The 72,089-nt window shown below is 35.3% G+C and overlaps 3 protein-coding genes and 2 long non-coding RNA genes across 5 annotated transcripts; 3 read left to right on the top strand and 2 right to left on the bottom strand.

The window, feature by feature from the left end:
• The first annotated feature begins 17,938 nt into the window (after positions 1–17,938).
• LOC102668996 (uncharacterized) lies at positions 17,939–20,756 on the top strand. The gene is made up of 4 exons (XR_418794.3): positions 17,939–19,154; positions 19,829–19,967; positions 20,039–20,318; positions 20,496–20,756. It is a non-coding gene; the product is annotated as an uncharacterized lncRNA (long non-coding RNA).
• An 11,475-nt stretch (positions 20,757–32,231) lies between these two features.
• LOC121173668 (uncharacterized) lies at positions 32,232–33,847 on the bottom strand. Its single transcript, XR_005888978.1, has 3 exons — positions 33,693–33,847; positions 33,496–33,591; positions 32,232–32,742 (listed from the first exon to the last, which is right to left on the bottom strand). It is a non-coding gene; the product is annotated as an uncharacterized lncRNA (long non-coding RNA).
• Positions 33,848–33,941: 94 nt separating this feature from the next.
• LOC100785015 (histone-lysine N-methyltransferase family member SUVH9) lies at positions 33,942–40,783 on the bottom strand. The gene is made up of 2 exons (XM_041010310.1): positions 38,362–40,783; positions 33,942–34,443 (listed from the first exon to the last, which is right to left on the bottom strand). Exon 1 carries the CDS (start codon positions 40,462–40,464, stop codon positions 38,404–38,406), a length of 2,061 nt encoding a protein of 686 aa, XP_040866244.1. The 5' UTR covers positions 40,465–40,783; the 3' UTR covers positions 33,942–34,443; positions 38,362–38,403.
• Positions 40,784–52,454: 11,671 nt separating this feature from the next.
• On the top strand, positions 52,455–52,931 carry LOC102669346 (uncharacterized). Its single transcript, XM_006599838.1, has 2 exons — positions 52,455–52,711; positions 52,775–52,931. Exons 1-2 carry the CDS (start codon positions 52,455–52,457, stop codon positions 52,929–52,931), a joined length of 414 nt encoding a protein of 137 aa, XP_006599901.1.
• Positions 52,932–53,003: 72 nt separating this feature from the next.
• On the top strand, positions 53,004–53,801 carry LOC112999783 (uncharacterized). The gene is made up of 2 exons (XM_026126095.1): positions 53,004–53,286; positions 53,371–53,801. Exons 1-2 carry the CDS (start codon positions 53,004–53,006, stop codon positions 53,799–53,801), a joined length of 714 nt encoding a protein of 237 aa, XP_025981880.1.
• The last annotated feature ends 18,288 nt before the right edge of the window (positions 53,802–72,089 follow it).

Genomic DNA, 72,089 nt, shown 5'->3' with positions numbered 1-72,089 from the left:
TAAAAAATAATGATGAAAATGTGTTTGATTAAATTTTTGAAAACATTTTCAGTAAAAATGAAAACAGGAAACAACCAGAAAATTAAAATAATAAAATTTCGTTTTTAGTGTTTTGGGTAAAATGAAAATTCAATAGTAAAAAATTTAATTTTAAGTAAATCTAAAAATACAAAAAGACAAGAAGTCAATATATTATAAATTTTCAGTGTTAAAACTAAATATGTTTTCAGAATTTTAATCTTTTGAAAATTAAAACAGTATTCAGAAAATGAAAATACAAACCAAAAACACAATGAATCACTAATTTATTATGGATGTAGTGCGTTTTTGTATTTTCAAAGTATTTTTACACAACTGTACCTTTCATATCTTTATGGTTTAATTAAATTTTTTTATATTTATAATATAAACTATTTTTAGATTATTATTTAATATTTATTTTTTTAGTTAAATATCTGAAAAAAATTTCAGTTTTATTTTACTATCTATCATTAATTGTCTTCCATTAGAGATAATGTGATAGACGAAATGTCACATCATCACGCTTTATCATAGATACCTCTTTGTTATGTTATCATCTTCAATGACGTGACAATGATGTGTCGGTGACAATGTAAGATGATGTAACACTTTATCTATCACGTCATCACTTAATAGAAGACTAACAACAAATAATAAATTGAAACATAATTTTTTTTTCATATAGTTATTTGGTAAAAAATAAATTTTTGGGTAATAATATAAAAATGACCTATTTTTCAGCTTTGAAAAATATATTTAAGCCAATTTAAAAAAAAATAGTTAGCAAATGATAAGAAGTAGTTTTATTAAAATAAATAATTTAATTTCAGATAAAATGATAAATAATAAATTTCATTATTTTATTGAAAATAAAAATAAAAATGATAATTGTATATTTAAGTCATGTTTAAAAGCAAATCTATAAGTCAATAAGAAAAAATCGTTTCTCAAACACTTTTATTTGATCAAATATTTGTAAATTTATCAACAAACTAAAAATTAATTAAAATAACTTGATGAATATATGTGTAATTTACTTTTATATAGACTTAAGAAATTTTATCTTATTTATTTTTTAAGATAATTTCTTATTCAAAATAAGAAATACATTAAATTAATAAGATATTTTTTATTGATAGGAATAAAAAAAATCCTACTTGAAATTTACAATAACCCGCTTATCAATTTATCATGTTTAATCAACTGAACTAGATTAATAAAATAGTATTAAAGGTGAAATTAAAAAGTTAAGATATACATATTTAATATTCTGACAAAACTAAAAAAGAGAATCTAACAAGATCTAATGGTGGGATATATATTTTGTGTCAGAGAATAGTGAAGGAAGAGTGAGAGAAGACATAACATGTTACATGTGTACATTGATCATAAATCGTAAAACACTAATTATATATGGTTTAAATAAGTTTTTCATGTCATATATTAAATAAGTTTTTCATATCTGAAAAATAGGTCGTTTTCATATTACTACTTAACATTCACTTTTTTTCAACTAAGTACCTAAAAAAAATTGTTTCAATTTACTACCTGATGTTAGTCCCCTTTCGTTAAATAATGACGTGACAAAGTGTAACGTCTCACGCCTTATCACTAACACCTCATTATCACATCACCACCTTCAATGATGTGGCATTGATATACCAGTGATTAGGCATGATGACATGACATTTCGTTTGTCATGCCATTACTTAATGGGAAGTGACTAACGATTCATAGTAAATTGAAACATAATTTTTCTAGGTAGTTATTTGAAAAAAAACAAATTTTTAGGTAGTAATCTAAGAGCGATCTATTTTTCAGATATGAAAAACATATTTAAGCTAATCTAAAAAAAATAGTTAATTAATGATAAGGAGGAGTCTTATTAAAATAAATAATTTAATTTCAGATAAAATGATAAATGATAAATTTTATTATTTTATGGAAGATAAAAAAAATGGCAAGAATTATTATTATATCAAATAGATTTGCCTTCAACCATCTTTTCCAGTCATTACACTATCAAATTCGCTCCTGTGCTCCCTAAGGACCAATGAAAATCATATTTGTTTAACTTTTCTGTAATCTTGAAAAAGATGGAAAAGGTTTTCCACCTCTTGAGAGCAAGCATGGCAAGAATCATTCCCACTGGTGCCAATTCTTAGTGTAAATCATGTAGGTTTTGATGATGTCAAAAAGAATTTGCTTGATAATGAGTGTCATCATAAAAAAGGGGGAGAATATGAATGTATGTATACATGATTTTGATGATGCCAAAGAAGAATCAAACAAGATTGCTTCAAAGGATATGCAATGCTTCAAGATTAATACAAGATTGCTTCAACAAACAAAGCTTTGTTTCAAGATTCACTAAAGATCAAGCCTTGCCTCAAAACAAAGTGTTTCCAAGACATCCAAGGCTCTGGGTAATGTTAAAAAGGGTTTTGAATTTGAATTTTGAACCTGTAATAGATTATCAGATATTTGTAATCGATTACTAGTAATGGAACGCTTGAAATTCAAATTCAAAAGTCATGACCCTTCAAAATATAAATGTGTAACCGATTACCAGAAACCTGTAATTGATTACCAATGAAGAAATTCAGAAAAAGCTTTTAGAAAAGACACGTCTCTTCAAACCATTTTGAAAAGGCACGAAGGGCCTATATATATGTGTGTGTCTGACGTCAAAAAGCAAGGGAGAGATATTCCAAGAGAACTTTATTGTCAAATGCTCTCTCAACAACTCTTGGACAAACACTTGCAAATCTATTAAGAGTTCATCCAGGAACTTCAACTATAATATGCTTCTCTTAAAGAGAGAATTCTTCTTCTTATTATTATTCAAAGAGATTGATTAAGGGAGCGAGTGTCTCTTAAGTTGTAAGGATTCTTGAATACAAGGGAAGGGTTGTCCCTGTGTGGTTCAGACTTTGTAAAAGAATTTTTACAAAGAAAGTGGAAAATCTCAAGTGGGTTACTTGAGGATTGGACGTAGGCACGGGAAGTGGCCGAATCAATATAAATCGAGTTTGCATTTCTCTCTTCCCTTATCTCATTTATTATTGCAATCAATTTTGTCTTGCATGTTTAAAGAACATTATTAAATTGATTGTTGCTTCTTCTTTTGCTTTCTGAGCCTATCATTTAGAAGGGGGTTAAAAGTTTGTTAGTGAAAATTAATTCATTCCTTCTTAAGATAATTGAGGCCATTTGTCTAACACTCAGCCTCTTAGCATTGGTTAAAATGCTTTCATTGGCAAGTTTCCAGAGGGAACTTCTAATCCTCTTCGGTCCACACCACTTGTGAATCAACTTGAACAATTTTATCTCAAGAGCATATTGAGAGTTACAAGCTAATGCATAGGTTGACTTGACTGAGAAAAATCTTTTCTTTGCCCATGCTTCCAAAGGAAATAGCTTTTCCTTTAGTTAACTTTAGGTATAGGAACTTATACCTTTCTCTCATCATGTGCCATGAGCAGCCATTGTCCAAGTACCAGCTCTAACCTTGACCTTTTCCTACCAAGGATATCTTCAATGGGAATAATATAAGATTTTGCTACCCAAAACTTTTTGGGTCCAACAACATTAGTACCCTTGGTCTGTCTAGGCATTTGTTTTTTCTTATGGATGCATCTGAACTTAGAATGTCTAGTCTTGCCACATAAGTCACATTTATGGATCAAACTGTGACTAAGAAGAAGATAATGCATCTTTCTCTAAGCCTAAGCCAAATTTATCATGAGGATGTAGAAGGTATTTTAAAAGTATAGTTAATGTGTTAAACTTCCCATAATCCTTGGTAAGATGAGCTACTTCCTTTCTTAGTTTTTCAACTATAAAGGGTTTGCCTATTGTACCAGAGTTACTGACTTAACTTAGACTCTCTTCTAGAGTCTTGCTTCTAAAGTTGCTGATGTGTCATCATTTTCTCATATTTCTTAACCCTTTTTGTCACCATTTTAATTACTGATTAACCTTAATTGTCAAATTAATTATGCAGTTTTATCATTTGGGCCTACTGGATTAATTTTGTGTTTTTAATTTAATTTCAGGAGAATTATAAGCAATTGGGCTTGAATCTGAAATTGGGCTTGGACTTGAAGAGAGAAGACTATTTTATTCTACCAAGTCTTATCTTATCTAGATTTTATCTCATCTAGATATTATTTCATCTAGATTCTATCTTATCATATCTAGATTTTATCTCATCTAGATATTATTTCATCTAGATCTTATCTTATCTTGTCTAGATTTTATTTCATCTAGATTTTATCTTATCTTATCTTATTTAGATTTTATTTTATTTATGAGCTTGGACTTAAAACAGATTTGTAAGCTTTGGGGCTGAGAACTATATAACAACACCAAGGTTCTAGTTTTAGACTCTTTTCGTTTTAGCCTTTTTCGTTTGGGAGAATAATTCTAGTTTTCTTCGTTTTCTACTACAATTTCGTTTTCTACTGATTAATAGAAGGCTAAGTCTCCAGCGCTGTTTTCTCTTGAGGATCAAACACAACTCTCTTTGAGGTTTTATTATTACTATTAAATTTTGATCAGTTTCTCCTCTTTACCAATTATTCTGTATTTGTTGCTATTAATCCATGCATGCTTAGTGCTTGATTAATTGTCTCTGCGCTTAATTTACGCTCATGCTTAATGATCAGTTTCGTTCATGATTAATTGGTGTATGTGTTGCTTAATCACATAATGAATGTCTTATGTTAAATTTCGCTTAGTAATTTAATTTAGGGTTGGATTAAGTGGTTGAACTGATTAAGGATAAACTCTCTTAACCTAGGATAAGAGACTTGCTTGTGAATTAAGGGGAAACAATGTGTTTTAATTCTGATATTTTCTAATTAAAATTTGCTCGCTGTTTAATTTACAAAAAAACAACCCCCCCCCCCCAATTCGTTACTGTTTTCTTACTATACGTTATGAACGTTTGGTTGATCATTGCTCGTTGAGAGATGACCTAGGATCACTTCCTAGATACTGCATTTTTAATGTTTATTTGATTTGGGTACGACCTCGATAAGTTGCCTTTGATTTCTTTAACTCGGTGTTTTTGCACCATCACTTCTTCACCATCTAATGAAGAACTAGATGACACATCGGATTTAAACCAAGTTTTTAACTCAAATTTTTTGTTTGTGTCTGTCATCAGGCAGATGTTAGGTTGTTCTTCATTTGAACTATTACTCTTCTCATCATCTAAGTCATCGTAGGTGGCCATCAGACTCTTCTTTTTCTTGCCACCAAAGTATTTTTTCTTTTTGAGCTTAGGTCACTTAGTTTTCATGTGTCCAAGCTTTCTACATTCAAAACAAATGATCCTGTAGAAGCAAAGACTTTGACTTTGATGTTTTGATGATGCCATATGATCGTGATGTTTTGATACCTTATGAAAATGCGCTTCTCAAGTTTAATTCAAGACAAAAATCCAAGAATACAAGATACAACATCAAGAAGATCTCTAGTGATTTAGGAAGGGAATTCCAAATTGAAATAGCAAAAGGTTTGGCCAAGAAATTTAAGCTAAAATGTCTTTTTCAAGAGATTTACTCTCTGGTAATCAATTACCAGAGGATGTAATCGATTACCAATGGCCAAAATGATTTATAACAGCCATAACAAGTTTGAATTTAAATTTTACACTATGTAATCGATTACACATGAATGATAATCGATTACCAGCAGTTACTGAACGCTTTGATTCAAATTTTAAAGCCTGTAATCGATTACATAAGTCTTGAAATCGATTACACTGTGTAATCGATTACACATGAATGGTAATCGATTACCAGCAGTTACTGAAAGTTTTGATTCAAATTTTAAAGCCTGTAATCGATTATACAAGTCTTGAAATCGATTACCAGAGGTGATTTTCAAAAAATAATTTCCAAGAGTCACATCTATTCAAATGGTTTATGAATGGCCATAAAAGGTCTATTTATATGTGACTTGAAAACACGAATGAGAAGAGAGTTTTCATTGCCTAAAAAGTTTTATCCTTTCAAAAGATTAAGAGAGTTTTTTTGAACTGAAATGTCTTATCCTCTCAAAAAGATTCCTTGGTCAAACACTTGCATATTCAATAAGGAATTTTGATTGATCTTCATTGTACAATCTATCTCTTTCAAGAGAGATTTCTTCTTCTCTTCTTCTTACTTCTAAAAAGGGATTAAGAGACTGAGGGTCTCTTGTTGTAAAGGATTCCTGAACACAAGGGAAGGGTTGTCCCTGTGTGGTTCAGACTTTGTAAAAGGAGTTTTACAAAGAGAGTGAAAAATCTCAAGTGGGTTGCTTGAGGACTGGACGTAGGCACGGGAAGTGGTCGAACCAGTATAAATCAAGTTTGCATTTCTCTCTTCCCTTAAACTTCTTTTATTTATTGCTATTTATCTTTTGCTTTAAAGAAGTTTATTTTGAATTGTCTTTTGAGTAATTCATGTTAAGGGTGCATTGTTAATCCAAAAAGAGAAAGTGAAATTTTAATTGGGAAATAGTCTTTGTATCTTAATTCAACCCCCCCCCTTCTTAAGATAACTGAGGCCATTTGTCTAACAGATCCCATTACTGTCCTCCTTATGATTCTTCTTGAATCTTATGTCTTTTTTTAAGGAGTGGTGAAATTTTCCTTTCTTAGTCTGCATCTATTTGAACTTCCTTGACATGATGGCCACTTCATCATCTATTGATCCATCAATGCTATCGTCTAATGCTTCAGATTCAACCATCTAAACTTTGAGAGCTTTGGTGGAGCTATTCTTTTCTTTTCTTCTGGAGCTTGTTTCTCCAAAATTAAGGGCTATAGAATCTTTGTGAGGTAGATGATCTCTATTTTGGATATAAACCACATGAACTCACAACAGCTCATCCCAAGATAAGGTTTTGATGTTTCTATCTTATCAAATGGTTGTTGTTTTATGTTCCCTCACCTTGGGAAAGTTGTCTATTTAGATTGATTTAAACCTTTGTAAAAGTTTTTGAATCCATATCTCTAGTTTTAATTATGACAAACCATTAGTAATGAAAATTTCAAGGATGATGGGTTTTATGTGATGACTAACATTCTGCTCAAGTTTTTCAGTGTTAAACTTATTAAAAAGAAGATATGTTCATGCATTCTGAGTTGCACAAAATGATGCTTAGAAAGGTTATCTCAAAATATGTGTCAAGAGTAAATAAGTTAGAAGATTCCTTGTAGCTCATCTGTATGATGAAGAATGCTTCCTTTTGAGTACTTAGTTTTAGTAAAGTACAAGACAACAAGGCCTTACATAAAAGACACATCAAAGGCTACAATGAGAGCATCCAACATTAGAATGAAGTTGTATCAAAGTCTACATCAGAATGATGAAGAAATTGACTTTGAGGATTGAACTTCAGAATGAAGTTCAAAATGGTTAAGAATGCACCTGGAATACAACAACAATTCTTCCATGTGTGGCTACATATGCAAATGGAACATCAGAAGACTGAAGTTGACAACATCTCACTTTCCATATGATACCACACACATTGAGGGCACATTAGAAAGTAAATGCTAGTTGCATTAGAAGATGCAATCCAATTGAAAGATGAATCTGCCCATGAAAAGATCTGATGAAGAACAACAAAATTAAAGATAGAAGATTTTATGCAGTCTAACCTTGGACAGAACACATTGCAGTCTAACCTTGGATAGAATGCTAACACACCAACATCTATACCTTCACTTTATTTTTTTATGAATCAATCTACTTCAGAATGCTTTGTGCTTGAAGATGTGTTAAGATTGATGAAGTTGTGCTACTTCAGAAAGTCATATCAGTTGAACTTCATCAAAATGATATACTGCTAGTATGGATCATTTCTTAGCTAACATCAGAAATTCCATTCTAATGTAACTTTAGAATGCTCATTGGAAAGGTTCCACAAAATGAGAACCTTAGAATGACCTTGTAGTTGTCATGATATGACAACTGTCATCTATGTCTTCTTCCTCTATAAGTATGTTGATTGAGTTAGATACACTTCAATGATCTTCTTTAGAGCTTTAAGAGGTCAACAAGGAGCATCTTGAAGTTAAGTTGAAGCATTCCAAGTGATAGAAACTTGAGACAAGTTATCTGTGTGAGAAATATGGAATTATTGCTTCAACCCTCTCAATAGAGAGTGACCCACTTTTGTAAAAGCTTGTAAACTAAGATAAATCTAAGATAGAAGTGAGATATTGTAATTTCCTGAGTGGAAACTCTCTTGTGAGGAGAAATTTTTATTTGTGCATTCAAAACACAGAGACCATATACTGTTGAAAGTTTAGCAAGTGGCAGGAAAAGGTTGTAACCAATAAGATAGCTGGTCTAGCTATGGCTAAGCGTGAAGTCCAATGGGGTGGTTGGCAGGTTGTTGAAATCTAATTGTTTGCTGGTCCAGGAGTAGTTATTTCTGTTAGTGAAATATCATCTTGAAGAATAAGGACTAAATGTAGCCCAAGGTTGAGGGTGAACCAATATAAAAATCATTGTGCATCATCTTCTTCCTCACTCTTTTTGCACTGATTTTAATACGCACTCTATTTACTAGTTTTTAATAACTAAGGCCGAAAAATCTTTTGACAAAAACTCTTAAAATTTAACCCTTTTTTATTTTTATCAAAGTCCTTTCAACTAAACAATTTGTAAAAATAGAGCTTTGAATTATGAAAAACTCTTTCTTCAAGAGCTGCTTGCATTTTTGTTTTGAGCTCAAAACAATACTTCATTTTGAACTTATATCATAATACTATTTATTACTCAAAAAGGAATAAAAGTTTATGAAAACACAATAAATTTAAGACCATTTAGGAGAACTTGCAAACTCCTAAACATGTCATCAATAGATTCTCATTTCTTCATGGAGAAGTTTTTGTAGTGTCTCATTAGAGTGACAACTTTTCTTAGTCTGAAATCTTTTGTTCCTTCATAGTTAACGCGTAATTAGTCTCAAAGTTCTTTGTTTTTTTTTTCGCCTACAAATTTTGTTGTATTCATTTCTTGTCAAAGCACATGTTAAAGTGTATCTTGATTTTGTGTTGAGTTCCATGATGTTGAAGTCATCTTGAGTCCATTTTGCCTCGGGTCTCGCAATGGGTATATCTCTATGCATGATGATTTGCGTTAACTAGTATTGTGTGGACTTGATGTACATCTTCATACAATCCTTCTAGTATGAATAATCATCTCCTATAAAAGGCTGAAGGTCTTGTAAGGGAAGCTCCCTCTTGAAAATGCAAGAAACATACTAAAGACGGGGGGGGGGGGGAGCTTGAATAGTGTATATATCAAAGATATAAACTTTTCGCAATATGAAGAATGATAAAGATAATACTGTGTAAAACTCTGGTTGTCCACTGAGGATAAAACATATATGCAATGAAGAACAATAAGGTCGTTCAATGACAGATAAAAGGTTCTTAAAATAGTTTTTCAAATAAACACTTGGTGTAAAGTGATGTTAGAAAATATTATAAGAATACTCAATAAACCTTTATGGAGAGAAGTGGAAACACTTGGTTTATACTAGTTCACTCAACTTGAGCTACGTCTAGTTCTTCTTTACTCACTAGTAAAGGGTTCCACTAATCAAAATTGATTACAAAACAAGTATTCTAACTTGCCACTCTTGGCTTTACAAGTATTCTTAACACCACTTATGATATCTTCTTAGACTCCCCCTAAATCTAAGAACCCAAGTATTTTTTAACATCAAGCCACTCCTGGTTTTCACAAACAAATGTTTGAATGAATACAAGTATCCTTAACACTTAAAGAGTAAATATACAGTTATGCACAAACACAGAGCTACTTTGCTTTGCAAAGGATAAACAATGTATATCGTCTAGTGTTTTTAGCAAAGTTTCGCTTTAAGTATTTTTCTTGCGCTGTTGTTCTATCTTTTTCATGTTTTTCGTCAGTTACTTCATTAAGGAAGACATCCTTTTATAGACTTCAGTGAAATATCTGTTATGGGACTCTGTCGTTATCTTGAAAGGACTATTGTCTAACATAGAAGAATGAGGCGACATGTCAAGCTCTGAATGGCAAGGATTTTATCCAAAATACATACAACACCATATGCTTTTTGCTTGCTTTGAAAGCGACCTTCAAGGGAATATTCCATAGAAGCCTTCTGTTATCTTCTATACTATCTTTTTCCTAAATTCAAGCATTAGATATTCAAATGTAAGAGAGAAAAATAGAATTTGAATAAAATAGTACATGTGCACTTCCCTTTTCATGATACTCAATCTTTGAGACTAGACTCATGAGTTTACCTTATAATAGTGTGTTAGACTGATATGTACAAGAGTGGACATTAACTGAATATAACATGTTGGATGTTAGGTTAAAACAAAGCATACACATTATAGTTGTGGATGATATTTGATGTTGTAAAATCCTTTAGCATAATAATCCTGTCCACTTGTCAAAACTCATTAAAATATCAGTATTTTATACTTATTGTTATACATCAAAATCTAAGTTGGATGAGATGTGTGGTCATTTAGACTTAACAATCTCCCCCTTTTTGATGTTGACAAACAATATAAATTTTGATTAATTATAAATAGAGTTTTAAGAGAGAAATGAGAATGCAATGCGATTAAACTCCCCCTAAGTTCAAGCATGGCAAGAAAATGACATATACCAAATATGATGAATATAACAACGGAATATAATAGATAACACGTAAAGGAGAATATATATGGAAATACCTCAAGACTGCGTTTATTAACTAAAACGTTTTTCATGACAATCAAAATTTCTAGTTCTCCCCCTTTTGTCATAAGCAAAAAGGGTTCGAAGATAGAAAATTGAAGAACATCATCGCCAGTCTTGAGATGGCAGTGGTGGAGGAGGTTGAGAGGATGGTGTAGAGGATGTAGTTGGTGGTGGTATTGAAGCCAAGGGTTGTGGTAGAGGTTCAAGAGAGGCAAGTATGGAGGGTGGTTGAGGTACATGTGCAGGTGTAAGTGCCAAAAAATCAATAGCTCCAAGCATTGGCATTTGAGCATGTTGCATGTTCTATAAAAGGACAACATCAGGGTTGGAAAGTTGGGTGGTAATGATATTTTGTATAGAGAGGCAGAATTGCTCATTCTCCTGTCGTTGATGTTTTGCAATGGACTTCACTGCTTGGTTGATCATATCTTGAACTTGATCACGAGTAATGGTGGCAGATTATGCATAGTTGAGAGAAATGGGGCCAGAACTTGTTGAATATACAATAACAACATCATGTTTGCCCTTATCTTCAGAAGTGGCCTCATTTGATGTTATAGACTACTTGGATGCAAGATCTTGAATGTGGGGTCCAACTTCATCAGCCATAGTTGCATTAGAAACTTCACCAGTCTCATCCATGACACCAGTGTTTATGAGATCAATGATGACCCCATGCATAATGGTATCATCCCGTAACTTTAGTAGATGCTTCAGCTTGGACAACGACAACAACTTCCTTCTTAGCAATAGTAACAACTTCTTTCTCAACAATAGCAGCAGCATCAACATCTTCTTTAACTCTCTTTTTCTATTGAGCCTCATGGAGCTAAGTCACATGGGCTATCATCTAAGCTTCTGTCATCTTCTTCAAGTTGTAGGTTTCCTCATAATGAATGGTGGGAAGTTTGAGAAGACATTGGATGAAGGAGTAAGTGTCATCATCTCTGGTAAAGCAGATGCAAGCATCATCAAAGTGATACTTCCTAGCGGATTGTAACACTTGAACAATGTCTCAATGTACAACATTATCACTTCCATCTTAGCCAGTGGTGGAGGCTTTTTGAGAGTCCATCCACATGATCTAACTACAAAAGGTCCTTATGTCATGAGTGTCTAGAGTGCGTATCAGCTTCTTTCCGTAAAACATTGGGCTCCAAGTGTGGAGGTGGTTCACAATCTCTACCTTTATCTGCTTCAAAGGCATTTGTTCCTTGTAGTACAACCTAAAGCCTTTTTTCTTGGTAGCATCCCATACTGGTAGACATGGACAGACTCTATCAGTAACCATCTTGAAGCCAGTTGCCCTAGAGATGTGCAAACCAGGAGGGTACGTTATGTCTTGATCACACAAGTACATCATTCATGTATATTATATCTACAGGATGCACTGACAGCAATTTTGTAATGGACATCCACAAGTGTACCTTCTTTTGAAACTGTATCTTGGGAGGTTCCACTTCTTGCAAAGGGTCCTTCATTGCTTTCCAAACAGTTTCTAAGAGATACTGCCTTGGGAGTTCTTCTTGTCCTTCAACTTCTTTATACTATGCCAAGATTGAGAGGGGGTCACCTCAGTGGAAGGTCCAACTCGTTGCTGAGTTCCAAGTGCTAGCCAATAGGGAGGCATCTTAACAATAGTTAGTTGCACTGAAGGAGTCCATTGTGAAGGAAACAAATGAACAATTGCATATGATGATAGAGCTGTAAAGGCCTTAAAAAGAGTGTGCACATAGTCATAACACATCCAGGTGGGTGCTTTAGCTGATAGAAAATAACTTCATAGATGGGGATGATAGATGAGGGATTATTGTGAATGAAGGCTAGAGGGAATCTCTAAGCATCAATTAATGGCTTTGTAAAAATATTAGCAAGCTGATCATCAGTGGGTACAAACTGTAAATCCACTTTGAACATGATCTCTTGTAAAATGATGTTTAATTTCTATATGCTTTGCTCTAGAATGCAATGTTGGGTTTTTCAAAAGACTTATAATAGCTTTATGATCACAATAGATAGGAATTTTCCTCTCACAACACTATAGTCTTCAAGTTGGTTATTTATCCATAGGAGTTGAGCACAATAGTTTGCTGTTGACATGTATTCCGCTTCAACAATGGACAATGCAGTTGATCTCTGCCTCTTGCATATCCAAGTGGCTATGTTGCCACCTATAAAGTGATAGCTTCCACTTGTACTTTTTTTGTCGACTTTATCACCAACATAGTCCGTATTGCAATAGCTCGTGAGCCTAGAACTTTCTCTTCTTTTAAACATAAGACCAAGGTTAGGAGTTCCAAGTAAATATCTGAATATGCGTTTAACTACAGTTAAATGAAATTCCCTTGGTTCCTTTTGTAATTTTGCATGTAAGCAAACAATAAACATTATATCAAGCCTAAATGTAGTATGATAGAGCAGGGAGCCAATCATTGCTCTATATTGAGACCTGCCCATCTTCGTTGATTCCTCGTCCAATCCAAGATGTGCGGTGGGATGCATAAGAGTCTTTATCTCTTTTGCATCACTCATGTTGAATTTCTTTAACAATTCTTTCACATACTTGGTCTGATGAATATAAATGTCTTCGAAATTGGAGACATACAAAAACATGGAAAGAGTTAGAGGTTTTGAAGGATAAGGTTCCAAGTTTCAAAGGAATGAGTGATTCGAAGGCATACTTAAAGTGAGAGATGAAAATAGAGCAAGTATTTGCATGCTGCCAATATAGTGAAGTAGAAAAGGTTAAGGTAGCAACTCTAGAGTTTAAAGATCATGCTCTAATTTGGTAGGATCAGGAAAAGTAATATAGAAAGAGATTCAATGAAACCCCAGTGGCAACATGGTTGGTGATGAAGACCTTGATGAGAAAGAGGTATGTTCCAAGAGAATGTCAAAGGAGACATATAGAAGAATGGAGAAAAAGAAGAGCTAATGAAAGAGATGAAATGTTAGGTTAGAGGACCAAACAAAAGAGGGAGGGTATCTTTACTAGTGCTAAACTCACTACATCCATTCATCTAACTAGAAGTAGGGAACTTGAATGTCTTTTGTGTTCTTGATCGAGGCCGTACCCGAATCAAATAAACATTAAAATGTAGTAACTAGGAAGTGATCCTAGGTCGTTTCCCAACGAGCAGTGACAAGCCAAATGTTCATAATATACTTGCAGTAACAGTAACAGTAACGATGGGGGGGGGGGGGTTGTTTGCTTTTGTAAATTAAACAGCGAATATATGTGAATTAGAAAATATCAGAATTAAAACACGTTGCTTCCCCTTGATTCACAAGCAAGTCTCTTATCCTAGGTTACGAGAGTTTATCCTTTATCAGTTTAACCACTTAATCCAACCCTAAATTAAATTACTAAGCGAAATTCAACATAAGGCATTCATTATGTGATTAAGCATCACATACACCAATTACTCATAAACGATCATTAAGCATGAACGTAAATTAAGCGCAGAGACAATTAATCAAGCACTAAGCATGCATGAATTAAAAGCAACAAATTCAAAGTAATTAGTGAAGAGGAAAAACTAAACAGAATTTAACAGTAATAATAGAACCTCAAAGAGAACTGTGCTTGATCCTCAAGGGAAAACAACGCTGCGGACTTAGCCTTCCATTAATCAAATAGAGAATGAAATTTTATTGATAAAACTAAAAGTCTGAACTGGAATTGAAAAAAAACGAAAATAAAAGAGAAAGAGAAGAGAGACTAAAACTAAAAACGAAAAATAGAAGAGAGAGAGGAGAGAGAGAGGGAGTCTCCCGCGAGGGAGAGAGGGGGTCCCTAAACTAGAACCTTGGTGCTGTTATATAGTTTTTTTTCAGCCCCAAAGCTTACAAATATGTTTTAAATCCAAGCCCATAAGTAAAATCAAATCAAATCTAGATAAGATAAGATAAGATAAGATCTAGATGAAATAATATCTAGCTGAGATCAAATCTAAATAATATCTAGATAAGATAAGATCTAATTTTATAGAATAAATTAGTCTGCCCTCTTCAAGTCCAAGCCCAATTCTAGATTCAAGCCCAATGTTAGATTCAAGCCCAATGCTTCATTAATTCCTGAAATTAGATTAAAACATCAAATTAGCTGAATGGGCCCAAATAATAAAACTGCCTAATTAATTGACAATTAAGACCAATCAATAATTAAAATGGTGCAAAAAGGGTTTAGAAAATAGAAGAAAATGATGGCACATCAAAACCCCCCATACTTAGCCTTTTGCACTCCTGGGCAAAATGAAACAAAGAACAAAATCCAAGGATATCAGAGGGAGACAAACAAAAACATTCACATATTTCAGTTAAGGGAAAAAGAAAATGAAATGAGAGAAAAAGATGTTCAAGAGAAAGAAATGAAATAAAAAGAGACGAGAAAAAGAGAAATAATTGAAAAAAGAGTGAAAAAAGATAAAGAGAAATATGATTGCTCCTATTTTTATTCTAACCCATTGTCTGATTGTCATGATCATCTTGTGAAAGAATTTGAAGAATTGTTTCAAAAGGAGGAAATCAAAGCATTGAATGAATATCAACTTGAGTTTTCAAAGACACTTGATGTTGCAACCAAGGGACATTGTCCTTTCAAGTGGTAGAAAAGATCAATGATACTGCTTATAGCCTTCAGTTTCATGTTAAGTATCAAGTCAATGTCACTTTTATTGATGTTGACTTCACTTCTTATAACCTTCAGTTTCATGCTAAGTATCAAATCAATGTCACTTTTATTAATGTTGACTTTACTTTGTTTCATGTAGATGATGAACTCGATTCGAGGATGAATCTTTTTAAAGAGGGAGGGAATGATATGATCCAGCAAGGGTCCAATAACTTCAAATATCTTTTGCAATGGATGAAAGACCCAATAACCAAAGCAAGACCGAAAAGAACTAAGAAACCTTTCAAAAGCTTAGTCATGCAAGTGCCCAAACCAAGAATTATCTCATTTGTACAACTTGAAGATAAATTTAGCAAACTTAAAGACAATAATTTGAAGAGCACAATGAATCAACGAGTTTATACTCAAGATGCAACTATGTGCTGGAGTTTATTTGGATGGATTACATAGCTTTTGGTCTAAAGAACTAATTAAGGCCTATTTTCTAATTTTCCTTTAATTTTCATGTAATAAGTTCAGATGGTTGTTGACATCTTTTAGGTTAGTTTTTATGTTTTTAGGCTTCCCAAGTTTAATTATAGTGGTTAGTGGGATTTTATTACTAGTGGATATTTAATGTTAGTGAGAATTTTAATTCTAAGTGGGAATTAATTCCTAGTGGGATGTTTAGAAGGAAATCTAGCCTATAAATAGTATGAACACTACAAAAAATAGCGTTTTTCCGACGGTAAAAATCTATCGGTAACACTACAAATACGTCGCTAATTGGACATTTCCGACAGACAAAAATCCATCAGAAAAATGGTCGTAGGAAATAAAAATCGACGAATTTTTTTTCTGTTTGTCGGAAATTTCTGATGGGATTTTCATCGGAAAGATTCCGTGGGAAATTTCAGACATCTTCTTTTTCCCATGCTTATTTCAGACAGTTTCTTTCGTCGCAAATTTCTCATGGTTATTTCAGACAGATTCTTTCGTGGCATACATATAATATTTGATTTTCTAAACTCAAAGTATGGAATATAAATAACATAACCACAATCAAATATATACTTAACACATTTAGTATAACAAATCTCAAACGAGTACAATAAAAAACCTCAACTAACTTGAACAATAAAACATAAGTGTAAGTGATCACCCAAGACAGACTAACTATGAACCTGACAGTAAAAGAGAAAGAAAAAAGTTTAAAAATCATTATCTATATATTTCCAACATTTTATAATTGGTTAAGATTGATTGAGATGAAACATTGTACTAAATATTTGGCCTTTTTCAATTATAAATAAACACGGCAGCATATATGTGAGTTGACATATAGAAAAAGAAAAAGAAAATAAAAATGTAAATATGATAGATGATGAGGTAATAAAAAAGACAATAAAAAATGAAAAGTATTAATTATGTATTTACAATAATAGTATTAACTATCTAACTATCATTACTTTTTTTTTTAAGTTTTATCTACACACATTTTTAGTCTAACATTTTTTTACAGTTTTATTGACACTTTAAAATTTAATTTCAAGTAATTAAATATAAATAAAAAACTATAACGCCAAATGTCAAGAAAAAGAGTGATAATTTTATAACATTTATGCCATTTGACAGCGCATCATATATGTTGTTTGACAAAGATCAACAAAATTAATATATAAATGAAAAAAGTGATAATTTATAAAACTAACATCATTAAATAGATGTAATAGAATAATATTCATATTAAATTTTAAAATTAAAATAATATTCATGATTTATAAAACTGATACACAACTATATTGTGTTATCCTTAGTCAAGAGTCAAGTATTTTTTTGTATGTCATCTCGGTAAGGGATGAAATAATCTCCTAATTAAGTATATATCATTTTGGTGCGTATGTGCTGAGAAAGGGGATACATATAATCACCTAAAGTTTAAAATTTATTATAAAAAAGGAAAGAAAACAATTTCATATTCCTTCAACCTAATTTAATTTTCTTTTACAAATACTAACTAGTGTCTTAAAAATATTAGTTAAAAAACTTAAAATAAAATATTTATATTAAGAAATAAAAATTGTTTTATCCATTATTTTTTTACATTCTCATATAATTTATATAATAAATATTTTTTTATAATTTCTTGATCAATAAATATGTTTAGATACTGATTATATTATATGTTTAATATAATTTTTGCTCCATTCCTAGCACACAGTAATTAAGGGTAATTAATTGAGAAGGAGGAGATAAACGGCATTAGGGGAATTAATTCCTAGTGGGATATTTAGAAGGAAATCTAGCCAATAAATAATATGAACTTTGTAGCTTTAAGACAGATGTGAGTCTCAAAGAAAGTTTGAGTTTTTTCCTTTTTGTAAGACCTTCTCTTGGTTCTTAGGTAAAAAGCTGAATATGATCTTAGTAAGACAACGATTATGACTTATCACTCAACTTCTCACATATTTTTTGAGTGTGACATAAATATATTTCTCTAAAAGAAAACTAAGTCAATTTCTAAGTCAAAACTTCAAAACGATCCATCCTGTTTCCGTGTTCATATCACAAGGATGGAGCAATAGATAAGGTTCGGAAGCTACTGGAGATGCTTTTAGAAAATGGACTTAAACCTGATATCTTCACTTTTAGCTCAATAATTGATGGACTCTGTCGAATAAAGAGGACTGAGGAAGCTTTTGAATGCTTTACTGAGATGATTGAGTGGGGCATCAATCCAAATGCTGCCATTTACAATATCTTGATTCGATCTTTATCCACCATCAGGGATGTTGCAAGGTCAGTGAAACTTTTAAGAAGAATGCAAAAGGAAGGAATAAGCCCTGATACCTACTCCTATAATGCTTTGATTCAAATCTTCTGTAGGATGAATAAAGTTGAGAAAGCCAATAAGCTTTTTGATTCAATGCCAAGATCTGGCTTGAATCCAGACAATTAATTACACTTACAGTGCTTTTATAGAGGCACTGTCTGCATCTGGGAGATTAGAGGAAGCCAACAAGATGTTTTACTCGATGGAGGCAAATGGTTGCTCTCCCGACTCATATATATGTAACCTAATTATCAAAATATTGATTCTACAGGACTACGTTGAAGCGGCTTAAAACATCATAGGAAGGTGCAGACAGAAGGGAATATCTTTGAATTCTATTCCTAATTTGTAGACTAGTTGTCTGCTAATTTTTAGGATGATGCTACATTATTGAGGTTTTGAAAGTGAAGATATCGGTTCAGGGTACAGGTATGCTAGATTATAAAGTTCTGTTGATATTGAGATCTTGTTATATGGTGGGACACGGATTATTTATGCACATGTATGCATGTAATTTTCCCCATTTCAACACAAAAATAAAGAATACAATTAGAAATTTACTTTCTCCTTATTAGTTGATCACTCTCCTTTCATCATCATCATCCTTAGCGGTTTGGATGGTGGCAGCTTGGTTAACATGTTATACCATGCTTCAACTGTTGCTGTGGTTAACTTACAAATTGTGCTGTTTTTCTGGAATCAGCAGAAAATGCCTTTTTCCATCATTGTCTCCATTAATGGAGTAACATCGATCTCTTTACAAGCACTGCGGTCGAATTGTGGAGGCTGGGTCAGCTAATGACAACCAGAGCTCCATCTTGCATAGCTACCCATCCTGCGTGTGGAAGAACACGAATTTGGTGGCAGTCTCATGACAGGACAACCTGAGATATCTAAGTTTTGTGGCCATGGGCCCCTGGCAGTCTCTTATGATGTTAGTAGTTTTATTACAATTATTACGGGTGTATATCATAGACATTTCACTTAATCAATAAAATATACTATTTCTCTCTCGTCCTCCTTTTTCACTTTTCCCCCTTACTTTCAACTGGTCCCATACAACTTTCCCCATAATAGCAAACAATTGCAGCCCTATGATCCTGAAAATCCACTAGGAAACCGTGAATGAATATTAAAGGAAAATAAAGCATTATACTCAGATTATATTATTTTAGTTTCTTCTGCCATTTGACCCAAATGGTAAATTTTGACACTAATTTCAACCATAAATTCTTACAAAATTAATATATTTATGACCTAGACACATTCTCAGATGTTTTCCTATTATTCCGTTCATGTATTCCCTGTTCATATTGATCCTATCAAATATCATTGTCAAACACATTTTATTGAGTAGAACTAGTCACTGAGTCTAGATGCAGCTTGCTTTTGAAGTTCTAGCAAATGAATTACCCTTGAAGCATATGCATATAATGAATCTTCATCTTCTAAGACCACATTTACAAAACTAGTATTTGTTTTATATTTTTTACTCTTTGGTGAAGGCACTCTTGTTATTAGAAGTTATTCACTTATTTGTTGTGAGAGGGAAGCATGTGGGCGGTAGCTACTTCTAGAGTTAATGTTTGCATTCTATTATGTGTTTAGGGACATTAATCTTCTGCAATAAAGAAGCTTGGCATAAAAGGACTTCTAATTTCCCAGAGAGCGTTTCAGTGAAATCATGCAGCCAAGCTCTATGTTGAATCACGATATTATTTTAAACATGAAATCTGCTGAACTGGAGGTGACATTGTGACATTACTAAAATTTTCAGTGCGAGGGTTATCAATGTAACCTTTCTTTTGTTCATTGCAGATTGAGTATGGCAGGTTTCTTAATTGGCTGAATGATTCAACTCCTTTCTCAATTTTGTTGCAAATATAATAGCTATATGGACCCTGAAAGCTTTAATAGGCAATATTTGAGTTGAGGTGGTCATGACGTGACTTGCCATCCTAGTTCAATAAGACATTGATTAACACTTTTGGAAAGGTTACGGCAGCACTAGCAAAAAAAGCATTGTCACATCGACTGTCGTTACAAGGGATTTTGGATTTCAATCATAATGCAAGTTGGTTTTAATCCTTCTATACAGGTAATTTTATGTCTAACAGCAAGAGGCATGCCTGTCTGATATGTCTCTTACCATCCACCTTTTATAATGTTAAGTATAAATGTTCTTTGTAGTTGCTTAGTGACTATTTCTTGAGCAATAACTAGGAACAAGCCCTGACACCTACTCCTTTAATGCTTTGATTCAAATATTCTGTAGGATGATTGATGAATAAAGTTGAGAAAGCTAAAAAGCTTTTTGATTCAATGTCAAGATCTGGCTTGAATCCGGACAATTACACTTACAATGCTTTATGGAGGCACTGTCTGAATCTGGGAGATTAGAGGAAGCCGAGAAGATGTTTTACTCGATGGAGGTAAGTGGTTGCTCTCCCGATTCATTTGTAACTTAATTATTAAAATATTAGTTCAGCAGGACTATGTTTAAGAGGCACGAAACATCATAGAAAGATGTTTGATAGAAGGGAATGTCGTTAAATTCTATTCCTAATTTGCAGATCAAATTTCTTCTAGTTTTTAGGATGCTGCTACATTGTTGAGCGTTTGAAACTGAAGATATTGATTCTGATTATAAATCTCTGTTGATATGGAAATTTTATATGGTGGGACACAAGAATTATTTATGCAAATTTATGTATGAAGTTTTTGGCCATTTCAACACAAATAAAGAATACAATAAGAAATTTACTTTCTCCTCCTTTGTAGGTCACTCTCCCTTCATCTCCTTAGAAAGAGCTTGGTCTAGCGGTTTTGATGGTGGTAGCTTTGTTAACATGTTATACGTACTATGCTTCTCCTCTTGCTGTGGTTATCTTACAAATTGTGTTCTGGAGTCGACAGACATCACCCTTTCCACCGTTATGTCCATTAAAATTATTTTTCATTTATATCTCAAATTCATCATAAATCCCACAAATATATTTGGATATATTAAGAATTTGATTCTCCTAGGTAGAATTTTTTTGATGAAATAATCAAATAAGCTTAATTTTTTTAAAAAAAGAAATTTAATTAGTTAAAAATTGAGGGACTAAAATTATACATAAACATGTTATATGAAGTAAAAATATAATTAGGCCTAAATTTAGTTTAAGAAAAAATATAGTAAAAAGTAAGTACTTTGAATTTAATAAAAGCATAATTTTCATTTCCTCCCACAAAGAATGATATAATAATACTTACACAAGAAAAAAAATTAAAAAAAACTAGGGGCCCCAGTAGGGTGCATTAATTTGAGGTCACCAGCGGTCATGCAGGAATTAACCACATCTATTAGTTTAAACTACTAATTTAACATATTAATTTAACATATTGTTAAAGTATTTTAAAAATTTATCGGCTAGTATTAAAATATCTAAAATTGTAATTTATTTAGTCTTTCATTTTTTTTTCGACATACAAGGAAATGTGACCTTAGCTAGCTATAGGGGTAATTTCGTCGCAACGTAGTCGTGGTCAACAAAACCTAATGAAGTATTGGTGGCTACTCGAGGGTCATGGATGGAGGCTTGCAGAGGAAACTCATTTGTAGTGATTTAAGAGCCTTTAGAGTAGCGATAGGTGTTGTACATTGGAGATGACGTAAGAAAAATATATATTTTTAGTTTCAATTCTTTCATTTTGGTTTTAATCAAAAAATAGTCCAGAGGACACAAAATTTGTTGATCTTCTTGCAATTTATCAGTCTAACATGACAAGTAAAATATAATCTAGAATAAATAAAACCAAAAACAAAAACAAAAGGAGAAATAAAAATAAAATAGAGAAGCTCATCATGGTAATAGCCATGCTATTGTTTGGAGCGACTTGATGTTAGAGTCACAATTCAATGGAGATTCATTGTTAAGAAACATGATTCGAGGGAGACAATGGTTGTGAAGGAGTCAAGTGTAAGTCTAAATGAATTTGGCAAGATGGGCGACGTTTCTTGACGCATCACAACATGTTCAACAATCCTAAACCAAAAATCTCCTACCAATGACACCTGTTACGAAAATGCAATCCATTGACTAACCTCCCACTCTTTAGATGTTGATGCTTTGGTCCAAAGCCGTTAAGAAACAAATATTAGCACAAATTACAAGGGATTAAATGATAGTTATTCTAAACTTTTAAATTTGATCGAATTCTTTGTTTCGTTTAGTCTGGGTTGTGTGTAATATTGAGCCCTCAAAATTTTGAACTAATCAAGTTACTTTATTTTTAAATTATGCAGCTTGTCAATTTTTTTTCACTTGAAACTTTTAAATTATTATTTTTTACTCGACTTCACTGTCATTATTGTAAGTGATAAAACTTTCTTTCCAATATTTAATAGAAAATAAACTTGTGTCAATTGATCCACACATGTTTGGAAATAAAATATTTAAGAGTTTATAATAAATTTAGGATATCAAATAATCTCTAGCTGTAATTTGTTAATGCATGCATGTAGGTTAGTAAATCCACAAACATTTGCTAACATATACATCTTTTCATTTGAGTGTGTTAACAAGTTATATCATTGATATACTTTAAGATAATTTCAATATATAACTTACTAATGCACCAATACCAAAAAAATAAGTGTGTAGGTTAACAAATCCACAATATGTTAAAACTTGGATTTAAACTTGGTAAGTATTTTAGGATTACAACTAATCCCATTGCTTACAAATTTTCATATAACTAAAATTGCAAAAGCTATAAAATCAAATAAATTCTTATAACCTTTTATACAAATAATTTCACTAATAAGCTAGACCAATTCTCAATGATTTAAATGCAAAAAATTTTGAAAAGCTTATGATGAAGGACAGAGAAAGCTACAGGAGGAGTTTAAATTGGCGGCATTGCTACATGCATCTAGTAAAATTGTTGGTCCCATTTTGTCCTTCTGTAGCACGACGCTCTAACCAACTAAGTTAATAGTCCAATTATGTTATAAAATAAATAATGTTTCTATATATAACACTAAAAATTTCTAATGTATATTTAATGTGCATGTAAATTTAAATAATAAATTTTGTGACAATTAATTTTGATATAGCTCATACAAATTATTTAATCTATATATTTTTTTATAAATAAAAAAATATTTACTATTAAAAAAATCATTTATTAAAAAATAAAAAAAAACACTTACAGATCACATAATTCGTATGAGTCATACAAATTAACTCATACGGATTACATAATTTGTATGACTTATACAGATTACATAGTCCATACGTAATCCGTATGAGTTAATTCGTATGATGCATACGGATCACGTAATTCGTATGAGTCCGTATGAGTTAAATTCATATGGATTATGTGATCCGCAAGTGTTTATTTTTAAATTTTTTAATAAATTAATATTTTTTAATAGTAAATATTTTTTAATTTATAAAAAAATATACAGATTAAATAATTCATGATTTATATCAAAATTAATTGTCACAAAATTTATTATTTAAATTTACATGCGCATTAAATATACATTAGAAATTTTTAGTGTTATATATAACAACATTATTTATTTTATAACATAATTGGGCTATTAGCTCAATTGGTTAAAACATCTTGCTAATAACCTGAAAGTCATAGATTTAACTATTGCTTGAGCCATTAATTTTAAATTTATTCATAAAACATATTTTTGAAATGGAAGGGCAAAATGGGAAAATCGTGAAATTGCTGGGTGTACCAATAATTTCACTAGGTGCACATAGCAATGCCCTTAAACTGGAGCCATAAATAGAAATTTAAGTAATTTGAGCCTAATTTGGGCCTTTATTGGACTTCTTATGTTTCTAGTGATGTTTTCTTTTGTTGGAGTTTGTAGTTGTTTGAGCCTTCTTACTAGTGTTACTATAAATATAAATATGCATTTAGGAAATATTTGTAATAAGATTTCAATGAAATTAATTTTAGCTTTGACTAAGCATGAGAAAATCTATTTTTCTTTGGTTCTTTTGGGAATCCTAAATTCTTATCAAAGAATTTTTATTCTGTGATGAATTTTCCTTAACCTATCGATCACTAGAGATTGTAATGTTCCTTTTCATTTTTATTTTACCTCAATCCACTTTTTCTTTTTTTTTACAAAATTTTCCTTCAATTTTGGGTCTATTAAGATGCTGAATTTGTGATCCGGAAAGGAATTCTCATTAGCTTAATGGTGCAATTTACTCCTTATCTACCTACATCTTTATTTTGCAAGGGGGCAAGATGGCAACCAGAATCCACATATACCTCCCTCCCTAAAAGTAGGAAAAGCTGGCCAAGATTAGACAAAGTAAAGAAATTTGACTTTTGCTATATCCACTCCTTTTTTGCTAAGTACACTCCTACTTAAGTTTATCCTTTATTATCAGGTATACCCTTTATACCCATACCAGTTGTATCTGGGTGGGCTTCTAATTTGACACGCTCTCAATTGATAATAGGGTGTTGCTTTGGGCACCCAACAGTTTTGTTGGGATTCCCAACAACGTAGGTGAAAGGTGCTAGGATGCTTTTGTGGCAATTGCGGATAAGTTGGAGAGGTTATTGAACCTGAGGATCCCGATCGAAGGAACAAAAGCCTATATTGTTGCTGAAGAATGTGTGGGGATCACAAGAAGATTCATTTGCCAACCAGTTGTAGGTCACAAATCGAGGAGTATGTGGCGTACGAACGATCATTGAAGCTGTTTTTTTATTTGCCTTATACATGTCATTTGTATTTTTTTGATAATTTATTTATTTCATACATTTATGTATGGGCAGTAACATTTGGTAGGTTTATAATTTTGGTGCCTTAATTACGAACACATATTTTATTATGCGATACAAATTTTTGTCATCCATTTATCGTTAATTAGCCGTTAATGTTGATTTTGTAGAAGCAAGCTTCATGATGATGAATCAAGTTGATTCAAGTAGTTTTGATGATAACAAAGATGATGACAAAAAGTCCAAGAGAATGATTTCAAGATTGAGTCAACAAGTTCAAGATCAAGATTAATTTCAAGTTTCATGAGAAAAAATCAAGAAGATTCAAGAATCAAGAGAAGTTTGATTTCATGATTCAAGAGAAGAAATCAAGAAGAATTCACAAGGGAAGTATTGAAAAGATTTTTCAAAAAACAAACATAGCACAATTTTGTTTTTCAAAAGAGTTTTTCTCAAAATTTTCTAAGTTACCAGAGTTTTTACTCTCTGGTAATCGATTACCAATTACTTGTAATCGATTACTAGTGGCAAAGTTTGATTTCAAAAGCTTTTAACTGAATTTGCAACGTTTCAATTGATTTTTAAATGGTGTAATCGATTACAATATATTGGTAATCGATTACTAGTGTACCTGAACGTTGAAATTCAAATTCAATTGTGAAGAGTCACATCCTTTCATAAAATGCTTTGTGTAATCGATTACATGGTTTTGGTGATCGATTACCAGTGACAAGTTTTGAATAAAAAGTCAAGAGATGTAACTCTTTCAATGATTTTCAGGTTTTTCTCAAGGTTATAACTCTTCCAATGGTTTTCTTGACCAGACATTAAGAGTCTATAAAAGCAAGACCTTGACTTGCATTTCAAAATCTTTTTTCACACAACTTTTGAACATCTTTTTGAACTTCTTCTTCTTCTTCTTCCTTTGCCAACAACTTTCTAAGTTTTATGGTTTCCAAACCTTGTTCTTTCATAGAAAACAAAAGTGTGCTATATCTTTTCATTCTCTTCTCCCTTTGCCAAAAAGAATTCGACAAGGACTAATCGCCTGAATTCTTTTTTTGTCTCTCTTCTCCCTTATCCAAAATAACAAAGAACTAACCGCCTGAATTCTTTTGTGTCTCCTTTCTCCCTTTTCAAAGAGTTCAATAAGACACAATCTGAGAATTCTTTTGATTCTTCCATTTCCCTTAAACAAAAGATTTTAAAGGACTAACCGCCTGAGATATCTTTTGTTTCCCCTTTACAAAGTTTCAAAGGACTAACCGCCTGAGAACTTTGTCTTAACATATTGGAGGGTACATCCTTTGTGGTACAAGTAGAGGGTACATCTACTTGGGTTGTTGTAACTGAGAACAAGAGAGGGTACATCTCTTGTGGATCAGTTCAAGTGGAGGGTGCATCCACTTGGTTGTTCAAAGAGAACAAGGGAGGGTACATCCCTTGTGGATCTTTGTTTGTAAAAGTTTTTACAAGGTTGAAAAGAAATCTCAAGGACCGTAGGTCGCTTGGGGACTGGATGTAGGCACGGGTTGTTGCCGAACCAGTATAAAATTCTTGTGTTTGTCTTCTTCTTCCCTATACTTTTAATTTCTGTTGTGCACTTTTAATTATCGCTTTTACTTTTGATTAAGTTTCATTACTGTTTTGTACTTTCTTAACTTGGTAGTAAAAGCCTAATTAAATCTAGTAACATTAAGAAGGATAAGTTTTAATTAGTCAAGACACATTAATAATTAATTCAACCCCCCCTTCTTAATTATTCCGAGGCCACTTGATCCAACAGATTTGAGGATTAAATTAATTCATCCATAACCAATTACGAATGTATGGTTTATGTTACATTGAAGCATCGTAAATCGTTCTAAAAGTTGACAACACACTGTGAATTGCATGCGTATGTTTAAAAGAATGAATACTACACGTACGTACTAACATAGAAATGACTGCTCAATTGATTTAGTTTTAAAGCATGACACAACATTGTTGTACTTGGCAACACATAGACAAATTTGCACGCATACTCTTTTTAAAAAAAATAATACAGTCTCAATGAACACCATCTATATATATCACACCAACAATTTAAAAAATCACACATTCTTGCCCAATCCAACTTTAGAAACCAAATTTTACAAGAAATATGACATTTTTGAGAGAAACAAGCAGTCACACCATTGTCAACTCTAGATTAGCTTTTATTTTTTCGAATGGATCGATTATTCACAATGAATCTGGTGTTTATTTCCAAAGTTCCACTCTGATACTCATTCGAGTACCTAACGATTATGGTTTTGAAACGCTAAAAAGCAGAATGCACAATACCCTTCAACTAACCGACGATCAATATTTGGATGAAATTTACTAACACAATGTTAATGTGTAATGATCAATACTCGTGTGTTGGCCTGATTGAGTTATTATGCACCATTGGTAGAACACCGGATGATATATTAAACTTACTTCAAGCCATTATGACCCATACGCATGATGCCCTATTATATTATAACGGGATGTGGAACATGCCACGCCAACACGACTTTGTGGGTTACTCGTTCATAGGAAAAAATTCAAAAAGATTTGACATTCTTTTAGGATGTACCATCGATGGGCTAAAGGATGTGATCAAACACATTGCACCTCAAGGGATTCCTCCTTATGGTATTCATGAATCACAAATGGTAAGACAATTATTTTTCGACAACTAGGTCATTCTGAGTATTCAAACAAAGTAATCAAATTTGAAATTATTGAACTGAAAACTGACGGTGACGTGCTAAAGGTCTTAGTACAATCTAACTACTGGAAATAATTTAGCTCAATAGAAATTTTAGCTGTTTTTAGTAAACCGGTAATCAAAATGGAAGATGACATGTTTCAGTCACAACATGATTCAATGCAAAATTAGTATTAGTTAATTGTAGTTTTTGATGCATTTTCTGTTTGTTTCGACTATGTTGAAGTTAATGTAATGTTTAAATTTGTGTCAATTAGCTAATGAAATCGTATCTTTATTATTTTCAAAGTACTTAATTATTTCCTAACTTTTAAAAATAATGACTGGAAATAAATTATTATTTACATAAATGTCAACAAAATAGTTATTTACACAAAAACGTCAGTGGAAATAACATATTTTATGTTCTTTGTTCACCTAAATCAAAAAATTCGATTTTCAACCAAGACAAATTTGTATAACACTGCATTCTACTTGTGTACGAGGTGGGTCATTGCTTTGTCTGATAATGACAATGTGTGTTCCTCAACAATGCCAATGGTCTCGTATAAAAACCTGTTACATAACAACAAACAGATTCAATGTATGATAACTAACTACATTGTCACCACTTCTACTAACATCATAATTATGCAATTAGCTATAAAAAATGATTTTCATACACATGACCAATGCATATTTCGCGATGCACAGGAAAATCTGGTGGCGACTGACTTCTAAGAGGAAAAAATGTCATGTTTCGTTGTCGTGAAAGAAAAACAACAATCACGTTGTATCGTGAAACAATGACATCTCATATCCATAATATTCATCCATGGTAACCTATATGTAAAAGACAATAAATAACTATTACTTAAATGTTATTTTAAGAAAAAGTGACATAACATTGAACTTACGCACCATAGATAATCCGTTAACAAGTAGGGAACACTTTAATTCCTCAAATCTCTCTATGCCACCAAGCAGGTTGATATATTCTTCTGACTAGCTTATTAGTTCTTTATGAAGATGGTTGCGCACCAATGACCATGTTTCTCACCCATACCTAATAAGGCAGCTATTGCCCGATAACCACGGTTACCATCCACTTTGATATTAATAATGTTTTCAATAGAATCCTAGATGCACATATGAAATTGATTCAACAATGGAATATTCTGTCTCTATATTAGTTCCTCAGATGATGATGCATTACGTTTCACTGAAGAATTATTATTTTGCACATAATGTAACGCATCAATATACTCTCAATAAGACGAATCATGTTCTGTTGACTTTTGTTGTTTGGTCAGTGGTTTTTTGAAGCACCTTTGGTCTTCACCTTTTCTGGAGGAGGACACATGGAGTTCAGATCAGGATAAACAATTTCTCGCAACTTTGTCTTCAAATGTACTTTGTCAGAAACATTGAGCTGCTCAAAGCGTTTCGAAATGATTTTCATCTCCTTATTTATGGTCACATGTGCCTCACATAACCCTTGATATGAAAAATTAAGTCTTCGTCAAAAAATGTGGATTGTCTCTAGTGGTATAGAGCCAACAACATATTTAAACAACTCACATGCACATGGAAGACCGTGGATACTCCTCATGGCACATCCACAACATGAAAGATTTTTGCCTGCATAAGGTACATGTTCATACTCAACAACAATTTCATTTAAAGCGTACCTTGATACCATGCCAAGTAGTTTTTTTGTACAAGGTAACTTTAAACATATGTCCAATCACGTGTGTGCTTGTCTCAAAAGATTGGTCATGTCATATAGGCCCGAGTCGGACATCCAATTGGTTCGATTTGAATTATTCAGAGGTTATATTATCTATCTATATCTATATAGATATCTGTCCGCTAGGTTACGGGTGGGTATTTTACCAGAGGTTTTGATTGTATCAAATCTACCCCTGTGTGATTCTTGTTGAAGCATATACTCCTCGGGGAAGGTACAAGACGGACGATTTCGAAACAGATTACCCATTTATTCGATAGAAAAGATCACAAAGATTTCATGATTCGTTGCCGAAATTATTCCAATTCAAAAAGAGATCTCAATATTATGCCTTGAAGAGGACTATGCTTTAATTTGGGTGTGTTGAAGTATCATCATGTTGTTCATTGCTTCCCAAACACTGCATATGTCACCAAGAGAGTTTTGTAGGAATCTCTTTAATGACCAATGAGCACTCTCAACCCTACAAATGAAATATACAACAACATATAAACAACCGCAACATTTTCATTTAAGTCAACACTTAAAAAAATTAACACAAACAAAAAACAATATTCATACTTGTTAGTGGTTGTGTTTCCTAAATGCATCACTTTGTTGGTCTATGCTTTCACAAATTTCTCTTTGTGCGGAATCACCCATGTTTGACACACATAGTTTACAAACATTTCAATGTTTTTATGGTACTCATCAAAAGAACTTTCACATGGACAGTCAACCAAATGTGGAAGCAAAGCTTCATGATGAATCAACAATGATTCAAAGGTGTTTTGATGATAACAATGATGACAACAAAAGATGATGAACAAAAAGCTCAAAAGATCAAAGAACAACTCAAGTGAATCAAGAACAAGTCAAGAGTTCAAGAATCAAGAAGGATTCAAGACTCAAGAAGAAAGTCTACAATCAAGAATCAAGATTCAAGATTCAAGATCTCAAGAATCAAGATCAAGATTCAAGAATGAAGAAAAGACTCAATCAAGATAAGTATTAAAAAAGTTTTTTTCAAAACTTTGAATAGCACATGAGTTTTTGACAAAACCTTTACCAAAGAGTTTTTACTCTCTGGTAATCGATTACCATATTGTTGTAATCGATTACCAGTAGCAAAATGAGTTTGAAAAAGTTTTCAAATTGAATTTACAACGATCCAAATATTTTCAAAAGGCTGTAATCGATTACAATGTTTTGGTAATCGATTACCAGTGTCCTTGAACGTTGAAATTCAAATTTAAAAATGAAGAGTCACATTGTTTCACTCAAAAGCTTTGTGTAATCGATTACACTTATTTGGTAATCGATTACCAGTGACTGTTTCTGAAAAATCAAAAAATGTAACTCTTCAAAAAGGTTTTGACTTTTTCAAATGGATTTTAAGTTTTTTCTAAAAGTTATAACTCTTCTGAATGACCTTCTTGACCAGACATGAAGAGTCTATAAAAGCAAGGCTTTGTTTTGCATTTTGAATCAATCTTTCTAACAACAATCTTGAATACTTTTGCTTTTCCAATCAATCATTTACAAGCCTTGAAATCTCTTTGAAGTTCTTCTTCTTCTTCTTTTGTACCAAAAGCTTTCTGAAGTTTTCTGGTTTTCTAAACCTTGAAAACTTGTGCTATTCATCTTTTCATTCTCTTCTCCCTTTGCCAAAAAGAATTCGCCAAGGACTAACCGCCTGAATTCTTTTTGTGTCTCTTTTCTCCCTTTTCCAAAAGAACAAAGGACTAACCGCCTGAATTCTTTTGTGTCTCCCTTCTCCCTTGTCAAAGAATTCAAAATGACACGGTCTGAGAATTCTTTTGATTATTCCCTTTCCCTAATACAAAAGTGTTTAAAGGACTAACCGCCTGAGAATTCTTTTGTATCCCCATTCACAAAGTATCAAAGGTTTAACCGCCTGAGATCTTTGTCTCAACACATTGGAGGGTACATCCTTTGTGGTACAAGTAGAGGGTACATCTACTTGGGTTTGACTGAGAACAAGAGAGGGTACATCTCTTGTGGATCAGTTCTAGTGGAGGGTTCATCCACTAGGTTCAAAGAGAACAAGGGAGGGTACATCCCTTGTGGATCTTTGCTTGTAAATGGATTTTTACAAGGTTGAAAGAAATCTCAAGGACCGCAGGTCACTTGGGAACTGGATGTAGGCACGGGTTGTTGCCGAACCAGTATAAAAACTCTTGTGTGTTTGTTTCCTTCTTCCCTACTCTTTTACTTTTCGGTGTGCATTTAATTTCCGTTTTTACTTTCTGTTAAGTTTCTCTTCTACTCCTCATTCTCTTAACAATTTAGTAAAAGCCTTAAAAGAGTAATTTTTTAATTGGTGAAGGTTTAGGAATAATTAATTCAACCCCCCCTTCTTAATTATTCTGAGGCCACTCGATCCAACACCAAACTCCTCCAAGCCTCCATCACATAATCTCATGCATTCTTTTAAGCGACTAGAGTTTTGCACTTTCCCTTCACATTCTTGTCAATGTGGAACCGACACAACAATTTCGTAACATCCAGAAATATAATTTTCACTGCATTCATTAAAGACAAATCTCTATCAGTGAGAATAACCTCGGGGAGTGCATCAACTCATGAAAAGACCCTGAAACTACTGTAGAGTCCAAATAACATTATTAAGACATTCTCCTTTCAAATAAGCAAAAGCACCAAAAAATGTCATTCTTGTTGGTGTAACACCAACTATATCAAGCAACGACAATTTATACCTATTAGTTTTGTAGGTATTGTTAATAAAAAAAAAACAAATTACAAGAATTGGTTAACTTTACTGCATCAGGATGACTTCAGAATAAGTCACGGACAACATTATCATACTTCATTCTATGTCAGTGAATATATTAATCTCCATCAAGCAACATCATGAGTTGTTGCATTTCGGTGTTACTTCCTCTTATGGGAGAATAGTAAGCATGTCTGACATTGTAAATTTGTTTGATTATTGTATAATTGTTGACATTGTGCTCCTTCAATGTCAAGAGAATATTTCTTGGCTTTACCATGGACTTCGTCATATCAGCAACAACAATCTTCTCATCCTTTGTGAGTCGACCCGCATATGGATGTCCAACTAATGTCTTTGCTATTTCGTGATTGTGAACCCCACAAATTAACTTCACCATCCATCTTTCTCCTCCCAAAACTGACTTCGTACGCAACTTAAACGTGCATCCACATTTTCTACTGCCAATGCATGTTCTTACGAAATCATTTTTCTTAGACTTATTTATACTCACTACTCCTTTCACTAGTATTGGTGTCTTACCTCATTATCACAGCTTCAAAAAAGTTCTGACATCAATAAACAACTATGTAATATAATTATTATACCAACAACAAATTAGACAAATACATAAAAAAGTATTACAGGCATCAGAGCAATCGACATGTTCTACTTTCACGTCAACATCTTCCTTATTTTTAACATTCATATCAACTTCTTCAAACATGATATTAATATACATCAATTGTTCTTTGTTCATCTTAATAAAACATTTAACAAATTCAATGACAAAAAATACAACTTCAAAAAATTATACATGTAGCTCTATACAAAAATAAAATAAAAATGTATTGTATATCATATAACCACAGACTACATTTTTACTACATAATTCATTAAAATATCATATAAATCTAATAAATACATCATTAAATAAAATACCAATTTTTTTAATTATTAATTATTGTAATAAACATTACAATACATAATTCAGTTAAACATGTAAATACATAATTCAGTTAAATGTATACACAAATTTTTGTTAGCAATCTAATATTACTTTTACCAATCGAATTACTAAATTATTTTAAATTAATTAGTAAATTAACTTTTAAGCAATCTAATTACTAAATACATTTTTTATACCACTATAAAATAATATCACCAAATCAAAATTTCTAAAATTGCTAAAACTATTAAAAAAAAAAATTACACTATAAAATAAATTATATATATAATTCACAAAATTTTAATAACAATTTTTAAAAAAATTAAACCCTATGGATTGTCAATCCATATGTTTCTAAAAAAAATTCACATACCTCATATTCTCCGACAACGAATAACGACCAAACTTCATCGTATACTCCTCAACAACGCACGTACACCACTAGAGAACACACACTTCAAAGATGACCCTAACGAAAGCAACTTACACTAAGGGACTGAGATTTCGCAGAAAAAGAAAAAGGCATTACAAAAATGAAAAATGAATGCTACTATTTATAAACGAAAATACCTTATGAAAACTACACGGAGGCTACACGGTGTCCCAACATAAATGGTGAATGACCCAAGCAGTTGCCTTGACAATGGCAGGTGAAGATAGTTAAAGTTCCGGTTTGAACCCACTTCAAGCTAATATGGGGTTTTTTGAAGCCCCGTGTAGGTCAATAAAACTTAACTGTCAGTATAAAAAAATATTATATATATATATATATATATATATATATATATATATATATATCAACTACATATCTTCAGCAAATTCAGTAGGCAAAAAACATGCCTTTGGTAAATTTGGATAGCATGAGCTCAGGTTAATAATATGTCTACTCATTTGCTTGTAAACCAACTAAAAAGCTACATTCTATTCATCGTTGCTAGCCACTAACATAATCCCTGTACAAGCTTTTGACTTGAATTCTATATTATATACAATGACAACAGAAAATTTAATAAATCCGAGCTACTTGCTTAGAGAAAAGGTGGTGAGATACTTTGCCAAAAAAAGAGCCCAACATCAGCAAATTAGAGAACAATTACAGAAGTGTTCAAGATTAAGCACTTGTAGAACTCCACTTCCTGATCTTCATCGCCACAGATCAAAATGCTATGCACTTTGCCTAAAAGAGTTAGACAAAAGCAGGAAAATACAACAGCTATTACACTATTTTCACTACCTTGACAAAAAAAGTTCATATAGTAAGCACTTCCGCAGTTCCAAGAAATTTGGTGAGGTTGAAACCTTCAGAAATCACGGTTTAAGTCTGCAAATGAATATCAAAACCAAGTTGTCAAGAATATGATCCTACTTAGAATTGGGAGGGGGGTCACAAGATAATAAAACTTAGGATTGTAAGATGTTACCAAAATATAATAATATATATATATATATATATATATATATATAGAGAGAGAGAGAGAGAGAGAGAGAGAGAGAGAGAGAAAGAGACATAAACACATAGAAAATAGGGAAAAGAAACTACAAATAACAACATTAAAGCATACTTAAAACTGAAATTTTATAAGCATAAAACAGTTCATAATTAGTCACAAATAATCACCAGCCTCAGTCCACTATCAACTTCCCAGCAGAAGCCATTTTCCAGTGATTATAAACCAAACCAAAACACTAAACCAGCACCAGAGATGGGGGATATGTGCAAAGGCCTGCAGGGAATCAGCATGACAGAAAAGAGGGTCGAGAGAGATGGGGAAGGCCAGTTCAAGACAGCAAGGCAGATGTGCGAGAGACAGTGTAGATGAACAGCAGTTCAGAACGAGATGCTGTGACCTGCAAAGGGCTAGGGCACAGATGTGAAGGGCTTGACCGAGAGATGGGGTTTGTTTTGGGCAAAAGTCACAATTTAGGGGGAAAATGGGCTAAAATTATGGGTGTATGCAAACCAGATCGCACAACCCAACCCAAAAGTCTCCAATTTCAGGATAGACAAACTCAAACAATCTTACCTACTTGCAATTTCAGGTACGATCCAGATCGGGACAGGGTAGAAGGATTATAAAGATCATGCAATCTTACAATCTAGATCGTGATTTTAACAACACTGATCAAAAGCATATATTTAAGAATATACTACTATGCCAAGCACAAAGTAGAAGACAATTTAAACTCTCATTAGACATTAAAAAGTTTCTTACTAGTCATGTGGCAACTAAAAAACATATCAAGATATAAAAACAAAAAAGGAAAATAGTGAAACAAACAAAAGTGTTTTGCCCTCATTTCAGTAACTCCAAAGAGCACCAGATCATAACACAGATTATGAATTGCAAACCTCAGCAACCTAAGTACTTGATCCATAAAGCCCAATAACCAGACAATAAATTGGTGTCCTTTGCCCATAAAAACATATTCTCGTTAAAACAGTAAAAAGGTCTTGTGTATAATATGAATGACTACTTCAGTAGTTATTATCAATAGAGTGCTATGGTCATGCAGAGCAGTCATGAGTCACTATGAATCTTGTAACAGCTACTATCACAACCACAGCAATGCTATAGTTAGGTTTTTGCAAATTCCATTTTTTCCCTCAAAACAACACCGTATTTTGCAGCGGGGAATCTATTGTTAGAAAGCTTCCTTAAGCCCTTAACTATGTGTTTAGTCAAATATTGACCAGAGATATGGCATAAAGAGAACTTATAAGCTTGGGTAATCCTCACCTTACAAGCTGTTTTGTGTAGTTGAGGAGGAGTGTTGGAAAGTTGCCTTAATTGTAGTAACAGTAACCCACCTTAGTTGTGGCTTCTTTGGGCTGCCTTAATTGCAACGCTGAAGGGGGTGTATTTAGTCTCTCATCAACTAGAAATATGACTTAAATAGAGTTTATAGAGTTTGGGAAATCCTTACCTTACAAGCCAATTTTGTGGAGCTGAGTAATGCCCTAAGTTCAAGTTCAAAGATCTATCTATTTTTAATTGTAATTTCTGAACTGCAAGCTAATATGCTGTCATGTCATAGTTTACTTATAATTGTTTTCATCTTGTTGACATATTTGCTTAGATGTCATCCTTCTACCTCAACCGATACTAAAAAACATACCAACTTTTCCCCTATTGTACATTTATGGTTATGTATTTCAATCTCAAGCCAATACAACATTATTTATTGACATGTCAATTTTATATTATAAAAAGAAAATATAGCTACAAAAGTAATAATAACAAGTTTTATAACATTATTATATATACTTTTTTTAATAAAAACAGTATCATATTAATACTTAATAAATAGCACAATAACGTGAAAATTAAAAAAATAGTCAAATCAAATTTAAAAAATCCAAAAGTCAATATAATTAAAATTAAGGTGGCCATATCAATTTAGTAATAACCAAAATTGGCAAAGCTAAAAGAAAAAAATAGCGTCAAAAGACAAATGGTTCCCTTGAAGCATCAAATTATTGAATCTAACAGAAATAATGAATTAGAAAATCAAAATAGTAGTTTTATACGTTTTGAAATCTTAATTATCTAAGAGAGCTATAGATATCCAAATTCCACCTCTCCCTCATCATCAACTCATTAGAATTTTTACTATTATTTAACCCTTCAAGTTTCCCAATAAATCTACAAAATAAATAGGAAGAATGAGAAACTAAATGGAGGACTATTAAACATGTGGCCTGTTGGGGCCCAATGTGGCCATTTTACTTGTGCTGATTGCAGTGTGATGCAGTTGTGGACACTGTCGCAACTGCAATATGGTGGCTATACCAATTGATGTGATACACAGTCTGAAACCATTGTGTGGGCCTGTGGGGTTTATAAGTCCTTGGACTCTCCAACTATAATGGCTAGCTTTGGTTGTGTGACTCTCCCAAGGTTCTTATCAATTAATATTAGAGCTTTCCACCATGTTTCTTAGTTGTGAATGAGTAACATGGGTAGTGATGTTGGCATTGCAGTGTTTGTCATAGATTAGTCAAAGGACTAGTGCGCAACCAGCTTGTGTGGGGTACCAAGACTGCAGAACATGGTGAGACACTTTTGAAAAATGGGACTTAAGTCCCACATTAGGTGTGTTCATGAATTGTCCCATCTCACTGACCGCACCAAATCCAAAATTAATTTCAATGGGTCTAGGTTATAGAAATTAATCCCAATGTATCTTGAAGGCAAGTTCAAGCTGTACTTCAGGTAGTCCCAATTTGATCAGATGTTCTATATATTCTTTTAAAAAGTCTAATTTTTTGAAACAATTATGCATTAAACATTTATAACAACCATGCCTAATAACATTAACCAGCTCATTATGTATGGAAGTCTTGTAAATTGTAATTTTGCTAAATCTGACACTTTTGAAAAAACAATAAGAATTTGGTACTAATTGAAAAAGTGAGTTTTTTTTATTAAAAAAACAAAATAAAATGGGAAATGGTCATGTAGCCCAACCTGACCCAATTGAAAGTTAAGGGTTTTAAACCCTAAAGAGAACCCACGACAGAGACCTATGTTCTCTGAGTTTTCTACTTCTCTCTCGTGTGCTGCTTCACAACCTCTCCCTCCAATGGTGACTTATACGCCAGCAGCAACTTCACTGGTGACCTTGTTCGGCTCTGACAACTGCCATCTCCGGTATGTCACATCTTCTCTGTTTTTTTCAATTACATTTTTGTTTTGATTTTTTTATTTGTTTTATCTTCCTTCCTCCAACGACTGCTATTTCCAGCAACTGCTATTGAATTTAGTTTTTCATTTATATTTACTCTTATATCTACTTTTTTTAGTTTTTTTTTTTTGTTTATATGTACTGTTTTAAGTATTTATATCTGCTGTCTTTTTAGTATTTTTATTTATATCTACTGTTTTGCTAGTATATATATATATTTGGTCCACAATGGCTTCTGCCATTTGTTGCTATGCCATCTGGCATATATATGTGGCGGATTTTTGGCTTTCCTCCACGCTCTGCCATCCGCCAATAAAATATTCAAACACAGGAAGTCAATCATTGATCAACCTAATTACAACATTTTTTCATTGTCCAAAGCATGCATGAACTTCTGAAATATCACAATAGTTTTATGTCTATAACTCATTATGGTATATGGTAAACAGAGTTTACATTGGAGACAGCGCAGAGTACCAGACAAAAGTAAGATGTAAACAAAAGGAAGATAGTTGTAAAAGCAACAAAGTAGAATGATAGAACTAGGCTTTACCTCACAAAACCATGCCTAAAACTCAAGAAGTGCATGGACCATTCAGTTACATATAGAGAGTTTGCCTGTCCACTCATCAGCTACACCATAATCAAGGCTGAGCTCTCTCATGGGAGGGATGTTTTCCATGGCAAATAGCATAAGGTGTGGGAACATCAAATTGTTGTGATCATGCAGAACAAACTGAACCAAGACATTTGGAGTTGAACTATGGCTCATATAGCAAGCAACATTCCTCATTGTTGACACATCCAGAGAAAAATCTAGAGGAGGAATTGACGGATACAATGGACGCACATAATCCGGGTATATCTGAGACAAATCCCCCCATTCTGCCCACCTTTCCGAAAACCGATTAGGATATATCAATGAATCACCATTCATTGTTAAGAGTTGAGCTTGCTCCCTGGTCAAAACAACCCCTGCAAACTCACAGATAAAAGAACCAGCTTGAATAAGGTCCAAGGACCTTACTCCCCAAGATGTCTGCTTAGACCTAAACACTTCCAACCTATATTTCAGCCCCTTCTGCGCAACACGATTGCGACAATGAGGAGGACAGGAGCAAAATGGGCCACATTCAAAAATCAAAGGCTTCCCTCTCACAAGATGCCCCTGCAGAGTGTAAGGAAACTCACCCCCATTTTTCATAGCACAAAAGCATCCATCACCACAACCATCCACACAGTCACAGCCAGTAGCTTTCCCACTCTGATGAAACACAAACTTCGGAAAACAAGTCCTCACAAGATATTCATAGCAAAGAGGACCCCGATCATCATCAAAGTCATTAAAAAGCCGAACTGCAACATTCTCCTTCCTGTTAGCCATATCAGCAGATGTGGGATTCAAATCCAGCTCACTCCTCCTAACATTCCTAGCTTCCTTCAAAATAGCACTACCCATCTTAGCCTGCCCCTCAATCCTCCAAAGCTTAAACTTATAAACCCCAAAACCCGACCTCCCCACATCAAACCAGCAATCAACAATCCTATACACCCCATCATACACATACACCTTACCAGACCCAGCAGCACTCCCCTCATACTTCATCCCACGGATAACCCTTACCTCAACACCATAATGCATACTCCTCTCCAATGCAAGGTTCCCTGACTCCAACTTCTGATGAGAGATCTGCCTGGAGGAATTCTTCTCCTGCCCTCCATGGCCAGTGTAAACTATAACCTCACCATCATCCATGTCATCCTCATAGCCACCAGAAACAATGACACTGGTAGCAATAGGTTCTCCAGTGGAACTCATGCTTGCAGGAAGAAAATCTATTCCAGCCTGTATCTGACCGTGCAATCCAACCACACACAACTCCATCCGAAAAAGGAACAAATCCCCAACCATAATTCCGGGGATCGCCCCGACGATCCTCTTGTCACGGTTCAGCCACAGTCCACGCTCTCTCATCAGGCTGGCAGCCCGCAGGTCTCCCCGGAGACGCCGCAACTTGCCGGTGGAGCCATCCACCGGCAGACAGCCCTCTAGTGTTGTCACTGCTGCTGCTGCTGCCACCGCCGCCGCTGCCACTGAGGCGACTCGCTTCTCCTCCTCCACGGAGGTCAACACTCGCAGCGAGTCGTATATGAGCCTTGTCCTCCTCACGGTCTCGCGCAAATGAGCCTCGTCCCTCGGAGACAGATCCATCACTCTCACCAGCTCCTTCTGCCGGCTCTGCTTCCGCCTCGGCACGGTGGCGGTGGCCACCGCGCCGTCCTGCTGCTCCGGCGGTACCGGAACGATCGCTCGCAAGACGTCCTCGGAGGGCGAATTCGGGTCGGGCTGGGCCGCTGAATCGAGCTCCTGAGGAACAGGAACCAGCGGAGTCTGTTCGGGGCATGCAACATTGGTGGCTCCGAAAGGGTCGACAACGTTGGTGGCTCCGAAGGCGAAGTGAAAGAGCTCAGTGACGCGATTGAACTCGGAGTAGAGGTCGAGTTCGTCGGAGGTTTCGATGTGGGTATCCCAGAAGGGTTCGGGTTTGGGGACTAAGAGGGTTTGTGGGAGTGAGGGTTGGGAATGAGGGTGTGAAGTGGGTGTAGAAGAGGCAATGGCATTAGTGGAAGTATCGGGGAGAACAGAATCCATCATCACAATTAATAGAACCGAAACTGAACTCTCCTCTCAGGAGTGTGTGTGCCAAAAAGAAGAGCAACAGAAAATGATGGTGGGAATGGTGCAAAAATTACTACTACTAAGAAAGATGGCCAAGCGAGTGACGTACATTTGGAATTGGAAATGGACGCACTTTTCTCGAGAAAATCGCAGAAAATGGATTAATGATAACTCACTTAAGCCTTGCCTCTCAGTTAAACTTGGAAGGTTGCTCATGTCATAGTCTCTCTCTCCTACGTGCTTGTTTGGGAGGAGGACTAAAAGAATGACCAGGATTAACACATTTTAGAGCACTCGTCTACACTTTTCAAGGCATTAAACAGAGAGGAAATATGTACTCCTTAAGAATTATTTTTTTAGCACTCTCATTGACCTATTTTTATTAGTATATAAAATTATTTTTTTAAATGAATCCAACTAAAATTTGTTCTAAAGCAATGGTTGACGAACATTAAATGTATTTTATCAAATATTATTATTGAAAAAATTCAATCTAACGAAAAGAGTTCATCAAATTGGTTAATTATGATTTGAATTTCATTGGAGTAAACATTTACATTCAAAGTCCAACCCTGTTGCGAGTCAGACAAACTCATATAGAAAATTTGTGAAAAATAAAAATCATTTTTAGAACACTCATTGACCTATTTTTAATAAAAATATAAAAAATGATATATATTTTTTTTTAGATTAATTCAACTAATAATTTTTCTACGGGCACTGGCACTGGTTAGAAGCCACCGGTTGACGAACATTAAATATATTTTATTGAATATTATTATTAAAAATATTCAATATAACGAGAAGTATACCTTCACATTTTGGTTAATTATGGTTTGAATTCCAGTAAATGTTTATATTTAAAGTCCATCAGGTTGTGAGTAAGACACACTCTTATAGAAAATTTGTGAAAAATAAAAACAAAAATTTTTAGAGCACTCATTGACTTATTTTATTTAAATATAAAAATAATTATCAAATTATTTTTTTTTAAATGAGTCTAACTGATCATTGTTCTAAAGGATCTTGATAGAAGACATTGATGGACTAACATTAAATGCATTTTATTAAATACTAGCGAAAATACAGGCTTAACATGCTTATATGTATGCATTTTTTTATTTTATTGTGCTAAAATTTATATATTGAAATAATTAATATATACATAATTTTACTTATATTCTTTATTTGTTAGGTAACATAATAGATTAATATATTATTTTTGTAAATATATGTCTAATTATACATAATTGATCAAATTATTTGTTATATATACTTAAATATCATTTTATGTGATAAATGCATTTGTGACATATTGAAAATCTCACAATAATAACAACACAATAATAACAAAAAAAACAAAAGAATCCTAAAGATATGATATTAAGAAGGGGAATGATATGAGGAGAGAAAAAAATATTTAAGATAATTAATGTTTACGTGGTTAGATGTGTGTTATTATGTTAATATTATTAAGGATAAAATGATCTAAAAAATGTGAACACAAAAAATAATTACAAAAGTAATACTCCCTTTACATATTGGTATAAATTATTATTGAAAAAGATTTTATATAACAAAAAAGTGTTAGTGTTTAACATATTGATTAATTATGGTTTGAATTCCATTTTTACATTCAAAGTCCGTTAAAGTTGCCAGTAAGACAAATCTTATAGAAAATTTGTGGAAAAAAAAATAGAGTACTCATTGACCTATTTTTATTAAAATATAAAAATGTAATAAATAATTTTTTAAAATAAGTCCAACTAATAATTGTTCTAAAGAAATTGGTCAAAAGGCATTGGTTGATGAACATTAAATATATTTTATTAAATATTTTATTGAAAAAAAAATTGTCTAATAAAAAAGAATTATTCACATATTGGTCAATTATGGTTTGAATTCCATGATTAGATTCAAAGTCCATCAAGATAAACTCTTGTAGAAAATTTGTGAATAAAATAAAAAACAAAAATAATTTTTAGAACACTCATTGACCTATTTCTATTCAAATATAAAAATAATATAATAATTATTTTTTGAAATGAGTCCAAGTAATAATAGTTCTAAAGAAACCGAACAGAAGGCTAGACGAACATTAAATATGTTACATCATAAATAGGATGTACATGTACATTTGAAAATACACTTGGTCAACATTGAATGTGTGTCATCTACTTGATTAATTGGAAATGCAATTTCATAATTATAAAAAAAATACTAAAAAATCACCTTGAAACTAAAACCTTTTTTGTTGATCATTTGCAACTCCATTTCATTATAAGAGACAATGCTTTATCACAAAGAAAATCATTACTTTTGTTCGTTAAAACATAATCAATAAAATTTCTATAAGAAGATACAATTATCATTTTTACATAAAAGCAAAAGGTAAACATGGGAACATTCCTAAGGTAAACATACATATTTTATGATAAGAGATGAAAAAACAAGATGTGCCTATGTGGCCACCAAATATATATAACTATAAGTAAGAATCCAAAGTGCATAATTTAAAGTGTATCGGTGGAGAAAGAGTAACTTAATTATTGTCCAAGTAAACCAAAATAGTGTGTCAAAATATGTAGTAAAGACTAGATAAATACATAATGTTGAGCCTAGATCTATCCCAAAATAAAGACATCCAAAAGGAAAACCTATATCCTAGAGTAGTCTTATTCTACTGAAAACCCATGTAATTGTATTCTCCTCAACATTAACCTATGTAGTCACCTAAGCAAATCCTCTAGAAAAACAACCACGAGAAGTCACATCTAGATTTTCCTTGGGGTTTTCCTCCATTAGGTAAAGATCTTCTTCCTCCTCCGATTCAAAGTCACTCAAAACAGCCATTGGCAATGTCACTCTCCCCACACCAATATCTCTACCAAGAGTAGACATCTGGTTCGAGGTGGGAAAGTGAGAATAACCCAAATCACTAACCTAGGTGACATGACATCAAAAAGTGTAGCCTTAGAATCAGTAGAAGGGATGTCATATCCCCCCAGAAGTTTACTATGACAAAGATAACTCCATTATCTCCAAGGGCTAGCATGCTAGTAGTACGGTGACATCATTTGGGTCCACCACAAGAAATAGTCGAAAATCAGAGGGATTACATATGGCTTATCCATCGTCACCACATAAAATCAAAGCAATCCTACAAAATGATCCTCCTGTGACCAGTCATCATGAGTCCAGTATCCCTCAACCATGCGAAGTCACACATGGGTCGATGGTTGTCTCCTTGTCATAAGGATTTGAAAAATGTTGGGCGTATGAGTAAGTCTCTTTACTCCGCATAAACCATCAAACAATTCGACTCATAGGTCACAACACAACAAACAATCATCTGTCCTGGAACATGCTCTCACATGTTACCTTATCATAACTCAAAATAATTTCTACTTTTGCACACTCGGACTTGCTACCACTAGAACTCCTACAACTCAATGGACTTACATTATTTTAAGTTGCATGATTGTTGGGATTACACCTTCACCATGATACTATGGTGAATTCGCACAATTGATGATGACTCACATTTAGTCGGGATTGCCAAACCAGCTATGTGACCTAAGGTCACCACTCAACATCATTACCACTAAGGATGATTATGTCATGCGATCATCTCCCAAAAATCACTCTGTCCTCATCCTATATGCTTTAAGGAATGACTCCCCAACGACTCTCCCTACTAGATTGTCCATCAAGATTCAGTGTGGATTCCTTGTCAACGGTACCTAACTATAGTCGTCCATGGAGATTCCCTCTCCCTCACAAGCATAGTAGCCCCAAATGTGACCCTGACTTCCACAACATGTCCTCTAGCATGACCGGAATTCCCAGCTGATCTATATCTCGTTCATCTTTGTGACCATATGTGGCATATGAAACATGATACTTAATTGGTGTGCCTTTCACTTCATGTCCGCGTCCATTTCATCGTTCGCACGTGACCCAAAACAAAAAAGGATTTCCCTCTTCCTCCATTCCTCATCATCTATAATAGGTGGAATCAAATACAAATAAACACGTGCATCGTACACCTTAGTCCATCATGAATTTAATCCATGACTTTCCCATTTTATTAGGTTTTATGAGCAAACTCATCACACTAAGTGTTTTATTCTTAATTCGGTACTTATCCTTAATCTCCATTGCGAAGGCCCTAACCTTTATTCTAAGTCCATGTTTCACCTCTTTATAGCTCAAGGTAATTAATTATTCCATATCCATATCAATAGGTTCACACTCTTTTTAGTGTTAATTCATTACTTCCCGTTATGAATTATTTAATCAATAAAGTTATTCTTTCTACAATTTCACTCCACTTAGAGTCCATTTGTTGTCACGAGGATTCTCATCCCCGTCTCCCTATCGAACAATATTCAATTAATCAATTAGCTAGCATGCACACACAAATCCAGCACACACTCCTCAAAACTTAGATCATAGAATAATCGATAGTTAACTTGTGTAGTAACTAAAGTCATAGATGAATAATCAATAATCACCACATTGATAGATATCCTCATTTTAAGGTGAAATTCTCATAATTAAAATCGTGAATGCAAAATTACACTAAACAACAATTATTTCAATCAAAACTAATCTTTTTCTACAAGCTGAATTTTCGGTTCATAAATTTTTAAAAATTACATTTGAGCTCCTAATTTCGTCAAAATTTGAAGAACCATTCCATAATAGATATATTCATATCATAAAAATTCATCACATGAAAATTCATTAATTTACTGTTTATTTTTAACCAAAAACAATTGTAGCAAAAAAGGTAATTCATTGTTTCGATTTTTTTTTAAATAGCAACTCAACTCCATTTTTCATAATTCTTCACATAGATTATATTTGACACATCCTCTATACCATATATTTTTTCCAAGCCCAAAACTCACTAAATCTATTTTTCCCATAATTAAATAATTGTCATAAAATCAGAATTTCACTAATTACATATTGAAAAATAGTAAACGAATTTTCTAACATTTTAGAAAAATACTAAATGCATTCCTAAAAGTCCATGGAACAACATATATTTTTACCAAAGTCAGATTGTCAGTAAAATTAATTTTCCTCTATTATAAACCTTTGCTGTAAAAGTTACATAATTTCACAATTTAATTTTCTAGTGGTGATTTCTAAATCGAGTCGTAAGAAATTGCAGAAGAAGCAGAAACCAAACAGCCGATCTAGGGCTGGCCCTAAGGATTGTACCTAATGAAGGCCATCTTTTGGAACGCCAGAGGAGTTGTGAATGATAGATTTTATAAAAAGCTTTGCGTGGAACACAAACCAGACGTTCTGCTCATTGCGGAATCTTGGACTACTTCTAGTCTCTCTGGCTTTTGGAAGAGTTTACACATGAGACTTTTTTATGTAAATGATAGACAAAATCTCCAAACTAATCTTTGGGCTATTTGCTATGAAGAGTTGTCTTTTACTTCTTTAGCATGTTCTTCTCAGTATATATCTTTCTCTTCACTAGTTGAGGGACAATAGGTATTTTTTTTCTACTGTTTATGCGAGTACGACTTACACTACTCATCGTCAACTATGGCTTGAGTTGGAATCCTTATATTACAACAAAACTTCTTAGGCCCCCGGTGCCACATTGGTGACTTTAATGTGGTTTAGGGGGCGCATGAAAAGCGTGGAGGTCCTCCTCCTTTATTGCACTCCTTTAATGACTTTTTGGGCCTGGACAGATAGTTGTAGCCTGGTGCACCTCCCCACTTCTGGTGTTGATCTCACTTGGTCAAATGGTAGAAATGGAGGCATATCGCTGAGGCTGGATAGAGCCACTTGCGACAAGGATAGCTTTAATTTATGGAGCTTGATTAATTGCAGAACTCTCCCTCGTGTAAGTTCAGACCACTTCCCGTTACCGCTTTCCTCCACAGCGTGACTAAGGTGCGACATGCTACTCAAAATATGAATGGTTTAGAAAAGATGGCCAGATCCTAAATGCCCAAGTTGATATGGAACAAGTGGTTATTAATTATTTTTAGGATCTTTATGCCTCTGACAATCAATGTTTACAGAATGATTTGGTTGAAAGAACCATTTCCAAGCTTGTTGAAGAAGGGGATAACGTTTTGCAAACTCACTATCCTTCATTTTTGGAGGTTAAATTTGTTGTTTTTAACATATGAATGGTGGGGGAGCTCTGGGTCCTAGTGGTTTTGGTGGTTGCTTCTACCAAGCTTTTTGGGATATTGTAGGCATGGATGTGTATAAATCTTTCCTACAACTCTTTGATCAAGGCTGGCTCTTGCGTAATCTTAATTCGAACATGGTGGTGTTAATCCCCAAAGTGCCTGGGGCTGATACAATTGAAAATTTACGCCTTATAGCCTTGGCGAATTTTCAGTTCAAGATAATCACAAAAGGTCCTAGTGATAATTGCTTTTTACATTTCATTTTTGTAACCAATTATCTTAGTATTTTTAAGATTTTTGTCAATAAATCTTTGTTTTTTGAATAAAATTGTATAAAATAAGTTTAGGAAATTAAAGAGAGTTTTTAATGTTTTTTTGAAATTTTGATGTTTAAAGGACATTTTTGAAGAAAAGGGAAAGAGAAACTGCAAACCTCGGTGTTGCGAGATTATGCGGTGTTTATTATTTATTTGGATTTATTTATTTATATCTACATTTGCTTATTCAAAATCTCAACATATAGGCAAGTGTACCTAGTTTAAGTTGTAGCAAGAAATGATTAGTATAAGAGTTATTGTTGTATCTAGTGAGACTTGTTTTAACAATTAGGGAATTAGCAAAATTTGTTATCTAAAGAAAAAGTAACACACAACACAAGAGCGCTAACTCACTACAGTGAGACATCACTTTGTTGAGGTGAGAATACTCAAATTGGGTTAATGCAATTTCGCTGCAACAAGTTGTTAATTCGTTATGGCAAAATTGTTGAGTTTGCATTTTTTAAAAGAAAAATAACTCACTATAGCGGCGACATTGTCGCTAAAGCGACAAAAAAATAAATCTGGAAATCACAAAGAACAAAGAACATAGAGAAAAATGTATTGTTGGATTTGATTCCATGTATTTCATCCTATATAATAGCAAATCCTATGCTTATCTTCAATCTAACACATAAGATTCAACCATACTTATAATCAAAGCCCAATTCCTTGGTGAATTGATCCTTGACCTCCATACTTGGATTCCTAATTACTTAGGTAAACTAACAATAGAGAATCAAATGAAGAACAAAGATCTATGCAATGCACACACCTAATCTTATTCCTAAGCACTAAATCCACTATTACAAAATATAGATTTAACATCACACGATTAACATCGATTTTTCAAAAAACCGATGTTAAGAAAAGCACGGTGGCATTTTTGTAAATAAGTCGAGTTAGTTAACATCGTTTTTTTAAAAAACCGATGTTAACATCAACTGGCTAACATCGATTATTGAAAAATTGATGTTAACATCAACTGGTTAACATAGGTCTTTTAAAAAATCGATGTTATATTAACCAGTTGATGTTAACATCGGTTTTCTTTATAAAATCGATGTTGGGTTATAGATAAATTAAAACCCAGAAGGTTCTCCCCTTGCGTGCTAGCTCAGTCTCAGAAACAAAAGCCTCTTTCTCCCTCACCGCGAAGACCTGTCACTGTGGTCTCCTCCACACCATCGTTGTCGCTGGGGTTCGTGACCGCCGCGGTCCGTTGGAGTTCGACTTCAGCATTCAACACTAACATCAACACTGTAGTTTCAATCAGGTAATTCATTCTCTGTAATTTCTTGAAATGAGCTTCGTTAAGTTAAACCTTATATGACTGTTTTTCACCACCCCCATACTCCATAGTTAACCCCCATGCTTCAAACTACCTTACTTTAGTTAGGATTTAAGAAAGTAAACTTCAAACGGCTGTAACTTTTGATAGGAATGTCCGTTTGAGGCCCATAATATGTCAAAATGCTCGAAATTGAAGGAGGAATCCCTAGGAAAATTCCAAAGGGGATTTGGTCTACCAATTTTCCCAAAAAACGCCTCTAAGTAGGTGAAAAATAGGATTTAAGATTCAACCATCGATTTTTCCAAAAGTTTCAAGTTTTGTTATTCTATAAATAACCCAGTTTGGTCAATTTGCCCTATATATCTCCTTGGGTATGTTGATGAAATTATAATTACTGGCAGTACTATTCATTTAATTCAACATATTACCTCTCAGGCAAGTATATCTCTATGTTGATGCCAAGTTCTAATATTTATTTTCTCTTCTTTGGCTTTTGGTTGCTTCGCTATGGCAAATTTAGTTGCAAGGCGTAGGGAGTACCTTTACCTCTACCTCTACCTTGGTGGTTTACTTTATTCTGGGTTGTCCATTCATCAATTGCACTCTTCAAGTTTGAGGTAACTAGCAATGTTGTTCTATTCTTTTAGTGTGACTGATAAGCTATATTATTAATAGAAACATCATGTATTAGATATATTCTATTATGGATAATAAGCAAGTAAACCCTAATGTTAAATGATCCCTTAGTCCAAATGACTACATAAATAAATATGAATTAACACATACATTAACATCGATTTTATGTAAAAAAACTGATGTTAAGTTATGTTAACATCGATTTTTCCAAATAATCGATGTTAACTGTCAACATTAACATATATGTTAACATCAGTTTTCTGTAAAAAAAAACTGATGTTAAGTTACGTTAACATTAATACATTTTTTGGGTGTAATTCTTATCATCAACATCGGTTATTTAAATAATTGATGTTGTAAATTTAACGTTAACATCGGTTTTTTGGAACCGATGTTAACGATAATACATTCAACATTGGAACTTTCAACATCGGTTAAAAACCGATGTAGAAAGTCATAAATAACCGATGTAGAAAACATATTTTCTAATAGTGATCCATGCACATTTCTACTTATGATCTAGTCGCGAACTTGCTTTCCAGCACAATTCACTTCCATCAAAGCTATGTTGATAATTCCTAACACACATTCATGCTCAAAGTAGAAAAGGAATGCAAAAATTGAAGCACACTACTAAAAAAAAGCTTTTTTACGATGCCCTTTCTACAATGGTCATAAGAAAATCGTCTTAGTTAATAAGGCGATGGCATTATCGTAAATATAGCGCTTCTAGAACAAACTCTACGACGACGGTTACGTTAAAGATCGTCTTAGAAACCACTGTATAAAAAATCAGTGACATTTTTGTAATTAAGTGGAAGTTAATTTAAGACAGTTTTGTGATAAAACCATCTTTAAGTTTTAATATATATGTAATTTTGATCATGTTTACTCGTGCTCATTCTCATTCTAAAATCCCTCACGTCCACTGTTTTTTGTGTACCCTAGACTCAGTCTCGCGTCATGGCTTCACTATCACCCCCTAGCCCTATGCTTGTGCCGTCAACTCTGTCGCAACTCTGCCCCATGGCAAGACCAAAGCGGTGTGCCACTAAGCTCTTCCCCAATCGCTCCTTTTAGTAGAATCCTAAACACCCCTCAGCCCTTTATGTTTTGATAGGGGTATTTGACTCCGAATGTTGTCATTAACCTTGTTTCTGAAATCTATACTAAATTTCCTTCAATTTGGTATATCGAACCTTGCTTTTGGACTGACGAACATGAACAAGAGAGGTCTTTGAGCGATGCAAAGAGAAACTAATGTAGAGCTCACAATAGGTGAGGGGAGTCTATTATTGTTTACAGTTTTTAATACCATAGTCGGGGCAAGGGAACCTAACTATGGGGATGTAAGCCTATCCTTGTTGCATGCTGGTTTTCAAGAAAACAATGTTATTGACTAATGGCATGCGATATATCTATTATTGATGAATAACATTATTGTTTTTATTATACTTGTGTTGTTTGAAGACCTGGGGAGTGTGGATCTCAACCATGAACTATATATGTATATGCGGAGTGTGACTTACTGATGATATTTCTATTGATGACATTAATTAATATGAGGTGACGTTGATGTTTATGATAATATTGATATGAGATGATGTTGTTATTGATGACTATGTTAACATGAGTTGATGCTGTTATTGATGACTATGTTAACATGAGTTGATGTTGTTATTGATGATTGTGTTAATATGAGATGATGATGATGTTGTTGTTGTTGTTAATGTCATTGAGATGAGATGATGCTGATGTTGAGAATGATATTGAGACGAAATATTGACGATGTTGAAAATACATTGAGATGATGTTATGTTGTGTATGTATATGGGGGGTGCAGTGACCTTGTTGGATATCCCTGGTGGAAGAAATAGAGTGGTTAAAGAGTTTTAAGCCTCTCTGGGGGGGGATAGCCTTAGAATCTTTATTTATCCATGTCCAAGAATTGGAAGGGGCCCCAAGTTTCATCCTAAATAGGAATGGAAATAGTATAAACTTTGTAAGTAAGTACTTGTAGTTTTTCATAAGGAGGAATACTGTTCTTGGGGGCAAGTCCCTCGGTTTGGACCTCCCTTTGAGAATTAGGCTAATCCCCGGGGGGGGGGGGGGGGGAGTTGCCTGTGCACGACAGGGTGACCTCAACACTTACTGCCTAGTTTTCCTTAGTGAGGGTGTCGTGTGGACACGCTTAGGCTATTTCCTTGGGGATGATACCACATTGCATTTAAGAGTTGAGGTCAGGTGGATGCATCATACTGAGCATGATTGATTGGAACAATGGACTGATGATGAATATTGTTGAGTGTGTGTTGGACTAGTGAATGTTTGTGTAAGCTTATGATATTTGTTAATGGTTTCTTACTAATTATGGTTATTTTATCTTTGTATTAATTTCTTTTATAATAAACTCACCCATCGCAATTTTTGTATCATGTGGTTGGTACCTGTGATGATGCGAACCTTTGTTTATGGGAGCAAAATGACAGCAATAGAGTACGAGAAGTGAGATTCTTTTGTGGAGCCGCCGAGCCGACGTGATAACGTTGGGATTATTTTGGGAAAAAGTTGTGTTTTGTTAATCAACTCTTCGATAGTTGGTTCCATGATTCTTTTTGTTGAATTAAAGATGTAAATAAAAAATTTAATTATATGTATGAACAAATTTACTTTTCATTATGTGAATGGTGTGTACTGAGTTACTATTCCTATATATATGTGTATTCACTTAAGTAATGGTGTATTGTTTGGTGAATGTATATCGAGAAAAAAAATTTACGTTAATTTTTCATAAGCAAATTAACATAGTTTTCATTTAAAAATTGAAATTCTTGCGGTTTAGAGTGGTGATATCGTAGCGATGAGGCGGTCGAACCTTTTCGGTCAGTGAGTTGTGAGTCTGCTATATTTTTCTGTGCATTTTTGTGGTTTCCTTTTTGAATGCTCGATGTTTGTTGGTTGCAATTGGAACTTACTCACTTTGTTGTGTTTCCATGAGTTATAGAGATTTGATTGTTGCAGTCATAACATGTTTGTTCTCGTGATGTCTGCTATACCATGAGTTTTAATGCCGTGTCATGAGTTATTAGACTGACCATCTGTATAATTTATGAAGTGCAATAGGATGATATGGCAAGCAATTAGGAAATACAAATGATGGAAAATGAGTGTTAATGTCTCGAGAGAGGACTAGTTTAGAGGAATACTTTCTCGAGGTATCAACTCTCAAAAGTAACCAAGTAGGAACTTGAGATGGTTGTGATTGTTGTGTTGTTCTTTTTCTTGTGTGTATTCTTTCCATGTTTCACTTCTTGGTGTGTATAGGTACTGATGGTTGGACAGAATGATCATGCGATAGCTGATGCTCTCCAAGCCTTAGCTCAGGCTATATGGAATCCAAATAGGGGAGAAGCTGCTAGAGCTGTTGAGTACCAAGGGTTGGACCGCTTCCAATGAAACAATCCTCTTGCTTTCAATGGAGGATACAACCCTAATGGTGCTCAAAATTGGATAAGAGAAATTGAGAAAATTTTCCAAGTAATGGCATGTTCGGAGGGGCAAAAAGTCGCTTTTGGTACATATACTCTGGTAGAAGAAGATGAGTATTGGTGGGAGAATACTCGCCAATGCCTAGAGGCTGAAGGTCAAGATGTGACCTGGGATGTCTTTAAGAGGGTATTTTTGGAGAAATACTTTCCTGAGGATGTTAGGAACAAGAAGGAGATGGAGCTCTTGGAGCTCAAGCAGGGAAACATGATTGTAGCTGAATATGGAGCCAAGTTTAAGGAGCTGGTGAGGTAATTTCCCCATTATCAAGGGAGAGATGGTGAAAGTTCCAAATGTGTAAAGTTTCTAAACAGCTTGCGACCTGAAGTGAAGCAAGCTATGGATTACCAGGGTGTTCATCAGTTTCCACTCTTGGTTAACATGTGCCGGATTTGGGATGAAGGCTCTCGAGACAGGGCGAGCTATTATAGGAGTACAGGTCCAATGAAGAACAAAAAGAATGAACCTTAACATCGGGGAAAATCATACTTGACCCCTCCTAAGCAATATGGTAACCACCCCAACAATCAGAGGACTGTTGCTATGGGGTTTGCGGGTGGTAGTGGTAGCAAACCCAATACTTTCCCCTCTCAGATCACTTGTTACAAATGTGGTAAGCCAGGGCACATCTCCTCAAATTGTCCTGATAAAGGCATGACCTATTTTAATTATAGACAAAGGGGGCATATTCATAGAGATTATCCATATCCCAAGAAGGAGCAAAATGGTGGGGGCTTGAATGACCAAACTGGACATCTAAAGGCCACAATAAGAGTCTTTACCCTTAACGGTGCCGAAGCTTCGAGATCCAAAGATCTAATCCAAGGTAAATGTTTCATAAATGGGATTCCTTTACTTATGCTATTCGATTCCGGTGCAACCCATTCTTTTATATCTTGTTCGTGTGTAGGGAAACTTAAGCTTTCTGTGTCTTCTTTAAATAAAGATCTGGTGGTAAAGACCCCAACTAGTGGTTCTGTGTTAACTTCTAATGTGTGTTTGAATTGTCCTGTGGAAATTTCTGGTAGAACATTTGTGATTGATATGGTTTGTTTGCCTTTGAGCCAAATTGATGTTATTCTAGGTATGGATTGGTTATCTTTCAACCATGTCTTGTTAAACTGTTTTGATAAAACTGTGGTGTTTGATGGTTCTGGAGTGAGTAAGAATATGATGTTTATCTCTGCCAACCAAATTGTGACATCTTTAAAAGAAGATGCTCAAGTGTACATGATCGTGTCTAACCGACAAAGGTTTCCATATGTGACCTCTCTGTTGTCAGAGAGTTTCTTGAAGTGTTCCATGAGGATATATCCGGTCTACCACCCAAGAGAGAGATAGAGTTTTCCATAGACCTGGTACCTGGTGCTGGACCCATATCCGTAGCCCCTTATAGGATGTCTCCTATAGAGTTAGTCAAGCTTAAGAAACAGTTAGAGGAATTGGTGGAGAAGCGGTTTGTGAGACCCAGTGTGTCTCCATAGGGAGCACCATTGTTGTTAGTAAAGAAGAAAGATGGGACCATGAGGTTGTGTGTAGACTATCGGCAGTTGAATAAGGTGACAATTAAGACTAAGTACCCTTTGCCTAGAATAGACGACCTTATGGACCAGTTGGTAGGAGCTTGTGTGTTTAGCAAGATAGACCTTAGGTTAGGTTACCATTAGATCCAAGTGAAGTCTGAGGATATATCGAAAACTGCTTTTAGGACCTGTTATGGTCACTATGAGTATCTAGTCATGCCCTTTGGTGTGACTAATGCTCCAGGTGTGTTTATGGACTACATGAATAGAGTCTTTCACCCTTACCTTGATAGTTTTGTGGTAGTATTCATAGATGATATTTTGGTATACTCCAAGACTAGAGAGGAACATGAAGAACACTTAAGGATTGTGCTGCATACCCTTAGGGATCGACAACTTTATGCTAAGTTGTCTAAGTGTGAGTTTTGGTTAGAGAAATTTAGTTTCCTAGGGCATGTGATATCTCAAGGGGGTATAGCTATAGATCCCTATAAGATAGAAGTTGTTCTTGAGTGGGAGAGTCCTAAATTTGTTTTTGAGATTAGGAGTTTTTTGGGCTTAGCAGGATATTACTAGGGATTCATAGAAGGTTTCTCCAAGTTGGCTTTACCTTTGACTAAACTGACTCGCAAGGGTCAAGCTTTTGTGTGGGATACCCAATGTGAGCATAGTTTCCAAAATCTTAAGGAAAAATTGATGACTGCTCCAGTGCTAGTTTTGCCTAACCTGAGAGAACCCTTTGAGGTGTATTGTGATGCATCAAAGATGGGTTTAGGAGGAGTGTTGATGCAAAATGGCCAAGTAGTGGCCTATGCTTCTAGACAACTCAAGACTTATGAGAGGAATTATCCCACCCATGATCTGGAGTTGGCTGTTGTGGTTTTTGCCTTTAAGATGTGGAGACATTACCTGTTTGGCTCTAAGTTTGAGGTGTTTAGTGATCATAAGACCCTTAAGTACTTGTTTAGTCAAAAAGAGCTAAACATCTATCAAAGGAGATGGCTAGAGTTTCTTAAAGATTATGATTTTGAGCTTAGCTATCATCCCGACAAAGCCAATGTAGTGGTTGACGCCTTGAGTAGGAAATCCCTACATATGTCTGCCTTGATGGTTAGAGAGATAGATCTCCTAGAACAATTTAGAGACCTTAGTCTTGCATATGAGGTTACCCCTAATAGTGTGAGATTGGGAGTTTTAAGGATCATGTTAGTCGTCTTATCGACTAACTTTTGTATAGAAAACATTTTCTAAAACTTGTATAGTTCCCCAATTTATAGTTATTTTGTAGGAATTTGTATATAAATCTTGTTTTGTTTGAATAGCTGTCTTTAGAGTATCTCCCATGTGATTTAATGATAAAATTTGCACAATTTCAGGTCAAAAGAGGCTAAAATCTTGAAATGCTAAAAGGAGCAGTCGCGCTAAGCGGATCCTGTGGGCTCAGCGCGCATCCACCGCTAAGCGCAGCTTCAGCGTGCTTAGCGTGACAAGGGAATCTGGAAGAGCACAAGGATCAAGGCCGCACGCTAAGTGCGAGGTCATCTTGCTAAGCGAGACGTTTGTCTCTTGCCAGGCTCAGTGCACAACTAGCGCCAAGCCCAAATCCACTTACTCGTGCTAAGCGCGAGGGTGGTGCTAAGTGCGATGTCACGATTTCAGAGCCTATTTAAGCCTGCATTGTCTGAATTAGGGTGACAAATTTTGGAGACCAGAGCTGCATACTTTTGCACAGAATTCAAGATAGTGCTCTGGAGGCAGCAGTTAAGCAAGGAAGCTAAGGTTCATCACTTTAAGATATTAGAGAGTGTTTTAGTGATTGTGAGGTGCCAAGAAGAGGAGGAGGCATCCCCCTTCTTATGTAAGCAACAATTGCTCTGTACTTTCTGTCTCATTTGCATTAGGGTTCCTTGTATGGCTGGTTAAATACCCTAGTTGGAGATTTCTAAGGAACAGTTGATGTAATTACTTTTAATATCTAATTAATTGCGTTTTGTGTGTTCAATGCTTCTTTCAATTCTTAATTACTGCATGCTCTTGGTCTGATCACCCATTTGTGTGTACTGTTAGGTGACTTTAGCATTGGGAAATGTACTGTTGCCTTAGAACTTGATAGAAACAGGACTAAATAACTACATTACTAGGGATGGATTGTGGGGTTTTGGTTTTCTGAATATCATGTGATGACAATGTTGTTTAAGTTAAGTCTAGTCTTACAAGAGGGATCTGCGGACGAAGCTTAGGTTAAATTAGTCTAAACTTATGAGGGATCGAGGTTTAATACTTTAGGCTGCAACATAGAACACAAGAACATGATTAATTAGAGAAATATCCTCATATGCATCAACTTGTTTGTTAGAAAGACCCAACACTTTTTACCGATTGCTGTCAACTTTTACTTACTTGCATCTACTGTTTTTACCATAGAAGTAGTTTATTTCTGTTTTAACCATCGATTATCAATGTTGTTCCAACAATGCCTTACTTCTGAATATAACTTTGTCTAATAAGCAAGTTCCCTGATTTCGATACTCGGATCACTCCATTTTAATTTTAAATACTTGACGACCGGGTGTACTTTCTGGTGTTTCATTTCCCTTGAATATATTTGTTGAAAATTGGAGAAAAAGGAACCATATGGGAAAATGAACAAAGTATTTATGGCGCCATTGCCAGGGAACTTAATTCATTAGAAGAGTTCAGTTCAGTTTTACGACATTACTTTATATTTTTCTCTGTGATTCATTGATTCCTTTTGTTCATATTTTAGTTATTGCATATTTTATTGTTGTTTTGAACTAGATAATTGCTGTTCTGTTTCTCTTGTATGCAAAGAAGATCTATTGCAGGTGATTTGATCCCCATCGATTTGGAGATTAACGCTACTTGCAAGAGGCGCAACGAGAGAGAATTAGAAAATTTTTGTAGGACTTGGAAGCAGCAGCAACTCCAGAAGAAGAACCTCGATCTTCCAAGGCGTCTTCTAGCTTTCCTATTCCAGGGCAATCTCATACAGATATAATTGAAGAAGTTATTATGGTTGAAGCCAAGAAGAGTGACCTGGAAGATTACTCAAGTTCCACTGTGCCGCAATTCTTTTCCAGTATAGCGTAGCCAGAGGTTCAGGCACAAACAATCACATATCCTCCTTCTTTGATACAGCTAATTCAAAATAATCTGTTTCATGGTCTACCAAATGAAGACCCATACACACACCTAGCCACTTACATTAAAATATGCAATACTATTCGATTGGCTGGTGTGCCTAAAGATGCAATTCGATTGAGTTTGTTTTCATTCTCATTGTCTGGAGAAGCTAAGAGGTGGCTTCACTCATTCAAAGGAAATAGTCTTAAGACTTGGGATGAAGTGGTTGAGAAATTTCTAAAGAAGTATTTCCCGGAGTCTAAGACCGTAGAAGGAAAAACAACCTTCTCTTTTTTTCACCAATTTCCAGATGAATCCCTGAGTGAGGCCTTAGAAAGATTCTGTGGTCTATTGAGAAAGACACCCACTCACGAATTCTCAGAACCGATCCAGCTCAACATTTTTATTGATGGGTTAAGGCCATAGTCCAAGCAGCTATTAGATGCTTCAACTGGGGGAAAAATAAAGTTGAAGATCCCCAAAGAAGCCATGGATCTTATTGAAAATATGGCTGCAAGTGACATTGCTATTCTTAGAGATAGAGCCCACATACCAACAAAGAAAAGTCTTCTGGAACTTACATCGCAATCGGCGTTGCTGGCACAGAACAAGTTGTTGTCCAAACAATTGGAAGCATTGATCGAAACACTAAGTAAGTTGCCAAGTTAAATACATTCTGCACAATCTTTACCATCTACTGTTTTGCAGGTTGCAGGGTGTCCCATCTGTGGTGGAGCTCACAATTCTAGCTGCTGTATCCCCAATGAAGAACCAACTCATGAAGTCAATTATATGGGGAACCAACCAAGACAAAATTTCAATGTAGGTGGATATTTCGGATTTCAGCATGGCCAGCCATATAATTCACAGTAGGGATAGTGGAGAAATCACCCTGGAAACCAGTTCAATAAAGACCAGGGTGTTCCATCTAACAGGCCACAACAACAAGGGCCTAGTCTCTATGATTGAACAACGAAGCTGGAAGAGACTCTAACTCAATTTATGCAGGTTTCTATGTCTAACCAGAAGAGCACGTAGTTTGCTAGTTGTCCCACTTGGACTTCCAAATTCTTTATGGCAAGGAAGAGTGTAAAGTTGTAATGAAAAGGAGCAGAATGGAAATTAAGGCTGATGAAGGTAGAGCTGAAGAGAAGGTGGAGGGATATAAACAACAGTCGACAACTAAGCTGACACTTGAACCAATTTCTGATTTTGTTGAACTTGAGGAAGTTGTGGAAGATGAAGATGACCAATAGGAGAGAAAGACACCAATAAAAGAGAGTGAAATAGGAATAAAGATGAAGGAAGAACAACAAAAAGAAAAAGAAAAAGAAGAAATAGAAAAAGAAAAAAATCAAAAAAAATGAAAAAGAAGATCAAGAGTGAGGTTTCAAGAGAGAAAAAGAGAGAGATTACTTTAGTTGAAGGCAAGGAAGTACCATATCCATTGGTACCTTCCAAGAAGGATAAAGAGCGACACTTAGCCAGATTTCTTGACATCTTCAAGAAATTGGAAATTACTTTGCCTTTTGGAGAGGCTCTCCAACAGATGCCACTCTATGCAAAATTTTTAAAAGACATGCTAACAAAGAAGAATCGGTATATCTGTTATTCGATGAATACGACTAAATTTTGTGTATAAAACCTGTGTAAATTGGATCAAACTCCTCCAATTTATAGTTATTTTGTAGTGTTGTGATTACTTTTTGTTAAAGATAGGTAATAAATACTTAGTACTTCCATTTTGTGTGTTTAATAACCATTTCCTCTGAATTTCAGGTTAATTAGGAAAATTTGTGAAGCGCTGATTTTCATCCTCTCACTAAGCCAATCTATTGGCTTAGCGAGCCAACCATTGAGCGCAACACTCCTTGGCTGAGCGCGAGGAAGAATCTAGAAGAAGGATAAGCTGTGCATGTTCGCTGAGCAAAGGGTCATCCCGCTAAGCGCACCGCTTTCAATCCATCCACTGTGTGAGAAAAGCACGCACTAAGCCGAAATCCACTAATGCGTGCTAAGCGGTTCAGAGTTGCACTAAGCGCGCAAGCACAAACAAAGCCACCTATTTAAGCCTGAAATCAGATTTTGGAGAGGAGTTTGGGCTTTTCCTTGAGCTTCTTCCTTTTTTAGAGATTTCTAGAGAGAGAGAGAGGTCCAAGTTCTGGGATTTTGGCCATTTTCTCAAGGAACTTATGCATGTGAGAGATTCTTGAGAGAGAAGGGTCCGAATCCAAATAGTTTTGAGAGATTTTGCTGTGTGAAGACCTGTAGAGAATAGAGCTTGAAGAGGAAGTCGTCCTGAGAGCTTGAGATGAGTTTATGAGTGATTGTAAGGTTCTAGAGGTGGAGGAGACATCCTCACCGCTTGTATTTCTTTAATCCTTCATTTTTATCTTCTCTCTGTTGTAAAGGAAGCTTCCCAGTTATGGAGAGCTAAATCCTCTGTTGGTTCTTCCTTGTAGGTACTTGATGTAAATATCTGTATATCTATTTAATGATGTTTTGTGTGTTCACTGTGCTATCAGAACTTCATTCTAGCATGCCTTTGCCTTGATCACGTAGATGCATGTGTTGTTAGGATCATTCAAACAGTGGAAACTAGTCTGATTCTTAGAATTTGATAGGACAGGGCTAGTTTATCGTATTATCACATGAGGGATCGAGGTACGGTAACCTAGTTGTTTGTATGTTTGTCGTAATGCGGTTCTGGTTGAGTTTAGTCCAACAAGAGGAATCTGAGGATGATGCTTGATCAGGATTAGGCTACACTATCATGAGGAATCAGGGTTTAGCATTTCAGGAGACACCATAGAACACATGAGCATTGTTAAGTAGAGAATATCCTTTTAACATCAGGCACCTAATAGGAAGACCAACATGTTGTCTACTTGTCTTTACATATCATTTCTTACGTGGTTTTCCTTTTTATAGGTAGTTTAAATACCTGTTCATAGTCAACACATCTCTTTTCATACTAGACACCTATTCATTGAATATAGCTTTACCAAGTAAAATAAGTTCCTTGAGAGTTCAACCCTCGGTTCTTACCATTTTATACTACTTGCGGGATCCGGAGCACTTGCCGGGTTCCAACAATATCCACAGTGACATGATAGTTGTGGAAGGAAATTGTAGTGCTGTCATTCAATGCATCCTTCCCCCAAAGCACAAAGATCCTGGAAGTGTCACTATACCGTGTTCCATTGGTGAGGTTGTTTTGGGTAAAGCTCTCATAGACTTGGGAGCTAGTATCAATTTAATGCCTCTCTCCATGTGCCAACAACTTAGAGAGATAGAGATAATGCCCACACGCATGACCCTTCAGTTGGCTGATTGCTCCATCACAAGACCATATGGAGTGATTGAAGATGTTTTGGTTAGGGTCAAACATTTGATCTTTCCAGTTGATTTTGTAGTGATAGACATTGAAGAAGATGCTAACATTCCCCTAATTCTTGGAAGACCTTTTATGTCCACCGCAAGCTGTGTGGTAGACATGGGGAAGAGGAAACTACAAATGGCCATAGAAGACCAGCAAATCAGTTTTGATATGTTTCATGAAGAGAAAGCTTTGCCTGACCAAAATGTCTATTTCAAGCAGTGGGCTTAGTGGATATGATGCACTAAGCGCCACTTCTCTAGAAAAATTTATTGTAGCAACGCTAAGCGCGCTGTCCTGAGCTAAGCCCCATACCCATTCTGGAATTGAACTTTCACGAGTTGGGCTTAGCGGCAGGGTGCGCTAAGAATCAATCCCTTACTGTTTTTGAAATCCTTGGAAATGCGCTTAGCACGCTTGTTGCACTAAGCCTAAACTACTCTTTGTAAGTTGAAGCTTGATTGCATGCTAAGCCTTTCATCTCAGGCTAAGCACATTTTGTAGAAAAATTTTATGTTGTAGAAAGCGCTAAGCGCAGCCTACGGTGCTAAGCCCCAGATCCTCTCTGGAATTTGAAACATCAAGTTGGGCTTAGCGCGAGGTTAGGCTAAGCGCATAGGCTTTAAACTCAAATGTCATGTTGGCACGCTAAGCGCACCAAACAAAAATGCTAAAATAAAATAGAACTGCCAATGGCAGTTACCTTTAGACCAAAGCTTTTTCCTATGCTTGTGCCCTTGTGCTTTTGTGCTTTCTTCTGCCTGCATTTCAAGTCATCCCTGCTTCATTCTTGCTTTCATTTTACATCCTTCACTTCAATCTAAGTAAGTTTCTATTTTCTTTCCATTTTCTTTTCAATGCTTGAACCTTAGGATAGATGATTTAGTGCTTTTTAGTTTGCATTCCAGTTTAGGTTTAGGGTTTACAATGTATGTCTTAGGCTAGGATTTTATGGCCCATTAAGGGCTTTTCCTGCAAAAAGGGGTGAGGACCCTTGTGTTTCTGCTGGAAATCACGATGAACTCGCTAAGCGCACCTGCTGCGCTTAGCCTGTTCATCACAACTGTTAAATTTTTGGATTTCTAGATGATCGTGCTAAGTGGACCATGTCGTGCTAAGCGCGTTCATTCCTGTTGATGAACAAAAATGATGAGTCCGCTAAGTGCGTCTGTGCGCTAAGCAGGACTAGTGTTTCAGACACTTGGAATTATTTTAAATTTTTGGATCAGCGCTAAGCCTTACCTATCAGGCTAAGCGCCACTTTGCTTCTATTTTTCAAACTTTGAATAAGGCTAAGCATAGCTTGCTACGCTGAGCCCCTGTTATGTTTCATGGAGGTTGAGCTAAGCGCGCCCTACTGCGCTAAGCTCAACTCTCTTATTGTCTTTAAGCTTTTGTAGTCAGGCTAAGCGCGCCCTGTGCGCTAAGCCTGAGTGTCATTTTAGTGAGGCTGAGCAAAGCATGCCCTGCTGCGCTAAGGTAAAGTCCTTTACTGTTTCAAAAATTGTAGATTTAGGCTAAGCCCAACATGCTATGCTAAGCCTAATCTTCAAAAAAACATTTCAGTTTTCAGTTTTAATTTTCTGTTTTTGATGAAAATAATCTTGTTTAACCTTGTGGTTTGATCTTATATTTTCAGATGGCTTCAAAGAAAAGAAAATCATATGCTCCTTCATCTTCCCAAATTAGATTTGACAGATCAAGATTCCATTCACAGGAAGCTTGGGACAGATATAATGACATTGTTGCACCTAGGAAGCTGCTTCCGAAAAGAAATGTGGTAGAATACTGATGGAAGCTTGCTTGTGGGGCTTCTATGGAGGCTGGATCTTTGAGCTTCAATGAGGTCCTTTAATGGTGATTTTCCACCATGGAGATGCAGCGGAAGACAAAGGAGAAGAGGTGAGAGGAGGCGCCATCCACTAGGGAATAAGCTATGGAAGAAGGAGCTTCACCACCAAGATGAGCCTTGGATAAGAAGCTTGGAGAGGATGCTTCAATGGAGGAAAAGAAAGAGGGAGAGAAAGAGAGAGGGGGGAGCACGAAATTGATGGAAGAAAAAGGGAGAGAAGTTGAACTTTGAGTTGTATCTCACAAGACTCTCATTCATCAAAGTTACCACAAGTGTTATACATGCTTCTATTTATAGACTAGGTAGCTTCCTTGAGAAGCTTTCTTGAGAAAACTTCCTTGAGAAGCTTCTTTGAGAAAACTTCCTTGAGAAGCTAGAGCTTAGCTACACACACCCCTCTCATAACTAAGCTCACCTCCTTGAGAAGCTTCCTTAAGAAGATTCCTAAGGAAGCTAGAGCTTAGCTACACACACCTCTCTAATAGCTAAGCTCACCTCCTTGAGATGAGAAGCTAGAGCTTAGCTACACACCCCATATAATAGCTAAGCTTACCCCCATGACAAAATACATAAAAATAAAAAAAAAGTCCCTACTACAAAGACTACTCAAAATTTCTTGAAATACAAGGCTAAAATCCTATACTACTAGAATGGCCAAAATACAAGGCCTAAACGAAGGAAAAACCTATTCTAATATTTACAAAGATAAGCGGGCTCATACTTAGCCCATGGGCTCAAAGTCTATCCTAAGGCTCATGAGAACCCTAGGGCCTTCCCTTGGATCTCTGGCCCAATCTACTTGGAGTCTTCTATCCAATGCCCTTGCGGGGTAGGATTGCATCATTCCCTCCACCTTGGAAAGGATTTGACCTCAAATCCTGAGGTTCTTCATACTCTGGGCTCCTTTCCTCAACACCTGTAAAAAGAATAAAAACATATGTATTAGTGGTGTTTGGTATGTTGAAGTAAAGTAAGGTAAGGTCTGAAAATCCATTTCCTAGGCATCTTCCCGTGAAGGAACATGGTTCCTCACCAACTCAATGAGTGGTGCTACAAGTATAGAAAAATATGGGACAAAACTTTTGTAAAAGTTTGTTAAGTCATGGAAGCCCCAAATTTTTCCTATACTTGGTGGAGTGGGCCACTCAATAATGACCTTTATTCTCTTAGGGTTCATGGGAACCCTTTGATCACTATTTGAAAAATTAAGAAAAGTAACGCAATAAAATATACCTTTTTTCTGTATTTTCATATTGATTATTCCTACCAAAAAGTATGACAAACCTAAGGTGTCCCATATGAGTACCTAAGTTTGTACTGAAACTAAAAATAAGAACAAACCTACCTAATGGGTCCCTATGTACACACACCATGAAAATGTTAGGTGCACAAGTGATATTACAAAAGAGGGTTGCACCACTCAAAACATTCATCATACCACCTATTTTAGGGACTTGGTGCCTAATAATACCTATTTTGGGCACCAACAAAGCACAAGGATTTAAGCTCTTGCGAACCAAACCCTCATCCAACAACTTCTTTACTTGAGGAATAAACTCAAGCACAAGAGGTGTGGCAATGCTAGCAAGTGTCTTCTTACAAAAGAGAAAATGTGGAGGTTGTCTAAGAGGGAAAGTTTCTTTAATGTTTGTCTTTATTGTAAAATGAGTTTCCTTCTTAGCTAACCTCTTGGAGGAAACACTTACCTCCTTACACTTCTCTTTAACCACTAATGGTTGTCCTTCTTCTTGGGGGTAGATTTCTTTATTAGATTCTTCCCCTTTTGCTTCTTCACTTTCACTAAATGAAGGTGAAGTAGTAGCCTTATCTTGGCTATTATAAATGTCTTGGCCCCTCATAATCATGGTTTTTGTGGTGGGGCATTGAGATGTAATGTGTCCTCTTCCAAGACATTTAAAGCACTTTATAGAGCTAGTTTTCTCTTGCATACTAGCCTTAGGGGCTTGCTTTTATATTGTCTTCCCCTTATCATCTTTGGGCTTAGAAGGTGTCACCCCTAAGATGCCTTGACCATGGTCTTTCTTTGGATAAGAGTGAGAGCCATAAGATTTTGACATAGACTTCTTTTTAATTGGTTGCTCTACCCTTATTTCCCAAACTAAGTTAGCCTCTACATTGTCCTTCCCATGGAAGTATGGGAGGTTAATGTTAGCCTCTTGAGACTTTCTTTCCTTTTCTCTTCTATGGGAGTGAGGTATAAGATGTGACCTATGCCTTTCTTCGTAATAGTCACGAAGTTCTTCACTTAGGCTCTTGCAAGAGTTATGACTACTATAGGAGACATGTTTTTCTCTTTTCATTTCTTTCATTATATTTCTTTTTTCTTCCTCTCTTATTTTCTTTCTTTCATCTTGACTTATTTCTTCCACTCTTTTTTTTCCTTTTTCTTTTCTCTCTTATTTTTCTTTCCATAACTTGAGGGAACTCAACTCATCTAAGATTCTAGATAAAAGGGTCTTTATGACTAGTACCCTTGCCATTAACACTAGTTGAATGATGACTCATGTTGGTTCCTAAGTTGTGGTTCTTTCTTGTTGGAGGTTTGAAAACAAGAGGTAAAAGAAACTATGGTTGAAACTAGCTAAAATAAACACTAAAAGAGGTGTGAAAGATAAGGTAAAAAAAACTAATTGGCAAAAGGAAAGGCGGTTTGACAATGGAAGGTAAAGGAAATAAGCTATGAAAGTAAGCAAGAAATGTAAACTAGGCGAATCCTAAGAGTTTTTGGATGACCACATTCAAGGTTCCCAACAAAACACTCACTATCCTAAGGAAAAATTGCCTAAAATTATTACACACAAAGGGAAGCAGGGTGACCTATTGGAGGCTCCCAACTTACTTCCAATGAAAGGCCTTTTTGATACAAAATTTGAAAGCAATGAAAGTAACTAAATTGTCAATTACAAAATTGCAAAAAGGTCCTCAATTTTGGTGGTTTTTCTCTCTTTGGTGATTCACTCAATTTGGAGTGCTTCTTAGTCCAATAGCTCATAAGGTGGTTGGCCCCTTGCTTCTTAACTCAAATTCTTCAAGGGATGACACCAATCCTCCTTCCAATTCCCTATATGGCAACCCACAAACAAGGAAACAAAGAGACAAGCAATAACCAAAGACAAAAAAATGAAATGAAAGCTAAACCAATGGAGTTTTAACAAGACAATTTTTCAAGGATTATTCAACAATTAAAGCAATGAAAAGGACATAGAAGCAAGCTAGGACTCAAAGAGAAACTTAGCTTTGGCACTTGTTTTCACAGTAGTTTTCAATTGAAATTTCGGAACTAAGATTGGTATAACATAGGCACCAATTATAGAATAAATTTTGAGCCAAAACAACAAGCACACTTCCCTTTCACTCTTTTTTCCTGGCTACTGATTTTTCTGCCAACTTGTGTGATTTTTAGTATTTTTCCTTTTATAAAAATCACTTGGTTCTTTTTTTATAACTTTTTTCCAGATGTCTAGAAAATTCAGTAAAAATTTCAGCTAAAAATTCAATGTAACCAATTCTCAGTAATTTTTAAAATGTATGTCCAAGCTGCCAGCACCAGCGATTTTTCTTAAGCATGGTATATTGATTGCCTTGGGCTTACTTTCAACCTTCCTATGTATGTTGAACTCACTAGGATTGTTTACCACAGTTTTAGGAGTTCAATATTCACTTAGGATCAAAATTTCAGCCAGCAATTCAATCACCAAAACTCAAATTCACAATAGACACAATCATAAGGAAACCTAAAAGTTCAAAAAAAGGTTCACAATCAAAGACTCTCTAAGAATTTTGCATGAACATGTTAAGGACTAATTAACATGAAGGATTTGACTCAAATCAAATAATAGGCTAACATAATTTCATACACTCATGAACAAATGAGTTAGACAAAGAAACAAGAAAATAAAATTCAGCTCAACATAAGAAATCTTATGTGACAAGTTTCATGACTAGACATGACTTCTATGACAAAACTACAATAGGTGAACAAGTCACTCTAGATTTTTGAGGTTTTATTATACTTTAATATTTTTGTAAGAATTTTATGGTTTAGGTTTCAGCCACAAAAAAATAACAAGACAAAACTCAAAGGAAGCTAAACTCAACACAATTCATGGTTCAAGAACAAGAAATTTGAACCATAGAAAATCAAATCTAGCTTCTATAGCAAGTTTAATCGGTGGAAACTCTAAAGAATCATGTTAAAAACATTTATCACAAGACATGTGAGGAGATACATGGAGAAAAATGAAGAAACAACAATGGAAGAGAAGGTAAAGCAAAAAATTAATGGAGGTTTAAGGAGCACCTACTTGAAGCTCTTGTGCTCTGATTACCACTTGATGGAAGCTTGCTTGTGGGGTTTCTATGGAGGCTGGATCTTTGAGCTTCAATGAGGTCCTTTAATGGTGATTTTCCACCATGGAGATGCAGCGGAAGACAAAGGAGAAGAGGTGAGAGGAGGTGCCATCCACTAGGGAATAAGCCATGGAAGAAGGAGCTTCACCACCAAGATGAGCCTTGGATAAGAAACTTGGAGAGGATGCTTCAATGGAGGAAAAGAAAGAGGGAGAGAAAGAGAGAGGAGGGAGCACGAAATTGAAGGAAGAAAAAGGGAGAGAAGTTGAACTTTGAGTTGTGTCTCACAAGACTCTTATTCATCAAAGTTACCACAAGTGTTATACATGCTTCTATTTATAGATTAGGTAGCTGCCTTTAGAAGCTTTCTTGAGAAAACTTCCTTGAGAAGCTTCTTTGAGAAAACTTCCTTGAGAAGCTAGAGCTTAGCTACTGTCACAACCTACCCTTTGGCGGGAGGGCGACGCGAGACTCGCGGGATGCGTGTTCCAAGAAAGGAATACGCGCGGAGTCGCCACCAACGTTTATTTGAGGAAAACGTCGGAAAAACCGGAAAAGACGTGATCTATGAACTTTTAAGTGAAAGGTTCGGGAGTTGTATTTACGCACGGGGAAGGTGTTAGCACCCCACACGTCCGTCACAAGGGACAACAGCCTTTAATCGAATGTGCAAACATGACTTTGATTTTTATGTTCCCTTTTATGTCCTTATATCCTTTATACCCTTTTTATATTTTTCTCTTTTTGTGGTCGACAAGGGTGTTTCCCTTTGCTCCTACGTATTCCTCAATTTGCGATGAGGAAATCAGACCTACGTAGTTCTTTCTTATCAAGTGATTCTTTTTTACTTAAGAGGTGATCATTTTAAGGCGTTGGACCTTGAAAATAATCCATTTTACTTAGTAAAAATTTGAAATGACAAACTTCAAAAACCTATTTTTGTGGACGAGCTTGACTAGGCGAGTTGATTTTAGCCTTAGTTTCACTTTAGTTATTAGTCAATTCGATTAAGAATGAGAAATCCCAAAGAGAAAACGTCCGATTGATTTTCCGCTTTATTTTACTAAAAGATGTTTTTTTGATTATTATATTATTTTTTACCTCTTTTTTTGATTTCCAATGTGGTTACGGCACGACCGAACGGTCGGAATTCATTTTAACCGAAGTTAACGGATAATACAATTCAAACGTTCGGTGGAAATTTATTTTATTTTTAAGTTAAGCGAGAAATGACTTAAGTAAAATGGCTTAAGCACGTCAAGAGGGGGTATAAAAAATAAACAAAACGAGAATAAAAATGCACGAAACACAATGTGGACCACTATGGGTACATAGAATGAATCGAAAAGCTTGGTTCGAGGTACTTACCCGTTGAAGCTCGAAGAACGATGAAGAACGAATGAAGAACGTCGAAGAACGGTTGAAACCTTTGCGAAATTCTTCATGGAAAATGTTACGGAAACGTTTCGGAAGCGCCTCGGCTTAGATTTTCTTCACGGAAACAATTTTTCCAAGCAAATTCGAAAGAGAGAGAAGTGCCTAAGGGGCTCAACCCTTTTCTTCTTCACTTCATCCCCTATTTATAGCAAAATAGGGGAGGTGGTTGCCGCCCAGCTCGCCCAGGCGAGCTCAGCTCGCCCAGGCGAGCCAGGTTGCTTCCTCCAGAAGCAACAGCCTTCTGGAGGAATATTCTGGAGGGCCCAAGTGGGCCTGGGTGCTATTTGCACCCCCATTTTTACTAAGTACACCCCCCTATGCCTTTTTTTGGTGATTCTTTTTTCGTAAAGTTACGGAAACTTACGAATTTCGTAACGATACTTGTTTTCCTTCCGTAATGTTATGGAACCTTGCGGACTACATAATCATCCCCTTTTTGACTCACGGAATAACCGTAAGGTATCTCCGCGTGTCATCGGGCCCGCCGCCTCTGGATGACAAAAGGGTGCGGATAACCGTAAGGTATCTCCGCGTGTCATCGGGCCCGCCGCCTCTGGATGACACAAGGGTGCAGAATGACCAAATTTTGTCTCTGCGTGTCATCGGGCCCGCCGCCTCTGGATGACACAAGGGTGCAGAATGACCAAATTTTGTCTCTACGTGTCATCGGGCCCGCCACCTCTGGATGACAAAAGGGTGCGGATAACCGCAAGGTATCTCCGCGTGTCATCGGGCTCGCCGCCTCTGGATGACACAAGGGTGCAGAATGACCAAATTTTGTCTCTGCGTGTCATCGGGTCCGCCGCCTCTGGATGACAAAATGGTGCGGATAACCGTAAGGTATCTCCGCGTGTCATCGGTCCCGCCGCCTCTGGATGACACAAGGGTGCAGAATGACCAAATTTTGTCTCTGCGTGTCATCGGGCCCGCCGCCTCTGGATGACACAAGTGTGCATGTCACATGACCTCAGGGTCAGTATGACAAAGATTATGGGGCGGCCGACAAAAGCAAGGCTCTTGCTCCTACGTATCCTCCAATGAGGAACTCAGACCTATGTAGTTCTAGATAACTTGTGAGACTTGAAAAAGTCTCCACCAGTAGATGCCTACATCTCCGGAAAGGGCGCAGATGACCATATTGGCCTCCGCTTATCAATCACACTTGAGGTGCGGATAACCGTAAGGTGTCTCCGTGGGCTACCCGCTCTTGGGTCATAGTAACAGAAAGCAGTGTGGTCGACAAAAGCGAGGCTTTTGCTCCTACGTATCCTCCAATGAGGAACTCAGACCTACGTAGTTCTGGACAACTTGTGAGACTTGAAAAAGTCTCGGTGTTTTCTTCGCTAAAAATGCAAACATGCTTTAGTAAAGAGATAAATATTCCAACTGATTAGAGCAGCATACGCTTTTTTGAGTGAAGAACAATGCGTTTACCGGGGAAGGAAAGTCTGTTGATGAAATCCCCCATAACCTTAACTGAGATTTCGGATGTTAGCATTTCGTTTCTAAATGACCATTTAGAGGAAACACTGGGTTCGACAAAAATAGAAGAAAATCACTCAAAGTGTATCAATCTCGCACAGGTAAGTGTTTCATCCTAATTCCGAACCATAGATATGTCATGACTTGACTTTGCAAATTATTTCCTATCAAATCAAAAATTACATGCGTGATCATGGATCAATAGGACTTCTCTTGGGAATGGGTTCTTTTGATGGGTTTTTTTGCTTTTGTGTGTTTTTGGCTTTTGATTTTTGGTTGGCTTTTTCCTTTTCTGTTTTTGTTTAGTGCAGGGCGAAAAAGTCGCTAGCGCACTGATTCTGGTTGGCAATTAAAGGGAGAAGACCATTTTAGGTCATGGTTTCCTTTCCTTCTTTTTGTTCATTTGGTGATAATTCTGTATTGTTCAGATATTGTCCGGTCTAAAGACCTCTCTGCACATTTCTTCTGGTTTCTTTGACCAGGAGCTTTCTTCTTTTCTTTCTCTACTTTCTCCCATTCTTTGGTTGGGAATTTTCTTTCTTTTCTTTTTTCTTTCTCCCTCTCTTTGATTGGGAATTTCCTTGCTTCCTTTTTTCCTTTGATTGGAAACTTTCCTTCTCTTTTCTTTGATTGGAAATTTCCCTTCTCTTCTTTTTTGCTTCCGAGGGTAAGGATTGACATTCTCACCCTGGGTCAAGGTTTATGGTGAGTCAGGATTTTGGCTCAAGACTTGTAGAATGGCTAGGCATGGTACATGTCAGGGTTTGGTTTGGTTCAAGGATAAAAGGGATGCCCCACATTATTTCCATGACACAAATGCAAAAATGATGATTTGGAAATTTTACGCAAAACTGGTCATGCATGCACCTATGTGGACGCTCAAGTGTCAAATTTTTATGGTCATGTGATGCTAGGGCTCAGGATTCATTTCCTCTATTTTTAGTCAACCCAATGTTTCCAAAATATGTTCTTTTATCAATTTGTGCATTCATCCGAGTCCATTTCGGGCGTCCGGAAAAATTTTCACAGCATTCTCCCCTTAGGCGTATACACATTTTTTTTTTCAAAAACTAGTTATGATCAATGAATTTTTTCAAAGAAAAGTTGGAAGTCATCTCTTTTCAAAAGCATGTCGGTTTTTCAGCTAGACAACTTATTTTTCTTTTCTTTTTCCTCTCTTTTTCTTCTTACTTGCTCTTTTTTTCTTATTTGCTCTCTTTTTCTTATTTTCTCTCTTTTTTCCATTTTTTAATTTTTATTTCTTTTTCTTGTTTGTTTTTTTGTTTTTTTTCCTTTTTTTTTTCATGAGGTATTTTGCTACCTAAACATGTGTATATTTTTGTGAGGTATTTTTGCTATATACATGCATATCCAAGGTATCTTGCTACCTAAACATACATATATATGTTTTGTAAGGTATTTTTGTTGTATACATGCATATCCAAGGTATCTTTCTACCTAAACATACATATATATATTTTGTGAAGTGTGTTTTTGTTTACATACATGCATATCTAAGGTATCTTTCTACCTAAACATACATATATATATTTTGTGAAGTATTTTTTGTTACATACATGCATATCTAAGGTATCTTTCTACCTAAACATACATATATATATTTTGTGAAGTATTTTTTGTTTACATACATGCATATCTAAGGTATCTTTCTACCTAAACATACATATATATATTTTGTAAGGTATGACTACCTTTCGAGCTTGTGCTCGTTTTATTTAAATTCCCAGGATCATGAGCAACTAGGTGCGTCCTACTATAAAAAGTGATCAAATATCAAGCATAGATTCAAAAGGTACTAGGTTGCCTCCTAGTAGTGCTTCTTTAACGTCTTGAGCTGGACGCCTTATGACTTGTCAGTCACTGACCTAGTACTTTGCTTACCTTTGGCTTTGGACTTGGTAGCCTGCTGGTCGGCCATGTGTCGTAGGCAACGCTCTAACCTTGTTGCGGATGAGCCGAGGTGAACTCTAGAGGTGGTGGCGGTGTGTCTATTGCCCGCTACCGGCCATCCCAATGCTGCTGTGGTGTTTCGCCCTGCGCCTGCCTGGCGGCGGAGTACTTCTTGATGAAAGCTCGATTGGTAGGGGGGTTTGATGACTTTGCTGGGGGTGACAGACACTCCGTAGAACTGACAGAGACCCGTAATTAGAGCTTGACAACTCCAAGACCCTGTTGGACTTCTTTGGGTCCACTGGGTGTCTTGCAGGCGCAATCCCTGCAAACAATAGATGAAATCAGAAATCAGTTGAGCGATGTGCATACTTACCTATGATGATGTGACCTTGCCGGGGGGGGGGGGGGTGGGTACGGGCACCCTGTAGGACTGATAGAGGCCCGTAACCAGAGCTGGAAACCCCAGGGCCCTGTTTGACTTTTCCGGGTCCACTGGGTGTCTTTGTGGGTGCGATCCCTGCAAACAA

This window comes from Glycine max, chromosome 16 (genome assembly GCF_000004515.6).
Source record: "Glycine max cultivar Williams 82 chromosome 16, Glycine_max_v4.0, whole genome shotgun sequence".
NCBI lineage: Eukaryota > Viridiplantae > Streptophyta > Magnoliopsida > Fabales > Fabaceae > Glycine > Glycine max.
Note: the sequence above shows the minus strand (reverse complement) of the source record. Positions and strands in the feature narration are given on the sequence as shown.

Coding starts and splice junctions, on each gene's coding strand:
- LOC112999783 (XM_026126095.1), top strand. CDS start 53,004: ATGGGGTTTGCGGGTGGTAGTGGTAGCAAACCCAATACTTTCCCCTCT. Junction 53,287..53,370: donor ATCCAAAGATCTAATCCAAG/GTAAATGTTTCA, acceptor GTTCGTGTGTAG/GGAAACTTAAGCTTTCTGTG.
- LOC100785015 (XM_041010310.1), bottom strand. CDS start 40,464: ATGATGGATTCTGTTCTCCCCGATACTTCCACTAATGCCATTGCCTCT.
- LOC102669346 (XM_006599838.1), top strand. CDS start 52,455: ATGGCATGTTCGGAGGGGCAAAAAGTCGCTTTTGGTACATATACTCTG. Junction 52,712..52,774: donor AAGTTTAAGGAGCTGGTGAG/GTAATTTCCCCA, acceptor GTTTCTAAACAG/CTTGCGACCTGAAGTGAAGC.